Consider the following 72,089-nt stretch of genomic DNA (forward strand, 5'->3'; position numbering starts at 1 on the left):
CCTAATAACCAAAACCCACTTTGGAACCTATGGCAAGACTGATATAGTACAGCTATGATTGGCTACATTATAAAGACCTGAGGAACTGGACAAATCTCCCTCACTTGTGACAGAAATGCCTCACCCTGCAGAGTAGCTCACCGAGAGCTCCAGTCAGCAACACATTACAGCAGAGCCTGTGTTTACTGATTTCTGGTGTCAACAGGATTGTGCACATCCAGATGAAGAATGGATTAAGACATGACTTCTTGAAACATCTCACTGGAATTTCAAATGAAGTATTTTAGCACAGTAATGGATTTTTATAAACAAATGGATGCACAGACATATTATTGTAGGATTAGATAAAGATGGATAGGGTAGGCAATAACTACTTGTTTGAGAAGAGGTCAGAATCTTAGGCACATATTTCGTATCACTTGTTATTGTTACTGACCTAGACTGCATGATACTATTAAGAAACATTTCTCCTTAAATAACTGTATTTACTATTTTAAACAATCTGTCTGTTTTTTTTTTTTTAATATATATATTCTTTTCTGTCTGTGATATTGCATTACCACTATGACCATTAATAAGGGGCTAGGTTTTTTGAAAGCAGAATCACACTCCTCTAATCATTTCATGTAACCCTGATCTGAGGATCTTAAAATTGCTCTGGATCTCAATCATTGTCAACTGTGTCCTGAACTGAACCTCACAGCCGTTAATGCGGGTTTTGTGGAGGAGTGTGAGGGAAGGAAAATGCCTTGCCAACATTCTTAAAGGGAGTAAAAACCAACCCGGCGGGAACTATAATCTCCACTACTGTCAGCTGTGCAGCACTCCCATAAAATGCCCATTCAGAATTAAAACACAATCTGCTTGATGGAGTCATAAAAAGGCAAATTGTTTTGTGGATGAAGACATTTTGTGTTAATTGTATACATAAATGCTTGTTTGTTTATTTATTAGGCTTCGGTAATTATTTCATAGATTTTATTAGACACTTAGACCCGTATTTCCAGTTAAAACAAGGCAAATACATGATCCATTTTTCTTATATTATTATTATTTTATTTTATACCCATAAAACACTCTTTTACAAGAATAAACCTTTTTTTTCTGTACTGGAAATTAGGCATCTAGGAAAATCCCCTTTGCTCCAAAACCATGCTGCCTTCATAGAAGAAAAATCAATGGGGATTTCACTTTGAACTTTAAATAAGATTGGTCTGATTTAAATAATGGTGGATATGTGGATTCTGACTTAGTACTCCTTCAGTCTTGACTTGACCTACTCAGATCACAAATCTCAGATTAGAATTTCCCACACTTCATAAACCAAAAGGTTGGAAGAGAGGTCATTCTCAGCCATAAAATTCTATACCAGCAGTGTATTTATTTTAGAAATATTATAGTCAGCAATATCTTGGATTATTTAATATCATTGATGTCAACAAGATCTTGACCTAGGCCCTTTTCCTCTAGATCATGTTCGTTTTCAGTATTCCTCTTTTCTGGTGTATTGCTCTTCAGTACAGTAAACATTTGTAAAAATAACTATGAGCGTACCCTAAATGAATGAATGTGTCACTCTTCATAATCGTGCAGCTTGACAAAAAGTTTACAGATAAACTATGACTAAAGGTGTTCTGATTTTCATCACCGACGAGTGCGCATGCGTATATTTACTGACATCTTTCCTAGATTTAGGGAGCTTCTGGTTTAACCAAATCCCCCCAGAATCTTGAATACCAAAGAGTAATAGCCATGCATCTTGATATCAAGCTTTTGAAACTTGATATAAAACCCATGGCTTGAGTTGCAGTTTTGATTTCAATATGTTTAACCTTAGAAATTACAGTTTACAATTTTGATGTCAAGGTTTTACATTTTTATATCAAGATTAAGATATTTCATATGAACAAACTTCTCTCCATTACATCATGTTTTAGAAAGGATCATAATTCCAATGAAAAAAGGAAAAAGGAAACCGATTATGGTGCTAACAAAATGTTACATGGATTCAGGATGAAACACTCTCAGTGCTAATGGAAAACTATGTACTGAAACTGACATGTAATTAAAAATAGCCACTTGAAGAATATTCTGTATATTTCACATAATGCATCCCAACCTCTCTCACCTAGAATAAATAAACAGATAAACAAACATGTATGCATTTATGTTTCGAATTGGTTTTAGCCACAGAAGCACATATCATATTCAATCTGAAAAACAATGGTTACAAGTATGATTATACCTCACTTTCAAAGAGGCATGATAGTATCTCTTCAGCCTGTTTGTGAAAGATTTGGTTATTTGATCCTCAGGGCAAAATGATTTCCATCATATAATATCAAGATAATATTGGAAAACTGGAAAACATCAACAGGAAGGAAAAACCGTGAAAGCAATTGGATATAGTGCGATAGAAACGATGATGAGATGTACCAAGTTGCAGCATGTTGCAGTGTTTGAATCTGTGATGCATATACATTGTTGTAATGATTACAGAGACATGATCCTCATTATGCAACCAAACAGAATGTACTGTGTTTTAATAGCATGGTTTACTGCAGATTTGTGATACACTCTTTTTTTCTTGTTTTTTATTGGCCTACTCATACTAGGTACTATTTTCAACCTCACAACAGTTTTTAGCATCTTTATGTTTTTTCTGCATTTTTATTTATTATTACTCAGCCACAACATAAAGCACCATTCTAGAGTAAGATTTAATTCCACCTGAGTGCTTATTGATCTTCAACAAGCATTAATTGATTTGACCATTTGGAGCAAACCCTATTCAAATATTTAACAATACAGAAATCATTATAAATAATTCAATTTTAAATTAGTAAAATGTGATTCTGTATAATTAATGAAGCAGAAAATGAGACAAAAAACACTACACGTGTGTATTGTTTCTAAAATGAAAAACTGAAACCATGAACAAAACCAATCAAAATTGCTTAGAATTGGGGTTTAATCCAATATGGCATACTTTGATTAAATGATACTTAATCCAAATACATATTTATCCAGCTTGTTGCTTCTAACCTGTGCACTGCAGTCATTTGGAAAGGCTCATATTTGACTATGCCTATCCTAGTTTCCTTAATTCACTGCTGAGGTCACACAGTGTAATTGGAGTGTAAAACAATGTTTTTCAGATCTTGTCCTCATCGGTCAAAGGGTGCTCTGGTTTACATTCAACTTGGGTTGTTCACTTGTTAGGTTTTCACAATAATTGACCACTTGAACCCTTTAGCCAGGTCTAAAACAGATTACAGAGACAACTTTGATTTAAGTCAACATTCAAACACTATGGAAATATTTGTTCTCATCATTAGAAACTATATACTGCTTGTTTCTGGAACTGAACGATAGTAGGGCTCAGTCTTGCCATCTATGTGTGTACAAAGAGAATGAAACCTAATCTGTGAAATACAATATAAACGAGTGTGTAACAAAATTATCTTAACTGAAAAAGGTACAAAAACTAATTTCCACTAAGCAAAGTGGAAAGTGTAGGTTTGATGGTGTTTTTTCTGAATAATGGTTTAGAACTAAGGGTAATTTGAAGGCACTACTTATTTTTCAATTCTAGTAGCTGTTTTACCAGTCTGTAGAATTTAATGAGGTAGCACTATCATTACTGGAATTAAAATTGACCTAATAAAGTTTTATGGAAGTTTCCAGACATAATTAAACATGCTTATCTAGTCATATGCTTGTGTGGTCTTGCAGCTCAGTTAACTAAAGTTTTAGCTGATCTTCTTCATTTAACTTTTCTATTCAGTCTTACCATAAATAAAATCTGTATTCTGTTTTATTTTGTATCTAGTTCTTGGTATTTAATGTATATTTTCTATAAACTATGATATACATTATAATGTTAACTGTGTTCCTCACTGCCCCAAACAAGTGACTACCCACTACACCAAACACCAGCCAGATCTGACCATAAGAAAATATAAATTTTAGTTTTAGGACAGGAAGTCAATTTGAGATATTGAGATATTGAGAAGTCAATTTTGGATATTAAACAACATTTCTTGAATTGAATTAGAGATATCTCAAATTACATTCAAGATATCTCAAATTAGACTTCCTGTTCTATTTCAGATATCCAAAATTAGACAGGACGTTCATACAAAACATACAGAATTTTCACAGGAAGTCAATTTGAGATATCTTGAATGTAATTTGAGATATCTCTAATTCAATTCAAGAAATGTTGTTTAATATCCAACTTTAACCAACTTAAAATATAGAAAAGGAACTCAAAAATTACATGGACTTTTTTAAACCTCTTTTTCACCCAGGCACTTTAATTTACTATGTTGTCAGTCCTAACATATAAATATTTCAAATTGTATTCAATGTGCACAAGAAATACATTAAACTGACTTTTTATTTAGGGTTTTGTTTAATCAGCTTTATCTATATTCAAATGCTACAGAACATTCATAATAAAACAAAATATAGTAAAATCAGTATGCCAACTAATAATTCAGAGGAGCTGTGATAGCTCCTGAGGTAATGAGAAAAGCAGCAGGGCATGTATTAATGCTCATTGGAAGTTCATTTACTGCTTCTGCTGGCAGTGTAATAAATCTCTATTGAAGACTATTCAAATCTTAACCTTTTGGTTCAGTATATCATCATCTTATTGCAGCACATTGTGTAAAACTGCGTATCAGTTTATCCCTCACAAGCATGCAGATTTAATTTATAAACCACCCAGCATCTAAATGTAAAGCATCATGCATCACAGCACATTCTATTTATTTTAAAGGATCAGTAATTTTACCTCCCTACAAGAAACAAACTGGTCTGTCAAAGTTTAGATGGACACTAAGAGATGCAAACGTTGTCTGCAATATGTGAACGTAATGCACATATAGTACAGAATCGTAAAAATAGGCCTATAAGAGTCAAAGTCTTGAACTGGATGCAAGCTGAGATCGGCGGGCAGTTAGGGCGGAGTAGTGGAGTAGCATGTACGAATCTGGGCCGAGAGTTCTGGGTAAGCTGGCTGATAGCTGATACAAGCAGACCAATCAGGAGGGAGTTGCAGTTGGCTAATCCAGGCGGAAGAGAACCAGGGTGTATATATAGAGATTTTAATCATAATCAAGTTCAGTTATTTTATTCCATAACCTTATATTTGACTATGCACAGCAAAAAGCCATTCCAGTTCAACAAGCACAGAATACCTATCAGGATAACAAACACAAGACAATCATCTTCTGACTGGTAAGAAACAAACACTGACAACAACAGACCCTAGAGACACTGGATGCTGATTCTGGACTGTCAACTGACTCTTGTGAGCTGACTGAATGAATTTCCAGTACACAGTTCTCATTGGATGCTCTCATTTGTTCTAATTTTCAATGCTTCTTTTGTTATGTAGCATTTTTGTGAGCATCTGGTTGTGTTAGGACATGCACATGTGGAATCTATAACACACATCCTTTGGACAACTGAATTAGTGACGTCTTTAGCTGATATAGAGGGGGAAGTATTCCAACTCTTGTGGATTGTTATTATGTTGTTTACAATTTGCTAATGTTACTAACTGACTCCCACAATCCAAGATTCTATCATGTGCAGAATATTTCACTTGATTTTAAATACTGGAAGAACAGATGCCCTCAAGTCTTAACCGGAATGATGAAACAAGAACTATCTATACCTCATACAAGAAAACAGGTATATTATAAAGTCACGTTCCAAAATAAGCAGAAATGCTAATATGTTTTCTTTTAGAACAACAACAAGGAGACCCCACTCGAAACAGAACCTGAACAATTGAGAGAAGTAATTGTAATGCATGAGAAGAAAGCAGCTGAACCAGATGTTTACATTGGCACAAATGGTGTGCTAGTGATATCTATGAATGCTCCTCTTTCAGGAGCACATGACATCATCACCAGTTGGTTTGCTCATTATCTCAAACACATGTGCAACCCTTCAAGGATATGGAATTGTTGCAGATGTTATCAATTAAGATACAAAACCAATTTAAACGAATAGTTTCTGAGTTCATTTACACTCTTCAAAATAAATGAATACGTTTGTTAATTTGTTTTAGTTTTTATGTTACATTTCATCTGCCAATGTGTTGTTTTCTTGTTTTTCTCTCTCCAATAAATCTGTCAATCATTTCTTCAGCTTTCAGATTCCTTGCTTTCTTAATCATATAAAATACAAAAGTATTAAATACCACCACACTTACTAAATATTAAATATTTGTATTATATTTAGTTTTATACAAATTCAGAATGTCTTCAGAAAGTGCTGCACAAACACAATTTTGGCTTTTTTGTGCTGCTACTGTATTTGTGAACCCAATTTACTTGAGAGACAATGAGGTTAAGATAGCCTTGGGAATTCCTTTGTTCTACTTCAATCCAATCACGGTGCTCTGAAGCAGACAACAACTCTACATTGTTTTTAATGCAGGTTACAGAAAAATATGTTTTTCTGTGCTAGATATTGAAAAAAGTACATTCACACAGCATGGGTTTATGAAGAAACCGGATCAAATGACCAGCAACCTGAAATGTAGCTATAAATAGATTAATACATTCAGGGTATATGGTATCAATATCCATTCTAAAGGAATGTTTTAAAGACTCCAAAACCTGATGACAATTCCTTATGAAGAGTGAACACATATATGAAGACACTGTTTGTTAAAGTCTTCAATTCATTATAACCACTTATTACTTAGTTCTTAGATTGTGCTGCTCTAGGGGACAGGTTGCTCATTAAACTAGGTGTTTACATCTTTTCAGAGGAAAGGGCTATACACAGACAGCACAAATAGTCAGCAAACAAGTTCCTTATTTGGTTTGTCAGATAACATACACTCCACCCCCACTCTGGCAGTCTGTGTAAAAACACAACAAAAAACACAGACAAATGACACTTACTGTCAGGTCTAATGATTCCAGCTAAATTTGAATTATTTGAAACACTTGAGCATCATGTCCTTGGCACAACAGTAGCAAGGGAATAGAGGAAAAATGGGTCAATGGTTGCTAGGTGCCGATTGAGACCCTGCGTTGCAACATTGAGTAGAGAAAGGGTACAAATTTTAAAAGATACAATTTCAAAATAAAGATGGAAAGAACGTTGTAGGGCAAAGTGTAATTGATTGTATGCTTCGAAGGCACTAGTGATCTCTATGCCAGTAATATCTTGCAAACCCATGTTATGGCGCGAACACATTTATTCTGGACACATTTGCCCGACTACATCCCACAGAAGAACTAGGTTCTGTCCGTTTCCCGAGTGTCTCAATTTCAGTCTGACCGAATTCATCAGGAGGCTTTTTGGTTTTCCTGATGACTGTGTTCTGTGTGACCTTTTACCCCTGTGACCTCTGCAGTGAGGCGTCACCCAGGTTGGGGCTGGACTGAGGTACCTTTTGAGGCCAGTGGTTAACCACTTGGTTCAAGGTTGGATCAGCTTAAAATGACATGAGAGACATAATCAGCCAAAACATCAAAGAAAAGTGACTTTAGCTCTTAAGGGTCTCGTGTAATATTGGGACACATACTAAAAACTCTCATCATATACATAAATAGAGCACGATATTTTAGAGTCCAGTTGTAACACATATGTTATGTATACCATCCTGGGACGCAGCATTGTGTATGAGCAGACAAACGAAATGATGTTGTGCTTAAATTGGTTTCCTTGGTAACAGGAGCCCTCAACAGAGCCGCTTGCATGGTCTCCTATTACCAAGGAAACCCCGATTTCCAAGCATACTGTTGGCTGTGTGTGTTTGCTCTGAATTGGCAGGGAGAAAAATATTGAGAAAGCAAAATAAATACACACAAAAACATGTTACTTAATGATTTGAAAAAATCATGATAAGATTCGTTTTCCATACAGCAGTAAAACAAATAAATGCTGGTATTGTCAAAAATATTCACAGTATGTATGTTCATTGGGAAAGAGAAAAAAAGATAAATAACATTTTACACCCACTTTAGATATCTGCTGGGCAGCTGTAATTGTTATTAGCATATTTGTTGTCGACTCCTTGAGAAGAAGAAGAATGAAAATACAGATAGATTCAGCTATCTACTGAAACTCCAGGTTCCTGAAAATAAATGTTTTCATTCACCTTACATAAAAGGAACACAATGACGATATCATGCGTGTACACTAGTAAGCATTTGACTCCTTGTCCAGCCAATCAGGATTCATTCACAGTGTCTTAAAAACCAAAAAAAAAACTAAAACAAAGTGTGTATATAACTTATCATCCAAATAACCAGTTTAACAGACTGGTATATACAGAAGCAAGCAGTGGTTACAACAGATGGGATATCTAAAGATTAATAAGGCCAGCACTATTGGTTTTGGAGAATTAATATAATCACAACGAAGAGACCGACAAATTACTTGCAGAAAAGCAAATATATTTATTAAGCACTTTAATATACATAAGGAATTTCAGCTCCATATAATACAAGAAATAAAGTTTTTTTTTGTGTTTTTTTTTCAGAATGTGAAGTTCAATGTACATTACAAGCTATTTACAACCAAATGGTTTAAATGCAATCCTAACTGCCTACCATGATAACACTTGCATAGCAACAAAAATAATACAATTAAAAAAGAGAAAGAAAAAAATAAGTGATAAAAAAATAAAACGCTAATGGTTATGAATACTGTCCGGAATATAAGGTCTTCAAAAACCCTTCTGTTTCCTATTTGCTTTTTCCACTCGCTGGCTTGCACATTTAAGTAAAAACCAAAACCCTTCAGTTTGAAGCTTCAGTCCAAAATTGGTTTGAAAGAGTGCCACTAGTTCTTATATTAAAATGTAGTTTTGCATACATTACAATGTTTTTCCACTTTGTTTTTAATTTAGGAAAGAAGTGATATGTTGGTAGTCTATTTTCATGATTCTGAAAAGCCAACAAAAGTATGATATTACAGAAAAACGCACACACCCTTCACAGGGCCACTAGCAACAGATGTGCAGAGTCCCAGAGCTCCCCATGCTCCAGTTCCAAGCTTTTCCCCCCCTGAAAGTCAAAGCTGGGGAATATGAAATACAGCCTCTGAAACCAATACCTTTTCTCTCAGTTTCTTTTTTTTTTATTTTACTTTCAGACACTAAGAGTTTAAAATGTCCAACATTTGCTTCAAATCATAACATATTTGAAATGTAATTCTTCAAGAGGTAAACCTTCCTTTTGCAAAATCTGAAAAAAGATGTATTATATGCCACAAACTATGCTGTATTACCAAAAATGTTTCCATGTTCTCACAATACTAGAGAAAGTCCTTTAAAATATGAAGCTTACATATCGCAATTGGCATCGCAAAGCACATATCCTAAGCTGTGAAAAATGATCCCAGTCAGTAGAGTGTTTCTGATGAACTGCATGTCTGCTTCAAACTTAATGGCTGGTACACCTTTTCAAGTTTGCATATCTGGAAATTTAAATATCAGATTCAGCAATTATAGAAAGGTCCCACAGGAAGAAAAAACAAAAGCATTTACGGTTTCTGTTTGCGGTGAACTTTGCCCGTGGGCTCCAGTAATAGTATGGTTTACATGAGAGAAAATTTAAATAAAAAAACAAAAAAAAAAGAAGCCTCAGCCTACTGGGATGGAACACAGCCCCCTACAAATCTGTAGGCAAATTATCAGTACAGCACCATGGTATTATATACAATACAAAATGCAAGTGGCTTTTTCCATAATAAGTAGGTTTGATTATACCCATATATTGTTTTTAATATATAGCACACAAGATCTTAAGTACATTTATACTGTATGTTCTGTGTTATCAGAGGAACAAAGGTCAAGTCCACAGAGAGAGAGAGTCCTAGCCTTGAGAACGGCAGCGTTCAGTTGTACGTCCCATTGAACAACACCATGGTCTGTCTCGAAGTTCAACAGTAAAGTGTTTGCGGTATTGAAATAGGCAGCACTTATTTCCAGAAATGTACATTTGCAGGCAGGGAGAAACAAAAACAAAACATTGTATTTTGTCAACAATTCGTTTGTTAGGAAACAAACAAAAGTTGTCTAAAAAAAAGTGCATACTCTGCATATTAAATATATGATACATTAAATAAAAGTATAAAGCGTGCAGGATTACACTGAAAAGGCCATCACAAATGTAGGCACATTGCAGTATCAGTCTATGTAATCGGTGTGCAGCAATCTCATTCTTCCCCAGGCTTTTGAGGTGTTAAAAGCTTCCACTCTGCAAAGAGTGGAAAATGAAATCAGTCCTCTGCAGATGAAAGACGTTCCTTTGGCACATTCTCTCCAATGTCTGGATGACAGATACTGTTTAAGACATCTGAAATGAAAAGAAGATAATTTGCTTTAGAATGCCATTGCTTTGTATTTATGAAACATTTATCTAATCAAAATATGTAGGCAAGAGAAAGATTAAAACAACTGTGATAAACAAAGATAACGAACAAGTCAATTTTTACTCTAGATTTGTATTGCATCTGACTGACTATTTTTAAAATTAGAAATTATGGTTAGAGTCAGAGGAATACATGCATATTACTTAACATATATGGAATATCTTATTTAAAAAAAAGTAAGAAAAAAAAAAATGTAGGTCTTGTTGTAGCCTGCTACTGAAAGGGTGTTGACATTGCATCATTTATTTCACAATGACAAAGCAAATCCTCAGAATTCTTGAGAAACAATATTATTACATTAAGCTTTAAATAACTAATAGCTCTATATACGCCCATGACACTCCCGTAATGGGATCACATTAATTAAGACTGAATTAAGCTGACAAAAATGTCACATGAAATTCACTTTAAATATAATTAGACAACTCCCTAATAAAGTGTTAATTTAAACAATCTCAATGCCTTCTGCTTCACCACTGCTCAACAGACACGTAGAAACAAGACTGCTCATTTTCTTTACAATTAAACTTCATATTAATGCTTAATAAACTACCACACATTTCTGATCTAAAAATCCAATACAAACGTCCACGTTTTCCGCATGAGAAGTAGACAAATGCAAACACGGTTTTAAATCAGTTTCTTTCACACTCAAACCCCCCACTGATTTTATAACAGCTCTATCACTATTATTAAGTGACATATCCTGGTCTAGATTTACATGACTTACCAGCTATAATGGGGTTTCCTTTTTGTAGTTAAAGCTGGGGTCTGTTCCTTCAATCTGCAGTTTTAGGGCTTGTTTAAGGCTTAGTTCTGTCTCACCTATGGGATAACCATCCAGTACTTCCTGATGTCCTCTATCTTGCACAGTTCTTGGGACAGAAACCCTCCCAAGGAAAACCTGATTCCCCTGAAGGTGATAATTTGGATTGGTCATGATGCCATTCCTTTTCTTCTCTGCGCTATTCTGCTGTTGGATTAGGAATTGCTGTTGTGACCGCCCCACCTCTTGCTGTGTGGGGGGAACCACAATTTTACACTGAGGTTCTGGGGGAAGCTGTTTCACTGTCACTCCAACATTTGACACAGGCTTGGTTAGAGCGATCCTTTTGTCAAATTGGGTCATTTCGTATTCCAACACCTGGCTCTGCGATGAGCCGCTGTTCTTTGACTTTTTCTTCTCCCCTGGCCCACACTTGCTGGAGCCATTGGATGCATTATTTCCCACTTTACTTCCTTTAGTTGACTTGAGACTGGGCTTTACTTGACTCCATTCAAATTCACTGGATGGTGAACTAGGATGTTGTTCTATGGACTTGGTAGTAGAAGAAGGTGAAACTATGGACTGTCTGCTTCTGCTGCGAGGCAAAGAGTGCTGCTGAATTTGCTCTGTAAAGGAAAGCCCATGGAAACTGTCTATGGGCACAGTTTGGGCGGTTGCAGTCGATGAAGTGGTTCGCAAAGAAGAGTTCTTTGAGCTTTTAAGAGAGTTATTGGAGAGAGAGGACTTCTGTCGGTCAACAGTTGAATCCGGAGATTCTGATGGAGAGCTAAAGGCATGTACAGGACCATTGGATAAACCTCGACCTGAAGGCTGTATATCCGCAACACCCGTGCTGCCAGAGCTGTTGGATTTTGTAGTTAAACACTGCATCTTCCCTGTAACAGAAAGGGGGGCCTTCTGTTCCATTGTGTGCACAGGGGAAGGACTACAACCATTTAAGCTAGACGCGCCATACTTTTCTAGAATTTTTATAATCTGAGAATGCCCCCCCTTTGCAGCTACCCGCATGGCTGTGCGTCCGAACTGATCGGCGTGGTTTGGGTCCGCCCCGTGTTCTAGTAACAGCTGAACCACATCGATGTGTCCTTCCTGTGCTGCGATGCACAGTGCCGTTGCTCCTTGATTACACGTGTGATCGACGTGGGTTCCGTTATCTATCAGTAATTTAACCATCTTGATGTGACCCTGCCATGCAGCAGACTGCAAAGCAGAGCGTTTCTCATTATCACATGAATTGACATCCGCATGATAGTTGATAAGTAAGCGCACCATTTCTGCATGTCCCTGCCAGCAGGAAACATGAAGGGCAGTTCTTCCCTCAGAATCACTGGCTTCTACATTTGCTGCGTTTTCTAGGAAGTATTCGGCCATGGCTAGCTGATTCTCAAGTGCCAAAATATAAAGAGTTGGACGTCCATCGGCATCTTTACAGTCTATGTCGGCTCCGTGGCTAAGAAGCAGCTCAACAATGTCTCGGTGACCTTCCAGAGCTGTGACTCGAAGTGAATTCCTTCCATCGTAACCTCTCTGATCAACGCTAGATTTATTTTCAAGTAGTATCTGTACACAGTCATAATGTCCTTCTTGAGCAGACAATATCAGAGGGATTCGTCCATCATTATCGACTTCACTGCATCGGGCACCTTGCTCAATAAGTGCATCGCACACTAGCCTATGCCCTTCAAATGATGCCATATGCAGTGGGGTCCATCCAGCGTCATCTCTGTGATTTTCATCTAATCCTCTGTCCAGCAGAGTCCGTACGACTTCCACATTGCCTTGAGCAGACGCTATACTCAACACAGTTCTTCCTTCACTGTCAATACTATCTACAGCTGCTCCCCAAAACAGAAGGGTGTTGACGACTGAGGCATGGCCCATGGATGCTGCTGCCAGAAGAGGTGTCCTCCCGTTGTTGTCTGTGTGATCGACATCTGCTCCTCCTTCTAGCAGCAAATCAACTACATCCACATGTCCTTCATAGGCTGCAACCAACAATGGGGTCATGCCATCTTTGTCACAGTGATCCACTTCTGCCCCGCGCTCTATGAGTAGACTGACCACGGAGGCATGTCCCTTGCTTGCTGGCACACAGAGCGCTGCTACTGAAAGAGCAGTCCTTCCATCCACATCCTCGTGATTGACCTCTGCCCCGTGATCAAGCAGATGCTCCACAATCTCCCTGTGACCCATGTAGGCTGCAGCAATGAGTGCAGTCCTTCCTTCATTATCTGCTTTATTGACTTCTGCTCCGTGCTGAAGCAGGTTTAGCACAATGTCCTCGTGCCCGCCCCAAGCCGCAGCTCTCAAGGCAGTTCTGCTGTCAGCATCTGCACAATCCACTTTGGCGCCGGCATACAGAAGAGCAGAGACCACCTCCGAATGTCCTCCCCATGCGGCAGACCTCAGTGCTGTCCAGCCATCATGGTCAGTGTGATTGATGTTCGCCCCACAGCCAATGAGACAGTTCACCACCTTGGTATGTCCTTGTCTTGCCGCAAGTGTAAGTGCTGTCTGTCCATGGCTGTCTTCAATTTCCAAATTTGCGCCTCTAGAAATCAGCAAGTTAACCACGTCTAAATTGCCACTGTAGGCAGCATTTGCCAACAAAGTCCTTCCACTGGAGTCACGTTGGTTCACAGACGCTCCATTATCAAGTAAAGTCCGAATTGAATCCTCTCTTTCCAAGGCTTGTTGCACAATACAAGAAGCTCGGTCATCTTCACTGTTGACATGGGCACCAGCTTTGACCAACAACTGTAAAACTTCCTGCTCTTTAGGGATGGAGGTTGTCAAAGAGTCTTTAGCTGGTGTGCCATTCCATACCATCCAGAGTGCAAGGTTATAGGTCTCTATTTGGAGGTTGGAGTTAATCAGGTGTAATGCAAATTCCTGCACTTCCAGTGGTTTAAGCTCCTTGGCTTTGCATGTGTAACTCATAGCCATCATCCTATGTCCTTCTGCTGCATTACACAAATATTTCTGAGTGCAATGCTTTACATCCAACAACCACTCTGCAAAACTATAATGGAAAAGGATTTTAGTGCTCCCCAGGCCATTGACAAGAAGCTTTGATAGGATATCCATTTTCTTTTGAAATTCCTCCATTGTCAATGACATATTTTTTGTCCACACTGCATGATACAGCTCCTTAACTGTTAGCGGTCTGCATGCTGCAAGGATCACATTAAGGATTGGCTGCACTTTTGTAAACTGTTTTCTCACAAAAAGCCTCTGGCACAGCCACAGGTAGAGCCCGTTCAACGTCCCAGGGATATCCCGGATCTCTCGAAGCATGATGAAGTTTTCCACAACTCCATCTAGCACTCGTTCCAGGTACAGGAAACATCCGCTGCTTTTTATATGGAGCTGATTCAACATTTCTGCCGTTTCTTTCGTCAAGTGTTGCCTCAGTGCTTCTTCTTGGTCCAGCCGGTGGAGAATATACTGTTGCACATCTTTGACTATGTAAGCCTTGCGGAGGTCATCAAGGCTGATCTTACGAAATCCTATAAAACAGAAAAAAAATAAAAAAATTAAAACACGATATGAATTTTCCTTCTGTAAATACTCCACAGTTTTGGGACAATAATACAGTATTTCTACACATTCACAGTTGTATGTCTGTATAACCACAAAAACAGCAATGGCAATAACAAAAAGTAAAGCAAATGCATTTGAATCAAATTTTAATTCCTCTTATTCAAAAAAATGCTTGCATTGTTGATATACCAAGGCCTGCATTATTTTTATTTATTTTTTATCAACCAGTTCAGCTTTATTAAATCCCTTGACTGTAAATAACTGATCCAGCAAAGGCTACATTCTACTAGCTATGTTTTTGAAGATGTATACCGCAGACCTGTAATGACATAATATTAGAGAAAAAAATCACTTGTTCACAGACAGGCGCTATGAGGTTTCATTGGTGGGAGGATAGATCCAATTTTACTTTCTGATGCCGTCATACATTAGTTGTCAGATTTCAATGGCTTAAGAGGAATATACACCATAACCCAGCAGGCTGGCAGGGATCAGATACTTCAAAGAAATCTGAAAGTTTATGACCCCAAGCTGTACATAACACTATTTGTAAAAAAAAAACAAAAAAAAAAACATATGGCTTTTAATAAACATCTATACATTTTCAACTCAATTTAAATAATTGTAATTTCTAGGAAACACAAGGATTAATGATGATAATAACACTAATTAGAATAACTGAACTGAACTGAAAATATCAACATCCTTGCATCCTGAGAACAAAGCAATACCAGTTTTAGAAGGGTAGCCTAATTTCAACCACAGTCTCCGTTTTACACTTTACATGAATTGCTAAACGGTCTCTCTTATCCAGAACAGAAAAAGAAGCTCAAAGATTAGGCTAGCTCTCTATTTTCTTAACTCTTACTAATATAAAAACAGCAATATTTCCAATATGAAACAGCTTCTTGGCTTTTGTGTATATTCCATATACACATTTCAATCACTATGGTCTCGCAAACAGAAATAAAAGAGAAATCGATGATCCTCAGTAATGTAAACACCACTTCTGTAATATACACCGGGGTTTGCCATCTTTAAACTATCAGTTATATTGAAAAGACACACAACAAATTAATTTCCAGATTGTTAAGCAACATCAATAAAGACGTATTAAGTTTGTTAACCTGTTTTGTACCAACAAAGCAACAGCAACCACAAAAACATACAAATATCCACTGTAAGATGAAGGCAGGAAGCAATGCTGAAAAACAATATGAAAACCGAATGAAACAAAGCAAAGATATAGGAAAATACATTAGAATCTCAGTTCTCTCTCCATTTGTTAATATGCATAATATCCTCAAGCATTGCCAGTCTTTAAAGCCCACGAGGTGGAAGTGATTTGTTTCGTCTATTACTTCACAGATCACACTAGACACAGGATACAATTTTGGATGTAATACTCCCCATATCAGAAAGCCCAAGGGCAGGACAGCATTTAGACACAGCTTTCACATTCCCAGGGCCCCTCTAACAGTAAGGAGTCAAAAGAAAAAAAGTCCATACGCACAGCTTTAGCATTGTCCGCATACCTTTTAAATGTAATCAGTGCACAAGTCAGTGGGAAAAGAAAAGCAGTGTTCCCTGATTTATTGAATTCCCTAGTTGATCAAAAACAATTCTGCTCTAAATACATTTCCTGACATCCTACAGAGACCATAGTTCATTAAATAAGTGCATCCAGATTTGCATTTTCAGCGAGAAAGTTTAGGATTCCACATCCTGTTAGTAAAACAAGTTCACATATAGAAGCAACAGGAGAAGAGTAATCAACTGACTATTTATTTTCACTTTTAATGTTACACTTTAATTAAGCAGAATATTTGACAACCTTACACCTAAAGTCTTGCTAAAAAGTAAACTTAACGTACGTTCTACAGTACGTTATGTGCGTAATGGTGTTTCAGACTGTGCATCAGTTTCTTGCAATTGCAACTACCCTGCCTGCTTCTGAATTTAAAGCCATTTTCCCTTAAAATAATTACATTACCCATTCTAGGATTTCAGCAAGGTTCAGATAGCTGAAAATAAATGCACTGAGGTCATGACATGCTCGCACAATTTATCATCTCAGAATTCAAGCATGCACTTTACACCAGGGTTTGCTTCAAACAGGTCTGGGTTTTTCATATAATATTACGGTCTTATCTAAAGCAAGATCACTGAAGGCACTACTTTTGATTGAGCATAAAACAGTGCATATTTACACCACTGTTTTCCAGATCACACTTTTGATATACATGTGATATTGAATTTATGAGTGATGTAATTCACCCAACCTAACCTCTATGCATATTTTCATTTAGAAAGAAATCCTTGTTGAAAGAGTATCTCAAATTATCTCCCTGAAATGCATCTACAGTAAAATCCTTGGCCGTTAACGAAAGCTACCTTGTGAAAATGATCCGAACAGACCTTTACCTTACCATTTTATCATCAGAAACTATTTTCCATTACTGCTCCCTGCAGACTGCAAGTATTTCCAGTTATAATGACCTAATGCTCCTGAGCTGCTTAATACTTCAGAGAACAGTTGGGATATATCCAAGCTGAGCAGGAAACAGTCTAGTTTGGAGAAAAAGGATGGAGGCCAGACACAGGGATAACCAATAGATTATAGGTTTTATACATTTCAGATTGAATGCAAATGCTGATTGATTCCCCTTATAAATGTCCCAGTCCTTGCATATGTTGGCAAAGAGCTTTTTATACATGCAATCAAAGGGCAGGACCACAGGTCGTTTTGATATGTAGAAGCAATGTGCAGGTTTAGAGAAAAATGTGTTTAATAGCAACTAAAAGACACAAAATAATTCAAGCTAAACTTTATTTAAAGCAACCTGTTTCTGAAACATCAACAGTTTTTCTAAATCAATAAAATGTAAAGTTAAGACAGGTGAGTATTTCTGTGGGTCGGGACGTTGGGTAGAGTACCTTGCTGGACGCCTGCAGGTAAAACGGCAGGGAAGGCAAGTGAAACGAGCACTGATACTGATAGCGCATCTTGGAGACCTCACCAAGGCAATAAGTTATTAAATATGTTAGGAGTGGATTTCTGTGGTAGAAAGACAAATATAAGCTCTAAATTGAGGTGTTTTACTTGGGAATGAGTATTGTTTCAGGAGTTTGAACAACGACAAACAGATATAAACAGTAGAAGGGGTAAATACAGTTGATTTTGGCCTCGACTCGCTTGATTGAAGGAACGTTGACCTATATTAGGTGGAATGAGTCAAGGAGCTGCTGCAAAGGCAGTGTTTGTGGTGGATGAGCTTTGCAATAGTACAAATACTGGGAATGGTGTTCGTTACCGGATACTTATGCTTGGGTAGATGTAAGTCTCTCCCAGACAGTTTAAAACTCATAAATACAATATATTGTAAGAAAACCATAACACATCTACTGCTGCATTAGTAACATTTCTACATTCCATATTGTCTTGCCAAACTCTAATGGTAGTTGTATGTTTTGTCATGTAGCTTGAGAAAATATTTTTAGTTTTTTGGAGAAAACTATCCATCCGTGAATGATAGCTTACAACATTTCAAATTAGATTGTAATATCTACCACCAAATTTATGAGGAAAATAAGTCTTATATAAGTCTGAAGAATATATCACAATGATAATAGATTAAGAAAAATAAATAAGAGTTTAATGCACTTTTAGACATTCTGTTTTTTATGTAGCCTTGCACTTGTAAATCGTCTGCCTATGAAATCATACACAAGTTACAATATTTCATACAGCTACTGTAAGGGACAATTTCCACCAGCAGCAGTGTAGAGTATTTATGGTCTCAGTATCCGTCTGTACAGAGAGCTTGGAGTACATTTGGACTAACAGGTAGACTGTGGTCCTTCTACTGCTGGTGAGTCATCTGAGAGAATCTATAGGAAACTAGATTTCCCATTAAGACAGGATAGTTATCCCAAGGCAGTAAGATTAAGGACTCCTTAAAGTGCTAATTTTCCACAAGGTCAAATGATTGGAATACTGTCTAAATATATTATGCCTGAAGCATCACTTGTCAATACAAGTTTATTTTTTGGTTTATATATATATGATTCAGTCTGTGTGAATAAATGATAGTGAAATCACACACACGCATACACGCACACGCACACGTACACACACACAAAGTAAGAGGCATATTCGTCTGCAGGATGTTCCTCTCAAGTCATCTCATAATTCTCATCTCTGCACAGTCTCTATATCAAATCCAGCTGCTGCTCTCTATAAAACTGGAAATGTGCCATCAGAGATGAGGCCTAATCTCCAACACGCACAAAAGAAAGTTCCACATTTCTCAGTTTAATTAATCTTCTGCATGATAAAGGGGCCTGTGGTTTTGCTGACTGCTGGCATATAATATTCATCTGCTTTCTGTGCAGCCCACAGCAAGGTGATAGCCACATCCGTGACCAGTGTTTAATTTCAGCCATAATCCTAAGCGCAAGATAAATGATGTAAAAATCAACAGTAACCCAAGCAGTTTTCCAGTACCCTCCCATAACCCCACAGCTCAACCACCTGAAACAGCTGGAGTCTTCATGTTCCAAGAGCTGTTAAACATTTATGAATTTCTACAGATAAGCAAAAAATATAAAGTGCTTTGTAGTCTCTGCACATATGTCTTTATTTAGCACCTTTATCCCCATTTTGATATAACTAATACATTTTGCTGGAACTGTGATTTAGTTAGACTGTTTTAATATCTTACTCTTGGGTACATTTTATATGTTCTAGAATGTCAAAAAGAAAAATTCATACACAGAGATCATTGTTTTGAAAGGACGACTTGGAAAGAAAACAGTCAGTATGAATACTTGTTTCTTAAAGAGGTTTTTCTCCACAACACTTGTAGGTACTGCCACATGTGAAAACACAAATTGGTAAAATTGGTATTCCACTGGATATACAATTTAACATTCTCTCTCATGGGGAAAAAATTGTAAAGATGCAACAGATTTGCTTAATAGCAACTTGTACTGTTTTTAGAAGCACACAGTCAAGTTCAGACATGCCCAATACTGATTTATAAATACCGGCTTCAAGAAGGCCAGGAAAGTACCTTGTGTAAGTACCGGAGTGACAGCTACCGACAATTTAAATTTAGCAGAACGACAACATAAGCAAAAGCAAACTACTGGCAGAAAAGCAATCTTCAAATTACCTTGCTGTAAACATATCAACAATATCTGCACTTTCTGGTGTAATATTTTGGTACAGCACCTACTTGTGTTTACACTACTATGTAACCTGATGAACAGCCATCTGACTAACACTATTCAAGATGTTTAATCATTTCTTTTCACTTGTTTTCTCAGTACTTCTGAATACCTTGGAGTATTATGTTGGGCTTTAATGTGTTAGCTGGTGGTTGTCCGCTCCTATCTATGGCAATAAATGTATTTTTCTGTGAACATGTGAAACTCAAGATCTGCATTTTATGGGGCACAGAAAGGGACCCATTCCATTATTCAAACCACCTATCCACCGACTCCAATAGTACATAAAAGGACAGCTTTATGTTCCATGATTAATTTGATGGAAGGCACACCTGCATGCACAAAATAGAGCTAATAACAGCTTGCCATTTAATACGGCGTGTCATCGTGACATGTACCTTTTTCATGCTGCACAGCTGCTTTCGAGAAATACATCTTTGTTTGGATTATTTGCAGCTGCATGAAATATAGAACATTTTCACAAAGATTTATGATAACAATACGGTCTTTAACCCCAAATACATTTTTTTATCATCATCTTCAGTTCAAAGATGATTAATTTGCTGTTGGTATGCCAATTATAACTTTGATAACAAGCATCTCTGTTTTGCTTGATAATTGCAGAAATATATTATAATCTTCTATAGATATATTTAGAACGTAGCTTAACAGCTTTTGAAAAAAACGCACGCCCTGGTTCGGAGTTTTTGGCAAGCCTCGCTACTTCTGACCTCTAGTTAACCCTTCCTGGCACATTCTTCATATTTTCACTGCTGCTGCTGCTGTGCTGTCACACACAGAACAAACCGGCGCTACTTCGCTTGGATTCTAGAGTGGCACAGCAATTTTATCTGCTTTTCATGACAAATGTGCTTTATTAGCAGCTAAGAAACTTTAAATAAACGTCTCTGCTACTGGCCTTCACTACAGTCTGGAATTACTTTGGTGCCATAGTCCACATATAGGATTTTAGTGTCCAGCGATAAGTCCTGGCGCAGCTTTCCTTTAAATCGGGTACTTGCAAAGTTATTTTTGGCGTGCACATGACACTTTAGGAAATCAGGGATACCACCCAGTCATTAATTATTATTTTCAACATTAGAAAAAGAGCTTTGGAATAAGTCGGGACTACATGACTAGTGTGTATATTTTAATTTGATTTCATAATTAAATGAACATTTTAATTAAAAGCAGAATGATTAATCTTAATTTGTTGTATATATTTTCCCCCTAAGAAATATGTTGGGCACTAAACGTTGTGCCAGGAACATTCAGTGCACAAACTAAAATATCAACAAAATATACTGAAAATAAGCAAATGTGATTTTTGTCCTTTCATGGGCTGATGGGAAATGTCTCCAGTATTCCGCTTATTTTATATTTTTCTGTTCAATTGGTAAGGTGTCGTAGTCAAAGACAGACCTGACCTATAATTTGTAGGCTCTTCAGGGAGGACTGTGCATGGCAAATTACAGTATTTAAAGGATGACAATCTTGGCCTGTGCCATTGCTGCACAGCACGTAAACATCAGTGTACAACATTTCCATCTTATTGAGTCACTGAGAGACACAAAATGCTTGCAGAAATCTTCAGGTGTATAAAAGGTAAGGCAAAGCAAAGTGGGCTGTTTTACACCAGCTTTAGCTTTGACTCTGCTAATAAACATGTACATTCATACATTTATCTAACATTATGAATATTGCCAACTGATGAAGGACACAAATTAATCTGTACAAGCTAAACCAACACAAAAATGTATCATTATCCATAATGATCCACATTTACATAACCAATTATATAAACTGATACAAATTACTTCTCTGCAGAGACAATAAAGCATGTTGTCATCTATTAAAACATGACATTTCTCAAATGCAACACAATTACCATATGAAAAGGTAAAATATTAAAACAAAATAAGAACAGGTATATGAATTTAAATATCATGCCTCAGGTTAAGAGAATTGCTAAGATTGAATAATTAACATGATTCTGTATTATTATTACTGCAAAATAATGAATAAGTATATGATTCTTCAAAAGGACGGTTTCAAAAGTTTGTTTCCAATCAGAATTTAACAGAAACCCAGACATAGTCAGTGTTTTTTTATTTTTTTATTTTTTTTATCTGTTTTGTTTAGTTTTCCTTTATTTCATGTTATTCATTTGTTGTCAAGAAGTATAAAAATAAAAGTTTCCAACCACACGCTATTCAAAAAGCCAGAAACACACATGAAAAAACATTGAAGTAGACTATAAAAACAATAAAAATAAAAGCCACAATTACCGAATGCTAATGAGAAACAGAAGTTTTTTTCTTCACTTATTATCACTTCTGAAAGTATTTAACAGTGAGTTAATACTATTATTTAGAATAAAATATTGATAGGACAATTGTTAGTAATCCAGGCCTACTTTAATATTTATTTCATGTCAAAATATTGGGAAAAATGCCATCTAATCTTCTGTAGTTCTCTGTGCTTGAATAACCCCCCACAGCTAACATAGACTACACAGTCCAAACCAGTTTATTGAAGTATTTGTTTTTGTCAGTGAGCCAGAATCTCTAAGTCCTTTAAAGTCTCTCCATTTGCCAAAAAAACATGGGCTGGAAATGTCAGGAATGTTATGACCTTTGCCAACAACCTACACTTTAGGGGCTTTAACCATCTCCAGAAAAGGGTCAGTTTAAAGTTTCAACGTGTGCACACGCTGCAGTTCAACCAGGACTGTTATTTTACATTTCTGAACCACAGAGGTATAGGCAATGTAGGCTATCAAGAACTGAAAAGCCATATTCATGCTGGTATGTAGGAGGTGCAGTACACTTCAAAACAGAGAGGGGGAAATGTCTAAACAAACACTTATCATTGCACTTTAAATCATACTTCATAGTTTAAAAGTCATTCCTATTATAAATCTAGTAATATAAATAATGCAAGATAAGTTACAAGTTCAATGACAAGGCAAAGGAAAAAAAAAAAAAAAAAAAAAAAAAAGATTATATTGAATTAAGTTTCAGCATATAAATATTTACCACAGACGAGACATTAGTAGGGTCCTATGAATACTGAGCAAAATGAAAACATTAAAATACAGTATTAAATTAAATTAAAAAGCTACGTGTTGCTATTTTTATCCCACCCCCTTACAGAGAAAACTTAAATAGTCAACCACTGTTTCCATACATATCTGTGAGGTTTACAGCCCCCCTTTATAGCTGTGTAGGTACCATGACCCGCACATTATGGTTATTCCTCTTTTTGGGCAAACATTCAAATATAGAAGAACTATGACTTGATGAGGAATCCAACTGCTGGATTGCCCCACTTCTCTCCCTGTTTGAATGGTTAATAAATACAGCACAGTTCAAATCATGGAAAATGCATATGCCATATTCATAAGCAACTATTTTACACATCAGCATTTCTAAAGCATAACAGCCAATATAATTAATAATGGCTTAAGCCTACAATTGTAAATAAAGATTCTGTCATCAAGGGTGTCAAAACGAATTCCAAAATCAACATATTATGACATACGTTTAAGGGAATAGCTGTAATTGTTTATGAATATGGTTGCACAAATGTATCTTAACCTCAGGATACTACATGGGCAGTAACAGCGACCCAAAGAAAACAAGCAGTATGCTCAGGCCCATATAGGAAATTCATGACTTAGCACAAATTCTGATTCAGTTGCTGCTATTTCGTAAACCTTTGCTCCTCATAAATCATTGCTTGTCTTGCCAGAGGCCTAGATTCTACATACATTGGCACAGTTTTTGGAATCGGTAGCACTTGCAAAACAAGTCTGCTGACTATTCCACTCTCTCACTCCTAGTATAGTAACACAGACTATACTTAACTGATCACCAATGCATCTTCTTTCGATCGACCAAAGCATTCACTTATAAGAAGAAGCTGATTAAAACCTAGGGCAATTAAACTCGTTCATGTTTTGAGTTTGGGAATCTGCTGTTGCAGAGTTTTCCATTTAAGCACACTGACTTCTGTTCCTTGGCAAAGGTAAAAGTAATTTTGTTTTATGTACACAGCAGGTAATGCAGAGGGAAAGGTTGTGCAATAAGGCCAAGATAAACTTCCTTAACCTTATTAACGCACAGTTTTCCACTGTATCTAATGTACTTTCACATCCCTTTACACAGCAAATGCTTTATTTATGCAGCTTTAACTCTCTGAGAATGTAGTTTATGAAAAGCAAGTGATGGAGCACATCTTAGAACCGCCTCACAGTTTTCATTTATAGAGTTATGCGACAGGAATTGAAATCAAAATAAAGGTATAACTTATTTTCCTTTCAGCAAATTGTTTCAACCCATTTCTATTCCATCGCACTGCTCAGAACCCAGCACTCATTAAAAAATAAATGTTGGTAAAGGTATAGTCTTGTGCACATCTTCAAGGGAGACAATTGCCTTCTTTTTGGACCTGAACTGTCAAAACAGTATGAAAATATCTACACTGTAGTTGATTGCTCTATGGTTCTGTTCCTATGGGACCATATTTCCTGAATTAACACAATCTTACCTCTCAAAACCCATTGAATGAACTTGCTGTCAACCTGCTAAGTGTTCTAAGTGAATAAAGTACTCAGAATGCAAACTATGAACAAAAATGTCTGCAGCCGCTCAATACTTCACATCGCCTGGATCCCAAAGAATGCATGTTTTTTTCCCCCCTGACAATAGTGGTTCATCGCCGTTGACTAATACAGAATAAGGCTTTTGTTTTTCTTGACATGGATAATGGGCAGAGAAGTTGTGACCCTGACAAAACGTAATCACTTGTTATATTTCCATTAGTGACAGACAGACAAAATTCATTTATCCAGGTTTCAAACTGCCTGACATTTCTGTGACAGCTTGAGAAAGGCTATGTGGTAAGCTGAAAGAGAACAACAGAAAATACAGAGATTGGGAATGTCCATCAAAACACAAAAGAAATTTGTTTGGAAGACACACTGTACTAAATCGTTGCTTCCAGAAGAACCCATGCAGCAAACTCAAATATTAATTTCGTGATTCAGAGATGTGTCACTTTGAAGCATAACCTTCGAGAAATAAATGAGAGAGTATACCTGATTATTCCAAGTATAATCATTTGCTAACCATTTTCATAATTGAAAAATAAATACTCAGACAACTGGAGAGGAAATTAAACGGGATAGAACATCCCGTTTATGTTGGAACTAAAGAGTGGCACCGTTTTTCTACACGAAATACAGTACTAGGAAACAAAATGAACAAAGCGAGCCTAACGGCCTTTACTCGCTTGTAAGATAACATCTCTTACATATTTTTCCCCAAGAAATGCTCCTACACTTAAGATCCCACACTGTAATACCTTGGATTCGGAGGGCTGATCTCCAGACTACATGAAAATAATCTTTCCAGATGAGCTGTGAAAAGAATAGAGACTGCACAGACTGACTAGAGAAATGACAAAACATTATGAAGGGAAAGCTAAACTGTAAAACCTAAGCTATGTTTGTATGTATGTGCATAAATCTATAGAATGTAAAAGTATATGTTGTTAGAGAAGAGAGAAAATCTTATAAAATACAGCAGCCAACCTATATGGTGAATTATACTTTTTAACTGTTTTTATAATTGAAATGACCCTGACTTAACAAGCCCATGCAGATCTACCAGCACTGACAATATTTGGACTAAAATAAAAGTGGTTATTTGGGTTGGCGGTTAATGCATTTTAAAATGTAACGTTATGATAAATGTGCACCCTTATGAGTGAAAATGTATATTACTGTCACAACTGTAAGAAGAAGGTTCATTGCGCTTTGTAGATTTCAAAGGTTTTTACGAGACTGAAACCCTGCAGCACACGCCATGCATAATGTATTAAGGGAGTCCGCCAGAGGAAATAATCAAGGTAACCAATTGCAATCCTTATGACTGGAATACACATCTATTTCACACAGACATCAAATCCCAGGGCACAGAGCAGTAATTCAACTCACAGTTAAAGCCCTGCCCCTCCATCTGGAAGCCTCTCTTTCACAGGGCATAAGAATTTTACAGATAGAACTTGGGGACTTATGAGCGGCAATGTTTTTATAAAAAGGAGTAAAAAACAGAACCAGGCAATTTGCCGCTTTGTTTTTCTGGCAGAGCGTTAATATCCTGCCTGCCAAGATATGACCAAAATATTCCAATACATGGATGCAGAGTATCCATAGGGACCATCCAATCTCTCCTTTCTGTAACTTCCCACTGGCTCAATATATCATAGTGTGTGGTTAATAGGGTGGTTCTGAGTGTACACTGACTCCAGACTAAAACAAAAACTCATTAACTGCTTTTTTATATATATCACAGTGCATGTCTTCAATATATACATGCAAACCTCTGGGAAAGAAAATTCAGTCGGTAATGGGATGAAAAAACTGAAATAGTGGTTTAATTAATAAATTGCAGGTTCCTTGCCACAATAGTAGATACTTACGACATTGTTGGTGTTTAGTAGTTGGGACAGAACATACTTACCATATGAAAAGCAAATTATAGACAGAAACTGTTTAAATATTCGGAAACAGTGTCAGTGTGTTTTCCTGATTAGAATGCATACTGGCTTTCCAGTGGTCGAATGATTGCCTGGGTTTTATAATTTGCACACTTGTACTAAAAATGGCTCCTCTCAAATACCCCAAAACACATTGAATGAAATAAGGCGTGACAACACTCGACAATGTAGACTCACTGATATATATAGATTTATCACATAATACTGATACTTTGACAGGACTACTTTGTGCTTCCGTCGTGGGCACCCTGATCGTTTCACACCGTCAAATACGTGATTACATAATACGGTTTCAAAGCTGAAAACCAGGAAGCTGCAGCCTCCACATGGTGGGTTAGAACAGGTACAGAGACGCACAAAGAATTGCTCAGCAGAAGGTCTGACTCCTACACTCCTGAACTGGAAAAGCGCTCTCCAACTTTCTATATGATGACTAATATCATTACAGTCACCTCTGTCATCACTCAGGAGTGGGCTGGTCCTCTAACAACCAGAAAATGCCTTCGAGTTTGATATGTCATATTATATAGTCATGAATGTCTGACGTGTTGTAATATATTCATTACTCTCCATGATAGCAGATAATCTGGTTTTACAAGGCGCCCCCTCAAAAACGTAGAAAGTCAAGTTAAGGATAATTTACCTGTAAACAATTTAGTTACAGCTTTATTTTGCTTCCGGGCCGAGCATATTAGGAGCAGCCAAGGAGGGAAGAACTCATGGTGGCTTGCTAAGAGCTCAGCAATAGTCCGAGACGAGCTTGAAGATCTCTGCTCCCCTTCTCCAAAGTGGCACCCCTCGTCGATGGAATCCACCAGGATGAACACAGACTGCTGTGGAGGCTTCACTCCCAGAAGGGGGAGAAGAATGCACCTGTGGACAGACAAAAACTGCCATCAGACAATCCAGGGAAACATCTTTCAGAAAAACGACAAACATCTCGACAAAAATCGTCATATAAGCTTCCAAAAATTATAAAGAAGTTGTGAAAGTTCAGAAACAAAATAGGTGGTGCTTGATCTGTTCACTAAACATGCAGGTCCATACCTCTAGGTGCCCCCAAATCGAAGGGGAATTTCAGGACATCCCACTATGCAATATTTGTCACATTCTCATTATTATTCTGTGAAACCGAGACTTTCTTTGTCCAATTTAATAATGTTTAAAACCAGAAATAAACGGGACACATTTTTCCCTCCGTTATTGGGCTGGTTCCTGTGCCAGGTGCATTTTACACAGAAAAAAAAAAAGAAAGAATATAAGCAATACTATTAAATGTGTATTTTCTTGGTTCAGTTAGCATACAAGGAAGAACACACCACAGAGGAAAGCACAGAGTAACGGGCCATTAATAGCATACGGTGCAGGGCGCAAAACAAACTGGCACCCATTGTTCTGCCCCTGAGAACAATGCCCCAGAGGCCCCTGATCCTAGATCCAGAGGGCCAAAGTGTCTCCAGGTGTTGATTCACGTAATTCCACTAATTATTGTGGAAATACCCAAACTACCCAATTTAACTTCCATTTCCTATTCTGAAGTTGGTGTTGCAAGGAGAGCTGGAAAACCTGCTAGACTACAACGGTCCAGCACCAAGACTGCTCACTCCTGCTCTAACTGAAGGTGAGGCAGAAGAGGTGCAGGGGGGGTATTGAGAGTATGTTCTCCCTAATTAAACACAAGAGTTCAATTATTTAACCCTTTGTATAATTGGGTTGATGTTTCTAATTATTAGTTTTAGCCCCCAAAACAAGTCTTCTGATGTTCCCAGTGTTTGTTTCCTCTGTAATAACATGCAAGCCCTTCACTCTGTCTGTACTTCAATGTACTGCAAAAATACTGCACTGCAGGGGTTCTGCACTGAAACATATAGGAGCTGTTTATTTGCACATGTTGAATAAATAGCCTTGACTTTCCTAAGCAAATATAGATAAGCAGCTATTTGTACTAAAGTGCCATTCAATCTTGTACATTCACTCTTGCTCAAGTTCATTTTTGATTTCAATTATTAATCTTTGTACATATTTGAAGTTTTAATGTCCTACAGGATGTATTGATCTTATCTGCCTATGTGACTTGTGGAGGATTTTTGTCCTATTAGTTTCTATTAGTAAATGCTGCAGCTAGTTTCTCATACTGTACATGGGGGCCAGACTGAATTCCATTAGACAGATGACACGGGGGCTGTGCTGCCAGCACAACTGCAGCCGTACAAATGGAGGAACAGTCGAACTGCAGCTGCTCATTTGCAGGAAGGCTGCTGTACAGTACTTTCTCATTTCCAGATGACCTTAAATCCTTTTCGTCTCACTTACCGAAAGCAGATTCCATTAAAGCCAGATCGCTGTAAGCAACACTAAAGACAGATTTTGTACACAAAAAGAGCGAGCGTAAAGCCAACAGTGCTGCAGACACACCCCTCCCCCACTGACTCTGACAGGGATGGACGCAGCATTCTGCTCTCCGGCTCTTTACAACCCGACTGTTACTAATCAATTATACAAATAACGGACGACACTGAAACCCACAGACAAGCTCTACAGGCATTAACATGAAACAAGAAGGGACATCTGATGAATCAATACAAACTTAAACTATCTGTATATAAATACACGTATTCATACTCCTCTGGGCTCTTACACCAATCAAGGATAAACCGATTACTTTTACCTACGTGACTGGCAACTCTGCACCAAATGAATGCTAATGAACAATCTACAGACAAGGTTACATTGTGGTTTGAGGTGTTTTGTCAGAACAGGCATGTAAGGAAATACATAAATAGCACACATGATTACCACATACATATGCCCACGAAGTAAAAAACAAAACAAAAACTGAATTAAATCTTTTCCAAATGTTTAATGACTCACAATGACAGAGTTAAGCCAGTCAGAATCCCTTGTTTCTGTCGGCAGAACATCAATGGCATACCTGTATTTAAGGCCGGTTTCTCCCTTTGAAGCCAGCCCTCACTTGACAGATATGATACTGTAGTGGTTGTAAATTCCCAAGAACATTAAAGCCCCTTGAACTATCCAAGACCTTGGTTATACCTTGGTTGGTTATACATTTGGCGACCAGTGTTGTTCTTTTTTTTATTTGTATATGAAATAAAGAGGATATATAGTATTTATTCATAAATCCCTGTGCACAATTTCTCAAATAAACTACTTGTATAGAGTTTACAGTGCTCTACTAACTACAAAATGCTGAACGTGAATATTCAATACAAAGACATTTTCACTAAAAACAGATCTTATAAGATGGCTTTAGGCCGTGGTAGATAAAGAATATTTAATGGTACGCCTCATTTTGGGATATACACCATTTTAAAGGAAAATAATTTTGGCTAAAGGGTCTAATTTGAGATTTGTAAAATATTTTTTGTTGTTGCTGTTCTTAATTACTATATATTACATAGAGGAACTCATTAAATGTGTAATTTTCTCTTCTGATCTCTGAATCCCTGAGAACAATTTATGACACATGATTAAATACTAGTACTGGGCAACACCCTGCCTCTCCCAAGCCATGAGAAAATATGGGCACACGGTTCAGAAGGGGACTAGAAAACATCTACATTTTGATTATGTATGTAATAAACGGTTAACTGAAAATCTGAGCATATTCTTCATATATTAAAACACAACTAGTAACTAATAGTTACATCAAAAAGGCATTACTGTCTTTTGAATGGCCACTCTTAAAGTGGAACTATTCTATTGATAGGAATTCCACCTGAGATGTCCTTGTCAATGTGGCACATGAAAAGTGTTATTAATAACGAGTGTAGATGTGATTGGTGACTCATTATGTTAAGCTGTTGAGAAACCATAAAGTGATGGTGTGCTATTAATTAAAACCCATCACTTAAAGCTCCTTACGCCAGTGTGCCATATAGCCCACCAACGCAGTGCAAAATAAAAGCACTGTGACAAAGCCAAAAAAACTGACGTAATTTAATTTGGGAATAATTTTACAGTACCTTCCTTTGGATCATGGTTAAAATGCCATGGGTCTAAGCAGGACTAATACAAGAGAAACAGAGAGCAACAGAGATTACAAGGCCATGAAATCAACACAATTTGCCGATAATATGACCTAGTCCTTTGTATCTATTTCTGCACTTTTAAGTTTGATTATTTATTCATGTATTTATTTATTTGCAGTCTTGCTAAACAAAAAACTTCAGTGCTTTCAATATGAACCAGGTGGGATTGTTCTCCCAATGCCACAGCCCATGCACTCAATCACTACATGATTCGATTGCTGAGCTACCCAAGCCATCGTGCCAGCAAGGGCCAAGATTGACCTAGTACCCAAAGCATAAATTATTTTTTACCGATGTTCCTCCTTACTGCTACAACAGCGTGAGCAATAATGCAGCACATTTTAACAACTAAATGTAGTTTGACAGCCAAGTGTGCTTGTTTTATAAACACAGAGGCATTCTTCCTTTGAAAGCCAACTGCACTCAAAGCCCATTTAGTCAAAAGCAATAGAGCAGGTTAGATTTTCGGAATGAATTGAGAAGGTTTGCAATAAGGAGCCCGGCTGCACTCAGGTGGACTAAAGTTGAAGCGGTGTCTTCTTCGTGTGGAGCTGATGACACAAGCGTAACATGTAGCTTAGAAAGTGTTTCTTGGCAAGACTGCAGGCCTACAGTTCTCTGCAGCGTCTCGAGTTCACCCTTGAGTATAACCTTCTGGGACAGACTGAGACTTCAGTTCAATCTAGTCAAATCTATTTTCCCCCAGAGTTGTTTTCCAGGGAATCCTATGCACAAGTCGTTTAGGTACTCAGGGATGCATCTATTTGGTTCTTTGGGAGTAATATTTGAACAAACAGTGGAATGACAGAGGTGAGAGAGGACAGGGTCTGACAACTGTATAAACAACCCCAGTGGACTTATCAAATGTATACACAGTTTACTGCTGCAGTGTTCATTCCTCCCTTTAAAAGATTATTCTAACTGCCAGGTCTCTGAAGCTCTCTGTCTTCATATCCTTGCTCAAAGCAACTCTTAAGATTAACACATCTATCTACTGTATGTGTCCAATAGTGCTAACAATTGCAGTATCTCCTCTGCTAGTCTATTATATCTGTCATCTAACTGCCTAGCAAATGTGTGAAAAGCAGACATTAATATTTTGTATTATCAGTTATTGAGAATATAGAATTACTGGAAGGAGGAAAAAAGCTAATAAAATCTTTACAAGGGCACTGTATTGTTTGTAACCATACAGCACAATTTCTCCCTACAACGGAGAATGATTAACTTTCAACCTGTGTACCAATACCAATTCAATATTTTAGAGACTGGTCTAAAATGAAATCGACCTTTTAAAAAGTATGCATGTTTTTCTGCAGCATCATGAATTATTTAAAAACCTCAATTAGCCACACACTGCAAAAAATATATATATAAAAGTGGCAAATGTGTCAAGCCCACAAACCATCTGTTGGATAGCATTTGACATCTCTCACTGCTGGGCGCAGTGCAAATTGTGTTCTGCTGTGATGTTCAATAAAAGATGGCTTGATTCTTATCCCTAGGCAAAATGCCCATGTGCTACATTGTAGAGAATGAAGTTTATGGGATGGGCACCTTGCCTAAAATGTAAATAGTAGAAAATATAGACTAAGGGCCAGTATAACACCATTCTCCCAATACATACAACAGCAGGTAACAAATGCAGAGGTTCATTACTTTTGTGCTTTTTAATTGGGCATATTTTATGTATAGAAGACTACTGTCAAAATGTATACCATTGTGTTTTTGAATGGTCTTTAACATTGTTGACTGCAATTTCCTGAAGGACAAAAATAGCACACTTTAGAAGCAATGATGTACAATAGGACAGACTGAGCATTGTGTGTGTTGAAGCTTGCCATAATTTTGTGATGGACGAGATATGTTTTTAGGTTTGGAAAAATGGCAAGTGCTTTAAATGCATTGTGTCATACAATTTAGATGAAAAAGTAACAGGGAAGACATAGGGGGCTAATTTTCTAGATACAATGTAATCTTCTACACTTTCTTAGGTAGGGTTCACAGTGTGGAGGAGAAGATTTTCAGAAAGTGTATTCACTTTGAATTCCCTCCTAGTGGAAAGGTTTCAACCCATTAGAGGTTAATATAAAATGAATTGCTGTATCCTTACTTGGTAGGCCGTGGTGAATTATGAGCAACTGCTTCGGAATATACAATGCAATAATCCCATTTTGAGATTGAAAACATGTTATTAAAAATGTTAAAAATAGTATTCACTTTGCCAGATCAGCGTCGCCACCTTTCATTACAGAGTCTTGAAATGAAGCAACTTTTTTCATCTACCACTTAAGGTGAATATATAATCTACTACTGAAGATGGATTGATACTGGGGTAATAGAAGGATTGGATATATAAATGATTCAGTCCATTCTGTGTAATTGTATTTGATATCGTTTTAAGTTTTCTAAAAGTTCAGACATTTAAAATATAACAATTTCATCTTATGAAGAGCCTTTGGCATTTCAGTAAGTAGGGTCTATTAATTCTTGGACTGTACTGCTTAGATAGTTGAAAAATTTATAACAATTCTCTGTATACATTAGACTTGTCAAGAGATTTCATAATTCGAATGTTTATTTGAAAAATAATAGAACTCAGAAAACTAAACTTCCGGTCATATGGCTTTGCCTATAAAGTACTGGAAATACATATTTTCTGAAAAAGTGTTAAGCGAGTAGTGAAGGCTGACTTCACTGATAAAACCTGCACACTCTATGGGTTTAATCTATGGGATTAAACGTTGAAAGGTTTTGCAATGGATTGTAATTTCTAAAGCCAACAAGCAAGCAAACAAAAAACTGCAGAACAAAAATTATGAAGCGATAAGTTAAAAGGCATAGCTTTATCTTTGCCCAAAATTGCATACAACATACCTTTGTATATCACACTGAAAATGTTGGCGACATGGCGATGAAAAGGAGTTTTATATCAACCACATTGTTAGCGTTGAACAAAAGAGTGCTCAAATCCATGTTATGGAACATTTAGTGAAAATGTGGGGTTCTTTTACTCAAAATATTATGTTATCTCAAGATTCACATGCTGCTACTGGCAGAAAAGCATTTCATGTTAACTGTACTGTTTTATCAAGATCTTCCCAAGCATGAAGCTATTTGACCCACATTTCACATCTCTACCAATACACAACCACAGCAGAAGTAATATAGAGCAATATTATTTTGCCGAATAGTGTACAACAAGGACATTGACGCGTTGTAAAATGTATTTTAGAAACATAGAATATTAGGTTACTGCAGACAGTGGTAGAGGCCAAAAACAACTCCCTGTCGCATACACCAATTATGTACTATAATTTATTAAGGGTTTGACTAACTTAAGGCATCATCATAACAAAAAGCATTTTACTTTAAAAACAAAGAACTACTGAAAGGCCATATCAGGGACTTGAGATATAGAACTCAGAGTTGTTCATTCCTGATTTCTAGTTCCCCCTAAGGCTTTTCATTTTGTTGAAATACTGTGAAGTACTTTAATTGCTATGAAACATGGCTGCATTTATACTTGGATGGAGACAAAAGCCATGCATGAATACTTAAATATGAACTGAGAAGAATAGCATACAAGTTATGTATTGGTTTAATGTTTTCTGTATATTTTACATGAGCAGAGTGTTTAAGTTGGGCTAAGACACGGTCAACATTTCAAAACTGTGTAGGTAACTGATTACAGTAAATATTGACCATTGTGTTTCCTTGAAGTCCATTATAAGATCACTGATTTTAGTTATTTTTTAATCATTATAATAAAATATCACAGATATCAGGCAACTATTTTAAAAAATATGCAAAGATGAACTGAAGACATTTTCTTTATAGATGTGCAACCTCATTTTACTGTAAATCAGAGGTGTTTGTGTAAGTATTGTCAGAGCATGACACATTTAGAACAGGCATGCCAGACTAGCATAAGTCTAGCACAACAAAAAACGAATTATTTCAAAACTTATTATCAAAGTATTACATAAAATCTTTGCTTGGATTGTTTGACAGATTTGTGTCATCGTGTTGTGACAGCATTTCTAAAATACAGTTTTCATTTGCAACATTTTCTCTTTTCATCATCAGACATGCTTTTTAGCCCTTATATAAACTGCTATCTTATACATAAACTGCTGTCTGGAAAGCTGGTGTTCCAGTAATCCAGTATACTTATTTGATAAATCAAATTGTGAGATGAGCTGATCATGAGAGATGCATTTTTAAGGAATGTTAATAAGTGAATGCCTAATGTCAATAAATGTGTTCATAAAGGATATGAAATAAAAATATCTTGAAGAACAGTCACGTTGTAGCTGTAGAATAATTTTGAAACTGCATGTTGCCGATAACTGCCAGAAAAAACAATTACACCAGTGTGGTTAAACAACAAAATACATTTCACCTTTTAATTGTATATGCTTAATAGCCAGTTATTGTCATTAAGGGTATCTACTAAATGGAAAAACGTCTAAAACAGGCAGGTGTCTTAAAATGAGCTGTTGTTTCTATGGGTTTAAGAATGTCTACTGCAATAAACACAAGATAAATACCAAATGTAATGCTTTAGAACTACCATTGAATCCCAGGCTTGCGAGCAAACCTTTGAAGCTTAACAGTGCTACAAAAATTATGAAGGTTTAAAGTATTTGAACTGAAACAAATCAATGTTTTGGTAAGAGTTCCCAAGCAGAACACTGCTCTCTCTCATAAGTGGAGCATGCATTATCAAATCCACAGTCCGAAGCCACATCCATAGAAGGCAGAACCTATATCTTCTGGACTAGAAAACTCTGTTTAAACCAAACATTTAATTTAGAAAAGCAATTTTCTCCTGTTTGTAATCACCCAATTCGGAGCTGCCGTAGTTATTCAAACATATATAATGCTGCAGGGACCTAAGGGGCCAAAGACCCAGAGAATATTCAGAGATGTATACGATCAGGATTAAAGCAGGATCCGGATGACAAACCCAAAATCCTGCAGGAGATTGGGGTACGAGTACCATAGGATTCCTTAAAACACTACACCTAAGGATCTCAACTTTATTGTGTCATTTTGCTGGACAAATTCTTCACTACCAGATACCTCCTCAATTTCCTGGTCTTTCATTTTCTTTCCACGTTAAACAAGTTCTAGAGTGTTCAGTACCAGCACCACTGTAATTCTCTTTTTATTTTTAATTAGCCATAATGTAATGAACGAAAAAAAGGGAATAGAAATCCAATGATTGTAATATCTTAGCAAAATAACCTTAGCCTCAGTCAATATAAATCTGCTCTGTAATGCTGAATCATTAAGCTTTCTTGGGATACTGTTGTTCTTCCTCGTCTTGTGCAAGTCGCAGCAGCAGCATCAGTTAAAAAGTGGCCTAATCCTTGCCGAATCTTCCGCAGCTGTGCACCAGATGAAGGCTGCGGGGAACTTTTGATCCTGTATTTATGTCCTTTGAGCCTCTCCTCTCCGATGGCTCCCACAAGCAATAGCAACAAAAAGAAAACAAGCATACCACAAGAGCATTTTTTCTAGCTATACAGAACTAGAAGGACCTGTTTTTATGAACAAAACAATATATTGATTGAGATCTTCCCACTAAGACATTTAATTATGATCTATGACTCTGCAAACATGACCTGCGTAATGCGTGTACTTCGTTGTTATGCGTCGCTAAATTTGATAAAATGTCAAATTGTTTAAACTGCATTAGTCAATCAGCTGTTTCAGAGACCGAATTGCTACAAAATGTCCTGATTTTAAAACAGTCCATTATACACGTCCTTATATACTGAGTACGCATTCGGTTTACACACCCAGTCTCAATATCTGCTCTAAGTGCAGAAGATAAAGACAACAGACCTCCTTAAACCTATCATCGGATGCAAGACGGGATTGAAAAAGTAGCACTCAGCAAATCTCAGTACCAGCAGCTATTTATGCACCCATATAACCAGGGTAATACACACATTTTTATGCGATTGCTGTTGATACAAAAAAGATGGCATGCTGGATCAGAAGGGGGGTTGCGGTGTAATAATTTCACCTCACAAGACCAAGACATTCAAGGTGAATTAATTCCACCCTGTTGGTAGTCATAATATTTTAAAGCGGAGCTATATGATAGTTGGCTGTTATTCATAGTCACTGAAACATACAAAAACTATAGTGTGGTAACCTAAATAACTTAAAAATAGCACAGAAATCCTGGTATTATTCAAGAAAGGCAATTGAGACCAGTATGAAATGTGATCAAACAATACAAACAGAAGCCATCTGGTCATTACAAAGCTCGACTGAATTCACTTCTAGGGAGCAGTTATGGGGGGGAAATAAGATTATAGAAGATAAGGAAATACAATTAGATTCTACTTGGCTTCCCATCTTAAAAGTCAGTGTAGCTGTCCTACATGAACTGCAAATAATTTATAAGCCAACAGGGTTCAGCTCAGGTTATAGAGCTATATACTTGAAACAAGAAATACTGGGGTTGGACAAGCATGCAAGAATGTGCTTGGTATGAAAGTCAAAATACAACCGTTTACCAAAAACAAAGCATTTCAATACCAGTGTAAATAAAGGATTGCATCTCTAAATAGGCATCCATTATCATGCATGCCCAAAAATACAGAATAAATTATTGGTTGTAAAGGCACTTATGAATAAACAGTGTCTTGTGTATGAATAGTTTTTAGAGAGGTAAAATGTAACTGCTTTCTACTTTGTGTTTCAATGCGAGTTTAAATCCTCTTTAAAACGAAGATTGTACAATAGGGAAAATGTTCTGCCGGCTTATGCCACATCCCATCCCTCCCTGACGCTGCATTAAATGGATCATATTCTCTTACTGTCTGGCCAAAGGCTGGGATTCCTCCAGATAATTAATTCCCATCAGATCTGACTGCCATCCTGTCACCAACAGTTCAAATTATGCTCCCGTTTAGATTTTTTTTTTTTGGCCTAAAATCTCAGTTAAGCCATAGTGGTCAACATCTGCTATTGCTTGAGTTTCCTGTGGGAAGATAGCAAGGATATGCATGACCTTTTCACTTCCCTTCCCCGTAGCTTGATGAGACCAATCTGCAGAAAGTCGAATAAATGAACCAGTGTCATCTACTCCTGTACAACCAGTGGTTTGAGCAGAATTATGCAATCTATCTTGTAGCCAATCTTAGTTGCTCGTGTTTGACTGTAGCTTTTAATTTTGCCTTCTCCGGTTGATCATTTTCTAGGTTCAGTGTCTATATTATTTTCAGAGGAATGCCTCTCCTCATTGACCCCCAAAAATTTCCCACAAAGAGTAATTTATAGTCTGCAGAGAACAGTACACAGTCTCTAGATCTACATTCCCTTCTGTGGTACTGGGCACATGTTGTCAAGACACATAATTGCACATTTCTACGGATGTATAATATGTTATATATACTGCAAATAGCATAAAGCAGATGTCATGACAATGTTACAAATGCAAGAGACCATTTATAGAACCTAGTGGATTATTTCCAGAACAGTTTTCACAAATGAATACACTCAAACACACCAAGAGACAAAAGATTGTTCATTAAAGCACTCATTTCGATTAGATTACCGATTAGTATTTTTTTTTTCTTAAAGGGACTTATCATCTGATAAGCATTTAACAACGTAACAGAGTCACCCCACACTATTCAAATAAAAGTGTGAAACCAAAATTAATGCACAGAACAATGTTTCTGTTCTACACTACACACCGCCCCTGCCTTTAACAAACACTTTACTAGGTCACAAATGAAGCCACATAGCCAGAGCAATATACACATATATAATGTACATGTTACTACTTTCTTATTTTGTATACAAAAATACAGACTAGCATTTCTTCAATGGGCAAGACACAAACTGTTCCTAAAACCTGTATGTAAACTATTTCCAGAACACTAAACAGTCTTTTTAAACATGCTTTCAACATCAGAATGACTTTGAAGCAATCATTTCAAAAGGTTTACCTTAGTGATGATGCATTTGGCAACACCAGATGGTCTGACACTGAAGCACTCATGTACAATGCTAGGTCTAGGCTATTCCATATAGGGCAGACTACATGATCCTGCTTCAAAAACTTGCTGTATTAAGGAATTCAAATGATGGAGCTGCTAACATTTACATAACGTGCAAACAACCTTTAAAATAGGGAGACTTACAAGAGCATGGGCTAACAATTTAATATTTACTTTGCTATATAATAATGAATCCTGAAAGCTCTTATAAATATTTTTTAAATATTGTATTGGGAATATTTCTCCTCATTTAAAGATCAAAAACGATCAGCTGTTGGCTTGAATGTTAAGTTTGACACACACACACAAACTGAAAACACAGAACCGTTAATTGGAGCATGGAGGAGTTGGCAGGCCATAAAGTGAAGTGTAAAAATACCTTTTGAAAGCCTCAGCAGGGTTCCTTTCACACTCGCCAGGTTGCAAAGCACTCTGAACGGCAGGATCTCTAACTTTGTCCTCATATCCCTGGACCAGTCCGCTGTGGCAGATCTGAGCCACCAGGGCCCTGACGAAGCCGCTCACACAGAGGGTGTCCGAGTCGTCGGCCCGGCAGAAGTGGAAGGCCAGCCCTTGCCTGTGCAGCCCCCTGTGCACTCCCTGAGGCGAGCTGGGCCACAGCAGCTCGGTGCACAGGGCTGTCTTCCCACTGCCCGGACCCCCCACCAGCAACACTCCCCAGGCAGCTCCTTTGCTGGCATTGCTCACCGGATTTGCTACACTGGCCTGTTTGTTGGGAGTGCTGTTAACACTGAGGATGCTGTTCGTTTTCTCCTGGAGGCAGTGCTGGAGCTTGTGGAAGACCCACTCCCTGCAGTAAAACCTCTTCCCCTGCAGCAAACTGGTTTGTGCCATTGTGAAACCTGCTGTCCCAGCGATTCCTCATATGGCTCTCTTCATCTTCAGCACTGTAAACCGAAGCAGTCGGTCTCTATTTCAGGCATGCATTTTGATCTCCCTCCCACAATGGCTCCACAGATGTGTTCAAGGTTGATTATTGCTGGCCTCTCGCTTGCCTGGGTGCTTATTTATACCAAAATGAGTTTAGCTTCCCTTTGGGCGAATGGGATAACAGCATTAAAGTGCATTGCAGTTTCCTTATAGTGGATGTGTCAGAGGGTCAGATTCTCTTAAAGTGCTGTTTGTGCCATCTGTTGGGCACTGTTTTTTTTTTTTTTATTCTTCGTTTTTCTCTTATGGTTTCATCAATCCCATATATATTTCTGGAAATCACCTACAAATGCACGTCTTTCCAGAAAAAAACAAGCAACATCTGGAAAAATCGTGGAAGGATACACAACTTTAAAGTTCGGTTTTACTCCAAACTGTTTGACCCAAAATACTGCACATCTGGAAAATCTGTATTGGCTTAACCGCTGGATGCAGAAATAATGCACCAGTTGTTGCTTGCACTATTTGGGTGCTGTGGGTGTCACCACTGCAACGAAGCCATGCATTCGATGCGCCGTTGGCATGATGTTACAGAGAAGGTGGTGTGGCTGCGTTAAATGGTGCAGTTGGTGAAATGCTGGCACTGCTTTCCAATGACATCTGCGCCCTCACCGCTGTGCCATCTTCCGCACGCTGCAGGTTTCTGTCAGACTCATGTTACAAGGAGAGGTTTTCCATTAGCACGGAGGCAGAAATCCACCTAGAGGACAGAAACAACAGCAGACTAAATGCATTGTGTCAAAAACCGAAACAACCCATCAAAAGACACGTTTTGCCGGGGACACCCGGTGACTTCTCTCCGCCGTGTGCCAAAGTGTGGCAGGATTATTCAGCCCTCACACACTGGCAGATGAGAAAAGGTCTGCTTGGCTTTGCTTTCGCCCCCTCTCTGCCCCCACAGGATCCCTCTTCCTCCCTATGTGCCTTGAAATCTCAAATCACTGACATCCGTCCTGCTTCGGGACAGAGAGAGAGAGAGAGAGAGAGAGAGAGAGAGAGAGAGAGAGAGACCCCCTTCCTCCGCCTACACATCTCGCCTTCCCCTGATGTGCTCCCACTTCTTCATCATAATGAATAGATGCACACACAAAAAAACAGCAAATTGCAACAACATGTCTTTCAGGTCGCCTGGTCATCCAGTCGGTAATGTATAGCGCCTATATTATAACACGTTTGGATATTGACATGAGTGGATTGGCTACATGATCGTTTTGGTTACATTGTTTTTAATGGCAAAATGCATAATAATAACACATATTAGAGGATAGCACTACTTTAGCATGTGTTCACTATTTTATATATATGCATAGTTTGGATTTGGTAATAAAAAAATGAGGGGAAAAAAGGCTTTTTTCGTTGTCTGGCAAACCTCACCCCTTTGTATTTTGCATCAGGACACCTTTCATCTGCATGCGCTTTACGTCCCTTTCAAAACTAGAATTACATTGTAGCTCTATGTCCGATGCGTCCATGTAGGTGGCGTTCATCAGAAACGGAGCCCCTTTGTATGTGATTTGTATGCTCTCGTAGTGTTTGGATGGAATATTTCAAGGTTCTCACCTCTGTCCTTGGTTGTTGGCTTTTTCTTCTTCTTCTTCTTCTCCTTTTTAAATTGCGATTTCAATGCGTGTCCCTGTCCTTCGCTGCTTGCGTTGCCTCTTTCTGTTGCGTTTGACGGAACCCCTTTTTCTTCTGCAGCGTAAGCGCTAGTTTTCTGTGTCCCGGAGTTACAGCTCCAGCCCGATCCTGCTCTTAGTTCGCCTTTCTGCTTCTCTTTCTCTTCCACGGAGCTCCTCCTGCCATCACACACAGCCCTAGACTAAACCGAAATCCCCACCTCCAAACATTCAAAGCAGCTCCCTCAACCCAGACAGACTACAGTCGTCCAGCTGCGTGACAACAGGCAGACGGGATGCTGGGAAATGTAGTGCCGCCGGCGTGGGCAGTGCGAGTCTGGCTCAGAGGCACAAAGTGGATGTGCACACAATGGGAGTTTAGCTTTGTGGTGAGCTGGGGACATTGATTAACCACACCGACATATTCCTATCATTATTGATCAGTTCTGCTTCATGTAAAATGCACGCTTTTCAAACAACTGGACGTGAAACTAACCTGTTTTCTGTCACATCCTAGGACTTGCAATGAGATGGTATCTATCTGTATACATCCATCAGCCTTCATCAATCCACCGTAGGATGAGGCCTCCCCAGAGGCAATCGTTAGCCAGATCTCACCACGCTGGTCAGACAGGTTGGCAAATACCACACACACACACACACACACACACGCACACACACACACACACAACTACAGGGCATTTGTTAGAGTAGCCAATCAACCTAGGCAGCCTGTCTTTAGGAAGTGGGAGGAATCCAGAGCACCCAGAAAAAACCCACACAGACAGGCACATGCAAACAATATGCAAACTCCACACAGACAGACACCCCAGGCCCTAACTGAACCTGGATCTCAGTAGCTGTGAGGCACCAGTGCTAAGCTATATATATATATATATATATATATATATATATATATATATATATATATATATATACACGTATGTGTATGCCTCGACATTGTTAAATTGGAATGCCTTCATTTTTATTTATTGGACCTTAAATAGCTTAATATTCATAATAATGTGTGCATTCGTCTATAAATGTAGACATTCAGTTTTAGGTCCACCTAAATATTTGGTATTAAAGAACCATTGACAAACGTGTTTTATTTTGTTTGATTGTTTTTTCTTCTGTCTTATGATATACTAGGACTGTTGGGTAAATACCAAAATGAATAAATAAAGAGAAGGTCTTCATTTTCTTGCAATTATAATTTAAAAAAGTTCCTAAACAGTTATTTGCTTTGAGGCCTTTAAGCTGTGATATGTTAACTAAGGTAAATTGGGAAACTAAAATAAAAGCCCTTACTTTAGGCTAGTGAATACCAAGCATGTAATGCTGAAACACAGGTACCTTATTATAGACATCTCAAAACATCAATTAGAATACAAACATAAACACAAGCATGGTTAATTTTACAGGCATTGATTGTGATACTAACATAAACTCCACACAAGTTAAAACTAGCCTTGTGGTACTCTCCAGGAGTTTCTGTGTTAGATCTGTACTTCATTATGGATTTGTTTGTTCTTGCACAGAATACAAATGGTTAACAACACCTCCCTCGTGTTGATCTGCCAAAAAAATAAAATATATATTTTTTACATGGTACCATACTTGAATATTAAATGAGTTTCTGGGGATTTTGCATACTTGAAAAATCCATTAATTGTAAAAATATTATCTAAACAGTATCCACTCATAATTTATATTGCTTTATAGCCTGAACAAATGTACCATTCATCTCCTAATTTCAAGTCATCTCTCAACACCCCTAACTCCCGAGGCCTGTTGTAAAATACATTCATCATGCACATATAGCACTTCACAGATGTGGAAACTTTCAGAAAAAAGTAGAAACTTAAGTTTTTTATACACTTTGAAGACATAGTTATGGATATATCTTATTTCACTGACAATATAAAATCATACAAAATATAAATATAATATATATATATATATATATATATATACACACACACACACACACACATATGTATGTGCATGTGTGTGTGTGTGTGTGTGTATGTGTGACTTTCTCCGACCTAACTCCATAATTACATTGAGGCAAATGTCCTGGAGGCTTTTCCAAATATTGTATTTAGATCTGTTTTAGGTTACTTGTTTCTCATCCTAATGTTTTCAGATTGCCCAATGTTTACGTCTTCCTGTGTATATAATTCTATAGATCAGATTCTGAGGAAAAAGGGGAGGGGTCTGTGTTTTACTCCAATAACTACAGACCACAACCAACAGATAGAGAAAAAAGCCGTTGCCATGCAAACAAAAGCATCCAGGGCAGAAATGGGAAAACAGCTAAAAGATAAGACAGACTGATTGTCTGAACGTCCAAGGCTAATCCTTTCCCAACCAACACTACACTTAGTGTTGATTTGAATTCTACAGCTCCCACAAGAGAAACTGTCAAAATGTTATAGTCTGCCTACTGTAAAATATGTACTTCATAATTGAAGGTTTTGAAATTATTTTGGGGTTGCTTGCACAGACAGGAGATAAAATAAAGGCACAATCTATTTCCATTCTTTGTCCAAAACATAAAGTTATTTTGATTCATTTTCCTTAGCTGAATTACAATAGGATCTCCAGGTGACCCCATGGATTTGTTTTGCCAGTGAGTGCACAAAGAAATGTAATAAAGAATACATTGTAGACATCTAGAAAACTTGTACATATATGATGGTATGCATTGTTTTCAAATGAACACAATTTATGTCATACTCAACAGCTCAGTTACTTCATTCTTAATCGTCATTTTGAATGATTTACAGATATGCAAATGTGTATATTTCCAGATGTTCCTTGGAACACATTTTGTGAAGCAGAGAGATGATTGCGTGTCACTTATTTTGTTTTAAAAAATACTTAAACTATTTCTTCACTCTTTCAATGTTTACCTTTGTATACTAAGTTGGAAACAATGCTGCCAACCTGAGACTGAAGTAAAAAAGAAAGACTGCCAGAAATCTGCACTTCAGTCATGTTTCTCTGTTGGACCCACTAGTTAAAACAGCTTGGATTATAGTAATTATGAAACACATGAGGGTACTGTACTATTAAGATCTGGTTTAATTGTTAGTGTTACAATAGTGCATAAACACATGAACCCTCTAAAAATATGACATTATTTTTTAATAGTCATACACTATTATGTTGATAAACCACCGAATGGAAAGCTGTACTGGATTATTCTTTTCAAAAGCACATTTCAGAGCCGTAAGCAGTTCATTCCTCATACTTTCATACCCACAGAATTATAACTTGATAACAAAAGACCTCTAAACATTAACATAAACATTACTGATAATCGAGACTGTCTGGACGCTGTGTCCTCAATTTATTTTCAAATCAGAAGGACAATAATTGAAAATCCTACAATACGAAGACACCACCTGTTTTTGTATTCTGTATGTTCAACAAGGGAGCAAATGCACACTTTATTAAAATGTATTGATTAAAAAGAAAAGATCAAAGGGAAAATGTTTTGCTGGCATGTTCCCTGAGTTACAATGGCAGTAAATTGGTAGTATAATCATTTGCTAATTTGTAGGTGAGCCTGAAAGACAGAAGAATAGTGTGTAAGTTACCATGGCTCCAAGACACAGCATGTTTACTGATCCATAGTTACACAAGGCATGTCATATGATGAGGTGAATTGAGAGAAAGATGTTTCATACACATTCATTGTAGCCCTTACACAAGCAACAGATGCACAAAATGTTGGGTGAACTGATGTATGAATACCACATAAATAACTTATACACCTCATCCGAGTTCTGCTGTTATGCATAACAAAGGTAGGGTCAGGGTAAGGGATAGGGTTACAGAATAGGTCTGGGGGTGAAGTCTTGTGGCTTATATATGTCATCAACATCAGAACTCAGTGGAAGTGCATAAGCCATTCATTGTTATTCCTGTGGGATTAATTAATTAATTCTTTAAGAATTGGTACCCATTATTGTGAAGTGTTACAGATAATTATTTCCTTACCAACACTTCAATAGGTAGAGATTAAAAATGCTACAGCACACCCCATACAGACCATCTCATTCTTTAATTAAATTAAATTTTTAATCCTAATTCACCAATTGACCATACAATAAGAAGAAGACATAATACTGCATTCTTGTGCAGGTCAGTCAGGCAATTAGCAAGCCTGAGGGAGACACCATTTCAACAATGGAGCCATCTGGGCTAGGCAGCAAGTGCCTAAATAACACATGTATACACACGTATAGTCAAGGACAGATACCGTATTCTTTGAAAATCATTAAAAGGCATTTAATGTCTGGACAATCATATTTGGCTTAATTACTCAATATAATACATTCTCCAATACATATCTGTATAAAATATAAACTGACCACGCACAGTATGCACAGTAATATTACATACATTTGCATGTTAGTAAATGAGAAAAATCTGCAAAATTAATGGTCAGATAACATGCATTTCAACTACTTTTTGTATGTATTTTTTGTCCCTGCATGTCATTCTAATGTATAAGGAAAAAATGTGGTTATCTTTCGTATCTTCCTTGACTTATCATGTTATCATCTGTGTTTTTGCACACAATGGTAAACCAACATTGCTGGGATATCTTTAACTTCTTCAGTTTAAACTTTATAAAAGCACATTGTATTTGTCAGTACTTATTCTGGCACATAATGAAATGTCTTTTCCATCAACTAGATTTTTTTTTTTTCCATACAAAACATGCCCTACTTTACCTAATTCATATCGGCAGTGTAGCCAAAAGAGTTGGCTTATTTGAACTCCAGGTTGCACCTGTCCTTAAGCTCTTTCAACAGCATGACAAATAAAACGTCTGACATGGAGGGTATAAAGAGGCAGTTTGAGGTGATTAAGTAAAATCGCTCAAGGATCTGAAGTTAGATCCGTTCTGTTTTCTCAAGGGCTATGTATACTATTTGTGAGCTTAGGCGCAAAGTCCTACTTTTAAACCACAGGCAAACAACATTTAGAGACACATAAATGGTGGAAGGTATTCATGCCCTTCTCAGGATATGCAGATCTATAAAAATAAAAAGATATTGGCAATTTTAGGGTCTCAGACATCCCAGCAAATATAAAAGACATGAAGTCTAGGTTGTCATAGGCCTGTCCTTGTGTGTTTTTCGGCCTGCACACCTGTATTTTGGACAGTCAATGAACTGTAGAAGCTTCTTCACAGCTGCCCAAATACTGTGTATTCAGAAACACCTTTTTTTTTTCTAAAGCTAACGGTGGCAACAGCAACACATTTTGTAATATGTTTATGCCAGTTCTAAATTGCCAGTTATAAAGATCTCTGCATAGTTGGGTTAGAAAAGAATAAGCACCAGTGGTTAGTAATCAAAATATCAGTAATCAAATACAGTTTTCAATTGTATTCTCATCAAACATAAATTATTACATACATTAATCTTTACCCAATGCTTTACCCAATTATTATTACTATTATTATTATTACCCAATAAAATCCAACTGTTCACTTACACACACAAAACAACAATTTATTGGTACAGAATAAGGCTTTATAAGGACCTTATTAAACATATCCTTTATTGATTTGCTAATTATGTGTTAATAAAGTATTTGCAACCCCTATTCTGAAATGAAGACAATTTAAGGCCAAAGTACCAGTTTATAACCTGCTTGTTAATCATCAATACCATCGTAATTAAACAACCAATCACAGTGATGTGAGAAAATGTTCTGGAGGCATATATGCATAGGTTGTTGTTCACCAGTCAAAGGTTTTCCAGACAATATTAACATTTATTAAAAAAAAAAAAAAATTGATTGTGTATTAAACTTAAATATGGCAGACAACATACTATAGCAGCAAGGAAAGACATGTGTTGAATGTACATACATAAATGCATAAGTCTTCTAAAGCTTAATATACTAAATCTCAGTACTAGTGTCTTTAGCACTCCCATTTTACCCAAGGCAAGCTTATCAGGTTGACGTTGCTTGATTCTACCTTTGGTATTGATTCGTTTCTCCATTAGGGAATGGCACTGTGATGCCTTTCTTGGCAGCCCTTCAGCCTTATAAATCTTTTATATAAACTGGCTGTTCATTATTGCTATGTGACTGGACTTGCATCCTGTATTCAATAATTGATGTAAGCTTTTTTCCCCCAGTAAAGTACTAAATTTGCTAAAGTTAGTCTACTTCAGCCAATTAGAAGCGGAATTCAAACCTTCCCTATAGGTTAGTTGTGCTATCATGTGGTATTGATAATATGGGTTCCACAAAGTAAAACATTTTGTTAGCATTATGTTTAAGAGTAATAGGATCATGGGAGGCCATCTTTAATATGTTTGTCGGACATTTTACAAGTGTCTGGATTACATTAAAATCTAGTGCTTCAGAAATGTACATGCATATACGGTGTATTTATTGTTGAAGGGTAGTTTCACTTACAAAAACAACTTTCTTTATTAGATGTTAGGTGCAAAGGGGAGGCCATTTTGAGTTATAGCTATGTTCACATTATCATTTGACACAGCCAGGTCAATATGGCTTGTGCAGTATTTATGAAGAACATTCATGGCTAGACTACAGATTGGTACAAACAGACACATCAGATTGCAGAACTAAAAGGGGGAACAGTTCCCTCTCTACACATGTAACTAAGACTAAACACAAACACTGTGCACACAAGGCCAAATCATACTCCGTTCCCGTAGTCCAAAGTTCAAAAGCAAATTTATTATCGTAGTCAAGTCACATCCCTCAGTACTCCTTCTCTCCTCTAGACGCTCCAAACACCCTCCCTGCTTTTCCCAAGAGGAACTCTGCAACATACAAGTGGGGGAGCGGGCTCTTTATAGTGCGATGGAGCTGTGAACTGAATCTTGTCAGCTGTGTCTTCAGCCCCGCAGGCTGTCAACCAGATACGACTGGGTGCTGAGGCACCAGGAGCAGTTTGCCCCGCAGGCTGTCTAGCTATCGCTAGTCTGCCTGCTGGATGGGCCGGGGTGTGCCAGCGTGTCCTCGACCATTCCTTGTACTGTGTCACAATACATACACACACACTTATATATATACTCAGGGTTTTGTTACACATTTGATTGCTTTTGTCATCAATGAATTCCAATTTGACTGTCTGCAGCTGTCTTAGAGGACAGAGGACTTTTTAAATTGGGAACAGTTAGTTAAATGTATAAGTACATAAAACAGTAAAACAAGTGATTTGAACTCAGAACTAGCCAGTTTAAATGATTGCATTTATCTGTTATCTTTATGTTGGGTTTGTTTCAATACATACAAATATAACCTATATCTTGTGTTTTATTTGGATGGAGTTGTGTAGGTTTCAAGGAAAGGAAATGTAGACAGACATACATTAAGGGGGAGGTGTTCGACTCTCTCTGTCATTGAACTCAGTTTCAATGTTTATCAACAAGTATGACAGTTAAAAGCCAATGAATTTCAGCATTTTACAGTTCACTGAAACATAAAAAAAACTATGCCAGTTCTTTTTGAATTTGAAGCACATATCTAAATTCTATCTAGTGATTGTGTTCATTATGAGACTTCAAGTGTATATATCACTTATTACTCACGTCTGATATTTAAACTATATTCATAGACATCATTCTTAAAGCCAGCCTCTTACAGCAGTCACACAAATGAGCTGGAATTCCAAATTTGTGCCTTCAAGTTTTAAACCGGTACTAAAGCAGAATACCGGCTGGTCCGTTAAATGCAGTAGCTAAATGGGGACTGAATCAGCCGTGCAAATCAAGCAAATTTAGATAATTGCTGCAATTTTCTTTATGCCTGCTAAATACCGACTGGCAAAATCTCAGGCTATAAAATAAAATGGATTTAGGGTCACTGAAAAGCACAGTAATTATGGTCCTTCATAAACATGCAAAATGGGACCAAGCCATATGTGGCATCAGTGTCAGTTAACATATAAATGGAAAGCAACCAGCCTGGATAGTCTTAGATATCATAGTTACAGAATAAGTAGCAGAGGAATGCCATGAATTACTGAAGAAATGTGCAATGTGCACCCAATCACAACAAGCCATGGCAAAAAACATCCTCTAAATGAATAAGTGCTTATGAAGCCAGTGTGGTTTGGAGCTCCCCGGAACAAATGACCACTTTATATATAACCTGATTTTGAAGCGTAATGCACTGTGTGCTATCAAATATTTCCAACTGCAAATATATATACAGGTGGGTGACATATTAAATGAAAACCCTGAATAAATGAGTGGAGGAACATAACGAATGCAGATGTTCCAAAGAGGTGTACTGCATGATACAATTAAGCAATTAATATCCTATCATGCTCTGTGGAATGTGTACAAATGCTGAGCAGGCCCAGTTGACCTCGATTTTGGATCAAGATGGCAAGAGGAAAGGATCTAAGTGACTCTGAAAGAGGGGTCATTATTGGGGCACCATACGCACTGATCTACAGAGATGTGGGAAAAAGTGATATGGTCAGATGAGTCATCCTTCACCATAATCTCGACAAGTGGGCAAGTGCATGTGTGGCGACACCAAGAGAAGGGTACAGGCCTGACTGATTGACCCCTACAATGAGGGGGTCCAGAGGCTCTGTTATCATGCGGGGGGAATTTACCTGGCATGGTTTGGATCCACTTGTCCCCTTACAGGGAAGGATCACTGCAAATCATTACAAAGTTATTCTGAATGATCACCTTTATCCTATGGTGACACATTTCTCTCCTGATGGGAGTGGTCTCTTCCAGGATGACAATGCCCCATCCACAGGGCACGAGGGCTCACTGAATGGTGTGATGAGTATGAAAATTATGTGAATCATATGCTATGGCCTTCACAGTCACCAGATCTCAACCCAATTGAACACCTATGGGAGATTGTGGACTGATGTGTTAGACAGCGCTCTCCACCACCAACATCAAAACCCCAAATGAGGGAATATCTTTTGGAAGAATGGTGTTCATCCCTCCAGTAGAGTCCAGAGACTCGTAGAATCTGAGCCAAGAGCATTGAAGCTGTTCTGGGGCTCGTGGTGCCCAACACCTTACTGAGACACTTTATGTTGAGTTTCCTTTTATTTGTCACCCATCTGTATATATACTGTGATGCCGTGCAGGGCAAGAGAGATGCCATGAGATACCCAGCCCCTCCCTGGTTAGGTAAACTAACAGCAGAGAAGCAGCTGACTGTTGCTTCATTATGACTGGCTCCCCTCCTTGATAAAGGAGGAAGTCATCGGCTTCCTGATGTGCAGAACCTGGGAGCGTGCGAGAAGAGCGAGCAACAGGATCATGGTAATGGATCTTGTTTCTGGACTTTACTTGGCCTTGATATTGGGTTACGGCTGTTCGTTGTGTTTGTGTTTATTAGTTCTGTGTTTAGTTAGGGATCTGTTAACATCTGTAGTTATGCTCTAGAGGAGCTAGGGTTTTATTTACATTTTTGTATGTCTATTTGTTTTGATCATGGACCACCGTAAATAAGAAATTCACTTCTTCACACTATCCCCGCCCTCATCCCTGTGTTTCCTGAACCCCAGCACTGTGGGTAAACCCCCAATATATAATGTGTGTGTGTGTGTGTGTGTGTGTGTGTGTGTGTGTTTTGAATCCTCAACCTTCTTTATACAAAAAATTGCTTTTAGTTTCCTGGTGAATTAATTTACAATTTAGAATATTTATGATATGCAAAATAAATAACATGATTGAAGTTCTAACAAGCTCTAAAGTGGGTTACATTTTAGCAGCAATTGAATCTCTTCCACCTGAAAGCAATTCATGTTTGAGTAAACATTCTGAGTAAAATCAGATTGCCAATCAGGAACTGCAGCAGCAGGGAGACCTGCAAAATCGCAATGAATAAATTGCAATTATAGCCTTGAGCTCCTTGACAGTGAAGATTTGATTCTTTGATTCGAATGCTGATCATATGAGAGGCAGAGCTAGAATCTCATTACAGGGCAATAAATGGCACAGTGCCCTTTTGCAACTTTTTCATATAATGAAGCATCAGTCTCATCAGGAGGCATCCAATAGCATATGTTTTAAACTGCCTTATTTGTTTACGAAAATCAGTGTGAGACAAAGAAATTCTGCATACCAATATTGAATCAAAGTAGCAGCAGCCGCTGAATTTCATTTGCATGGAACTGAAGAGACTCTTGGTAAAGACTAGTCATCAAAACAATTCATTCCTACTGCTCTAGAGACTTCAAGAAGAGATTGTTGCAATATAAATAGTATTATAATTAATATATAGAAGTGATACTGCACATATAGGTTTACATTTCATCATCATGAACTACATCTAAAAAATAAATGATGGAAAAAAGTTACTTTACTTAAACCAAATGAGTTAAGCTTGGGTGTATTAAGAGATCATTCTAACCACTGGGAAAGACATTCTTGATTGTTCAGAAGTAACTTAAGTCACCCATCACATGGAGTATATAACAATTATTGCAAGGACCAAGTTAAACGTAAAAGCACTGTCTTATCTCCAGTTATAGTATGCTTTGCATGTTTGTTATTTTAGGAATACAGGAAAATGTGTTTGTTAAGTTTATATTGCTCTATTGCCTCTTGTTTGCTATTTGGAAAATTTAATTATTGACAGTACCTGGATTACTTTGATTGTAACCAACACGTGAATTGTGTCGGATGTGTGCACTCATTTGTCTGTGTTAGGATGGCCATTGGGCAATGAAGACAGGAAAGAGAAGGGGAAGTCAAGGGACATCCTAAAGTGGGAGCTGCAGTATGTCAGAGGGGTATCCTGAAGAAGGAAACTGATAGATCTAAACCCTTGTGAAGATACAGTAAATGAACTTGTGGTTGATTAATAAAGCACTTTGCCCTTCTCACATGTGCTTACCCCTGTGTGTGTGTGGTGTGCATTGTATCCTTTTCCTACAGTACTAATGTGTTAATGTTATTGTATAATATCTGTACTAATTTAATTCCTCCTAAATTTACATCTATCACTTTTCCCGGGAAGGAGGCATATATCTTTAAAGACTGAAGTGTCAGTTTAAACCTTATGTCAGAACAAAACCGTGTCCCTGAAGGATGTATTGTGCACAAGATAGTTTGAAGTAAGCAGGGTGACTGGGAGAGACAATGTGTTGTCTAAAAGATATGTATGGTGGCTATCAGATGTCAGGAATGTGCTGCTGTCCTTCAGCAGGTGCATCCTTGTCACAAAGCATCTTCTATTCCTCTCAAAGCTGTACTGGCAAAAGCTCAATTGCATGATTCCCTAAGGGTGGGGCCACACGAACCAGTTATGAATAAAATATCTACACCATGATTCATTAGCACAGATAGCTTCCCTCCAAAGTAAACTTGGTGCTTGAGCAACTCATACATCTGGTAAAGATCTATGAACACACACAATTGTTTTCATATTGGTCAAACAACATCAGTAATTGCCTTGCAAGAGTGAAAAATAAAGTATAAATATTACATTGCCACATGGGATTAAAGGAAGACTGAAGAAATGCCAAACTACATGCAGCCCTAGGGAGAGTCCAGAAAGATCTGCTTCTTTGACCGTCTGAATAACAAGATGACAGAGATTGGCAGCACTCAAACTGTAGTGCACCAGTGTGACCTTAGGATACTTTGTCAAGTTCAGATCAATACACCACTATAGGAGGACACTGCTGCTCTGGAAAGAGTTCAAATACAATCAATCAGAATAACTACAAGTTTGAAAAGTGTGTCCTAAAAGATCAGCTCACGTGAAGAACAAGTCTTCAGGGAGATGTGACTGAGAAATGCACCATCTTCCTGAAAAGGACAGCCAACTCAAACCACTACCAGCACTTGAAGCCTGTTTGCTTGGCATGTTCAATGATTTGTGGGGATAAAAGGTGTCTAGCTACCAAACAAGCAATTGTTTTTTAACTTTCCAAATGCTGCAATCATGGAGAAACAACTGCTCATCAACGTTTTCAATAGAGAGAGACAAAGCAACTCTTTAAATTCCACTTTTACTCTAAGGCATTGTCAGCATTAATACATTTAAACACTTATCTTCATTCTCTGTTGAGTGAAGGCCATTATTGTGACTATGAACAAGGCCTTTTCTGCTTGTTTGCTTTTGTTTTTTCACTTGGAAGAGGACTTAGGAGGTAGCTGTGAACGCTGACAACACTGTCCTTCATCCCCAGCACGATTTTTGCTGTCATCCTCCTACAGCTATTGTAAAATATTCATATTTCCAGTGAGCTCCAGCATGGTGCATGGTGTCAGCGGAAACATGAACACGGTATGTCTAAAAAAAAAAAAAAACAGTTCTGTGATCCCTTATTAGACAAGAAGAGATAAACCTGTTCATAGAATTAGACACTCTTGTCTTGCATGTGTGAACTACATTAATCCCATTTTGGTCCACAATATAGCATTTTATATTAATCAGTTCGCCCATGTGTAAGAACATCTGGGTTAATATCCCAAATCATTCTGGTCAACAGCTTTAATAGTTCTTATCTTTCTCATTTCTTAAATTTGTTTAACTGCAATTATATAATTGGTTTCACAGTGGATACCTCTTGAAAGCAAATATAGTCTACTACTTGCAGAAGAAGAGTCAGCTTTGGTGAGTTTTAATAAAGGTTTTTGTAGCTCAGAATTCAGAATTATAATAGGTGAAGTGATGAGAAATTACAGGTTATCTGCAATTTAGTAAGTTCCCTATTTATGAAGTAAGTGTGTTTATTATTGATATGAAGGGTATCTTAGCAATCTTGGTATTTTTTGAAGTCTCTAGTTTCCAGGGATATAATGATGTATCTGGCTATAATAATGCCAGAGTTATTAATAGATATATCTCAACCCGCCGGCGGGTTGAAAACAATGCAGTGTAAAGTGAAGAAGCATAAGTTAGTTCAAGTGAATTTCCTTTCATTGTTATATCCTTAGCACTATGACAGTTGTGTCTATGGGTATTTCATAATAAATAATAAATAAGGGATCCACAGTTGCAGGAATAATAACAAGCCAGTAAAAGATTTCCCTATCAAATATATATATAGTATATTTAGTTTTTAGATATCCAAATGCAGTTTGTTAGTTTATCCTTCTATCTTTACTGTATGGAAGCTCTGCATTTATTTTTGAAACAATCAGGGAATTTGAATCAAATTTCTAGTCAGACTTATTATTTCCAGCTTCAATGTTATTACAATGCATGAGTAGCAAAGTAACCGAATACTTAAATATCATTAAAGCCATTATATATATATATATATATATATATATATATATACATATACACACTCACCTAAAGGATTATTAGGAACACCATACTAATACTGTGTTTGACCCCCTTTCGCCTTCAGAACTGCCTTAATTCTACGTGGCATTGATTCAACAAGGTGCTGAAAGCATTCTTTACAAATGTTGGCCCATATTGATAGGATAGCATCTTGCAGTTGATGGAGATTTGTGGGATGCACATCCAGGGCACGAAGCTCCCGTTCCACCACATCCCAAAGATGCTCTATTGGGTTGAGATCTGGTGACTGTGGGGGCTAGTTTAGTACAGTGAACTCATTGTCATGTTCAAGAAACCAATTTGAAATGATTCGACCTTTGTGACATGGTGCATTATCCTGCTGGAAGTAGCCATCAGAGGATGGGTACATGGAGGTCATAAAGGGATGGACATGGTCAGAAACAATGCTCAGGTAGGCCGTGGCATTTAAATGATGCCCAATTGGCACTAAGGGGCCTAAAGTGTGCCAAGAAAACATCCCCCACACCATTACACCACCACCACCAGCCTGCACAGTGGTAACAAGGCATGATGGATCCATGTTCTCATTCTGTTTACGCCAAATTCTGACTCTACCATCTGAATGTCTCAACAGAAATCGAGACTCATCAGACCAGGCAACATTTTTCCAGTCTTGAACTGTCCAATTTTGGTGAGCTTGTGCAAATTGTAGCCTCTTTTTCCTATTTGTAGTGGAGATGAGTGGTACCCGGTGGGGTCTTCTGCTGTTGTAGCCCATCCGCCTCAAGGTTCTACGTGTTGTGGCTTCACAAATGCTTTGCTGCATACCTCGGTTGTAACGAGTGGTTATTTCAGTCAAAGTTGCTCTTCTATCAGCTTGAATCAGTCGGCCCATTCTCCTCTGACCTCTAGCATCAACAAGGCATTTTCGCCCACAGGACTGCCGCATACTGGATGTTTTTCCCCTTTCACACCATTCTTTGTAAACCCTAGAAATGGTTGTGCGTGAAAATCCCAGTAACTGAGCAGATTGTGAAATACTCAGACCCGCCCGTCTGGCACCAACAACCATGCCACGCTCAAAATTGCTTCAATCACCTTTCTTTCCCATTCAGACATTCAGTTTGGAGTTCAGGAGATTGTCTTGACCAGGACCACACCCCTAAATGCATTGAAGCAACTGCCATGTGATTGGTTGGTTAGATAATTGCATTAATGAGAAATTGAACAGGTGTTCCTAATAATCCTTTAGGTGAGTGTATGTGGTTTGTAGGAAGAATAACCTTCCTTCATTGTAACAGGAAAACATACTTCCTTTTCAAATTACAGTTTTTCTTGAACAATAGGCTCACAGAATTATTGCTTATACTATAACATTCCTTAAGAAACCACTCACACATGGTAAGAGCGCTTGCTGCCGCTGTTGTTGTTGTTATTTTATTATGTTTGTTTTATTAGTGTAAACTCATAGATTTGCTCTCTCTCTAGTAACCTACAGAGATATTCTGTTTATTGTTTCCAGTGTCATTCTTTTTAAAATTTTAAAACAGGTTTCAATGACTACACTGACTGTAGTTCTCTGAAGGGTATTAGCAACATAAAGATGTTTTGAAAAAGAGGCAAAGTCTTTTCTAAAGGACTAATATGTTTTAATGATGAAATATAGACCATTGCCTGCATCAAAGTAGTCAAACTCAACATTGTAAATAAATATCAGAACACTTATTTTAAAAATGCAGTTTTCTCATATTATTAGTATATAGTATACAGTTTTAATCTACATGACTTACTTGACTAATGCTGTTTATGGTTTATTAAACCTTACATATGGGAAATCAGTTTTTAAAATATTAAATAATGCAGTGTCAGGATTCCATCTGCTTTCAAATATTGAGCAAAATCTGTTTTACTAAAACATGATCTTCTACATTTGAAGATGAAATGATTGAAGTGTGTGTTTGTTAAACAGAATGTTCAAATGTAGACTTTAGCATATCATATGTGAGTCTTTTTGTTAACTACTTAACACTAAAACCTTTAAAATGGTGCAAATGACACGGTGTTCTGCCTTTCTGAACATTACATAATTCTTCCAGTTCTAAGGAACTGACTAATAGCAGTAGTCTTTTACATGGAAAATGCTGTATGAATAGTGACCTGGAAGTAAGGAAACTGTCTGGGTAGATATGCCTCAGCTGCCAGGTTTCCACCTATTTTTTCACCACAGTTTAATCTAGCATTAGCTGTCTAACCTGTTCAAGGTCACACATTGAAATGGCTCATTGCCGTTACCATTTTGTTAACACAAAGAAGGACAGTTTAATGACAAGTGCAACCTGTCTGGACACTTTCTGTTTGTAAAGGTTGTAAAACCTCTATGGCCAAGGTCACATGCTGTCTTTTAATAGATTTCTAAGGTCAACAGTAAATATAGTTTTCTTTATAGGTAAGTAAATACAACTTCAATTACAAGTTATATATTAATTTGGGATTTTTATGGTCAAGCACACAAGGAATAATCTAAGTATCGAAGGCATGGACACAGTCAAGCTCAATACATCTCATAAAAAATGTATGCTAAAACGTAGAATGTGTTCAGGTCCTTTTTTCACAAAACTGTTTGAAGTTGTTCAGATCCTAATAATTTTGCAAGAAGTCGTCATATCTAGAATTACGTACATCTAAAGATATGTATACTATTCTTTGGATAAATTACATTAAAGAAGGCTTCATGTTCCAATTAAATTGTATTTGGCCTACTATGTATTCTAAAATGTAAGTGCTATCTGCTTATTTCTTTGTTCGCTTTCCCTTTTTAAAGCAAATCTTCTGAAATGACAAAGATGACTAACAGAAAATGATGTGAAACAGTCTGTCTGACCTGGTAACACATTGCAAACAGGCTACAAGATATGGTGCACCTCCTGACATGTCTTTGACACACAGACCTGGGGATCTGGGAGTTGAAACCAGCTCTCTGCGGATTTTTAAGAAATGGATAGATGAGATCATTGGATAGATTAGCTACTAGCATCCAAACAAACAAGGCGAGGCCATATTACCTTCACTCATTTGTAACCTGAATTATATTCCTCTATTATAAATGTACTAACCTAGATTTCCCTTGTAAAGTAATCCTCATGTGTCATCTTTGAAAACTAAGGTTCGAGTTAAAATAAGAGATAATATATTGAGGCCTTCATCCAGTAGTTGATTATATATATATATATATATATATATATATATATATATATATATATATATATATATATATATATACACACACACAGCTCTGGAGAAAATGAAGAGACCACTTAACATTGATTTCTTGGAGTGGTCTCTTAATTTATTCCAGAGCTGTATGTATGAATTGGTACCTGCCTACCTATGTTGATTAAGTTAATGTTGATTTAAATCACTGATAATTGCATCGCCATTTTGTTTAACTAAATCTAAATCTTACGATTCAAATGGTTCTGTTATTGAAAAAGTCGCAGTTGTTTCAGGCGTCATGCATTCTTTGATTAACCTTTCTCTCTGTGTTTTTCACCCAGACTTGCAGAGGCCAAAGGTGTCTTAATACTTTAAGGTCAAAGTGCTCTTAGTAGGCAGAGATTTAAATGAGTTTTCCAGAACCTGCACACTCTCGTAACTTTAACATATTTGGAATTGATTTCTAGAACCAATTCTGTAGAGTAATATAGATAATGAGCATGTTGTATTTGTTTAAGAAGCAGACAATGATTTTGTTCTGACATGGCCTCATGGGTAACATCACATTATATTTTGTAAGTAGCCTTGGATAAGGGTGTCTGCTAAGAAATAAATGATAATAATCATTTTTTTTACTGAATATCATCATTAATAGCTTCACCTATAAGCCAATTGCCCCTTTTGCAATAGTGCTTAGTTTCTGTGTAGATGCAACTGTAACCAGATATTTATAGCTGAAAACTGGTCTGTTTTCTGATAGTATGGGGTGGAGGGGGTTCTGGGTAATTGGCATCTGTGTTTTACATCTTAACTCCACATGACACTACAGGGACGCACATGTATGCTCATTTAACATGAGTTAATAAAGATGGTCCAATGATAGAATAAACAAAAGACAGGAGTCACATGGAGTGTTTTATTACTTCTTACGCACCATGAATCCAATAGCTTATTTTTCACAACTAGTGAACGAATTAGAAATCCACTTAAAACACCCCACCAGTAATCATTTTCACTTCAGAGATAATAATGTATATATTAGTCAGGTGAACTACAGCATATAAAAAAATAAAATGGTATTGTTTTGGGTCAGATGCTTGATTCCAAGAGAGTCAACAAATTTATGTTAGTATTTTAATGTATTTCTTTCTGTCTAACAATTTGTTTTAGAGAGGGTAGCTTAAGTATGTATAATAGTAGTTATTTTTACATCAAGGTGGAAAAAAGACAATAGATTCTGTAACCTTCATCTTATTTTCATATATTACAAATGTTATTGGATTTATTCCACTTATGTACTGTTTGGAAATGCCAATAATATGCAGAAGTTAGTGGTAGTTACAATTTTAGTTACTGGTTTATATGAATGTGTCTATTGTCACAAACATGTTTCATGTCTATAAACAATACATTATTGACATTCAAATACAGTGCACATAAAGTTGTTTGATTATTACAAATTGCAACCTTATGAGTGCCTGCAGAACAACATCATTCCTACCATCTGGCAACCAGCAAATCTAAACGTATTATGCATTGGATGCTTCATTCCCTTTGTTCAATTACAGTGAAGACTGGGGTGGCTCAATTGTGCAGCTTACCAGGTGCTTCAAATTGTATGTTGTTAGAGAATAGCATTCATTCTAGAAATTCCTACAGTAATCTGACATCCTTCATTTTGTGAATCAGAGTATTTAGTGTTCTGAAATTAAACATTATTACTCAGGCATACTGGTTTTAATTGTCTAAGTGAAACAAATGACAAGTGTTGAAGACAGAACAAGGGAGGGTAAATAAGAAATAGATAAGTAATCTTGGAATGTATTAAGAATGTTCTTTATCCACGCTGTAATGGGTTTCTCATGTAACACATAGTCACAGATTCCACGTGTGACAGTAGTTTAAACAAAACTAATCTCAGTGGTCAGCTTAAATCAGTCTTTGTCAAATACATGTATTTTACATCGTATCATAATTGAAACACCCCATTTTGAATTCTGAAGGGAAAATTCATTTTTTTTTAGGATCTGTAAAATGAACATTATGTAGTGTCTGTGTGTGTATGTGTGAAGACACTGGAACCAGTAGATTATAAACTGAGCTTTCATGTCTGTTTTACAGTTGAGGAATCTATGCAGGTCAGGATATGGTCTGGTGACTCCAATTCTAAACACAGGTGATGTATCACCAAAGAGAGTGCTGCATCAGGAAGCTTATGTTTTGAAATTACACGCAACACAATTACGACACATGAGGTACTCTTTTAAATACCCAAATATTAAGCATTCATTTTTGGATGCTTTAACCATATACAATTGGTTGACTAACTCAGCATATGAACAAAAGACATCTGCAGGTCATGTATTGTTTGAAAGTCAAGCCTTCATTTGATGTATTTAGCCTAAACTTGATGTTTTCCAATTCAGAAAGACTCAGGGAGTCAAGAGCTTGCTGGTTATTTTGACAATGTATCTAATATATACACTCACCTAAAGGATTATTAGGAACACCATACTAATACTGTGTTTGACCCCCTTTCGCCTTCAGAACTGCCTTAATTCTACGTGGCATTGATTCAACAAGGTGCTGAAAGCATTCTTTAGAAATGTTGGCCCATATTGATAGGATAGCATCTTGCAGTTGATGGAGATTTGTGGGATGCACATCCAGGGCACGAAGCTCCCGTTCCACCACATCCCAAAGATGCTCTATTGGGTTGAGATCTGGTGACTGTGGGGGCCAGTTTAGTACAGTGAACTCATTGTCATGTTCAAGAAACTAATTTGAAATGATTCAACCTTTGTGACATGGTGCATTATCCTGCTGGAAGTAGCCATCAGAGGATGGGTACATGGTGGTCATAAAGGGATGGACATGGTCAGAAACAATGCTCAGGTAGGCCGTGGCATTTAAACGATGCCCAATTGGCACTAAGCGGCCTAAAGTGTGCCAAGAAAACATCCCCCACACCATTAAACCACCACCACCAGCCTGCACAGTGGTAACAAGGCATGATGGATCCATGTTCTCATTCTGTTTACGCCAAATTCTGACTCTACCATCTGAATGTCTCAACAGAAATCGAGACTCATCAGACCAGGCAACATTTTTCCAGTCTTCAACTGTCCAATTTTGGTGAGCTTGTGCAAATTGTAGCCTCTTTTTCCTATTTGTAGTGGAGATGAGTGGTACCTGGTGGGGTCTTCTGCTGTTGTAGCCCATCCGCCTCAAGGTTGTACGTGTTGTGGCTTCACAAATGCTTTGCTGCATACCTCGGTTGTAACGAGGGGTTACTTCAGTCAAAGTTGCTCTTCTATCAGCTTGAATCAGTCGGCCCATTCTCCTCTGACCTCTAGCATCAACAAGGCATTTTTCGCCCACAGGACTGCCGCATACTGGATGTTTTTCCCTTTTCACACCATTCTTTGTAAACCCTAGAAATGGTTGTGCGTGAAAATCCCAGTAACTGAGCAGATTGTGAAATACTCAGACCGGCCCATCTGGCACCAACAACCATGCCACGCTCAAAATTGCTTAAATCACCTTTCTTTCCCATTCAGACATTCAGTTTGGAGTTCAGGAGATTGTCTTGACCAGGACCACACCCCTAAATGCATTGAAGCAACTGCTATGTGATTGGTTGGTTAGATAATTGCATTAATGAGAAATTGAACAGGTGTTCCTAATAATCCTTTAGGTGAGTGTATATATATATATATATATATATATATATATATATATATATATATATATATATATAAGCTTGGAAAACAAAAGCTGGCACTTCAGGGATGGTTGTTTATATCCAATAAGGTAATTTGTAGCTTGCAGTACAGAATGCTTTATCTACACTTACTGCACACAATTTATTATCACATGGAATTAGACACTAAACATCCTTTTTATTTTTATTTTAAAGAAGTAAGTTAAGAAAACTCATTAAGCACGTCAAAATACAGATGCAAAGTACACAACAAACAAAACTATTACACAAAACAGCATATATTGTTTGGAAAAGAAAAATGTATTTAAAAAAAAAAGAATTGTCAGGCACCAATAACAACACTGGAATATGGCCACTGAATAATACAAAGCATCCCGCAGCATAAAGCTCATATAACACTAATAACTGTATTTTATCCAACATTATTATTATGATGATGAGCTTAGCATTACTGTACTTAAAAAGGCTGAACACCTGAGTGAGCTAAATATACAGCTCTGGAAAAAATTAAGAGACCACTGCAAAATTATCAGTTTTTCTGGTTTTACTATTTATAGGTAAGTGTTTGGTTAAAATGAATATATTTGTTTTATTCTGTAAACTACTGACAGCATTTCTCCCAAATTCCAAATAAAAATATGAATGGAATGGAATGGCTGCCATACATGTAGAGATGCTGATTGAAGACAAATTTGCACTGGTCTCTTAATTTCTTCCAGAGCTGTATGTTTATTTTATAATATTTAGGTAAACTTAACAATTTACTTTTTCTATTACCAGAATTAACAACATCAACAAAAAACAAGTATCCGGGTATTATTCACAACAGGTACCCAGTATGTGTATTGTTATATTCACCACACTTTACAACATCTGTAATATTCTATTCCACAATAGACTTGTGTGGACAATATTTTATGTGCCTCACAATGGCTTCTGTTTACTTGTACACAACGTGAGACAGACACTATGTTCAAAGAGATTAGGATGAGAAATAAATATTGAATTCATGGAGACTATGGGGGTATTTACATGCAAGTTTAAATGGCACTATGAGCATGCATTCATGACATGCTGTGCACAAATGACACATAATTGTGCTCCTTTCAAATGTGCATGAAAAACAAAGTGTGCGACTGAAGTGTCATTATACTTTGGTGAAGCTTGATTAAGTGCACGCTAACTGGGCTAATTGGTCCCAAACCAAGAAATATGAGAGCCATGCAAAAGATTTCATGAAATAACACAAGACTTCTTCCACTTCCCCAAATAAAGAATCCTCTCTCTATTATTTGTTGTTTTATTTGAGCTGGTGAATCCAAGTGGCAAGAAGCCTAAAATGCTACAATACATTACCACATATTTAAATGCACAATCCTGTTGTTTAGCACATTAACATAAGTCATAATTGACTAATATATGGCTTTGTGAAAGTAAATCGGGTTCGATAATTAGTTAAAAATAAAAATAAATAAATGTGAAGGACACATTTTGAACTATTGTGTTGTTTATAACACATTATTTGAGGACACATTTTGTATCCTTTTTGTACAGTAGATGTTATTATGTGGAGTATATATACCATATTTCAACACAGTGCCAGATTTGGATTAACTCGCATAATCTGCTGAAATAATTGCAATTACACATTTAATCTAAGAGTGTAATCTAACAATACTTAAATTGCACTTTTTAGTATGTTTCCTGAAACAATGTATTGTGTCTTTGTTTTTGCTTGCTTTATCATATAATGATTCAGACATGTCGTATGAATGCATCACCTTATTCTGACAAGTTTTATCAAGTTGTTTTAACTGCAAGCTCTCTGCGTCCTAGACAGATGGGGATAGCCTATTCTATCTTCATCGCTGTCCAGCTTAACACCCCATGTAAACCCCTGTTCATTATTTGAACAATATCCTTTACACTGCAACATTTCTTTTCAGCACATCTCATAATACTTAAATAAACCCTGCCATTGTATTATTAATGAGGTCGTTTGTATTTGAAAGACAAAATTATTTCTCTAAAAAAATGTTGTTACCACAGATGTACGAGAAATGTGTCTTCATGCTTTTTCTCAGTTTTTGCAGGTAATTTGCCCCTATAACTCTATATTTAGGCTCAGTACATTCACATTTACTGTAACACATCTAAATGTTTTATATTCTACTCCTTTCCACTCTATGATTTGTGTGTATCAAAATATAACTCACTCAGGCATATGCCCAGTATTATGAACAACACCTACATGATTCATTTTAGTGAATCTAATCAAACTGGATAAGTATATTTATTTTCCTGGGCTAGTATTCATATATTTTTGTGATAAGCTTAGCAAAAGTCAATTACTTTCTCAGAACAATAGGTCTTGTATGACTGCATTTTGAGCCTGCATCTTATACAGTGTGCTTCTGGCATTGAACAATAACCTTATTATCTACGTACGTTAGGCCCAGTGCTACCATGACGGTGGTGACGCTCGTATGTTTCTTGTTTGTATTCCGGTTTGTATGGCTGCATTCTTTTTCTTAAGCAACATGAGTAAAGAAAGTAAAGAGGGGGTATCTTTACTAAATCATAAACAATCTGTTGGAATGCAGAGGTTCTGTTTGGGTCTGGCAAGTTTTTCACCCCTGTAGGGAACCTGTCACCTCCTGAAGCCAATTCAGCGGTGTTAATTTGAGGATGACAGAAAAAGGAAATGTGAGAAATTATAAGTGGAAGTCAAGCTTGCAAGCAGTGTGAAAGTGAGAGACATCTATTACAGGCCATCTGGAGCTGGAATGGGGCACTTTGGAGTGTGGAGTAGGGATGTGAAAACCGAGCATATGCATACCTTCCATGCATGCCTTTATTAATTTTTACATTTATTACAGAAATAAATAATGTAATTATATATATATATATATATATATATATATATATATATATATATATATATATATATATATATATATATAATAGGTAACTAACGACAATTAACACAAATCTGGACAAATGTTTCTGCAAATGCTTAGATGACACATGGAGACCATGTAGACATAAGTGTTAAAATCCTATAAGAACATGTTACTTAACTAGAAAATAATACATTCATAAAAATAAATCCTCATATTGCATTTCATCACTTTAGACTGGTTCAGTATGACGGACACTGACAAGAACCATTATATTATGCAGGTTCAAAAACATCTGGTCATTTCTTTCCTCCTTTTAAAATGCGGTGTTGATTATTGTCAAGATCCTTTGTGCAATATGCTCATGTGGATGGATGACACTGAATTTATACAGGGGCTACAATGGAAGGCTGTAAATCTATAATATTCTGTAATAGTATTAATAGCTGTATATATTTGTATACAGCTCTGGAAACAAATAAGAGACCACTTCAAAATGATCAGTTTCTCTGGTTTTACTATTTATAGGTATGTGTTTGGGTAAAATTAACATTTTTGTTTTAGTCTATAAACTACTGACAACATTTCTCCCAAATTCCAAATTAAAATATGAATGGAATGGAATGGCTGCCATACATGTAGAGATGCTGATTTAAGAATAATTTGCAGTGGTCTCTTAATTTTTTCCAGAGCTGAATATATATTAAATACATAAATAGGTAGAGATAAACACACACACACTCACACCTATATATATCCTCACAGTAGAGGAAATGTTAAAATGAAAACCATTGAGAAGCAAACATGCTAAGGAGGTCAAAGGACAACGGCATACCAAGCAGCTGAGGTTAAACATGCACATTACTCAAAGTTGGCTTGCACTGCAGATTGAAGGGGTTAATGCCAGCATGAAAGCTCTGTATTGGGTTGTGTAAGAAAGGGTGGTATGCCATGTAACTGGGTTGCTTATCTTCCAAGCTCACGACCAAAATAATCACTATTTTCTTTACATATTTCAAAGTGTAAAATTCACAAACATTTTCAGGGTTTAAGGAAAAAAGACAAATCTTAGTTTAAAGAAATGATAAGGCAATACATAAATCAATAATACTGAATACTGATCTTCCATTATATCATTGTATATAATGTATATTCAATATTGTTTTGTATACAATTCCAAAAATGACTGCTTCCACAGCTACAAGACTTTTCAAATGGACTGCATGAACACTATGAGTAAGTAGCACCTGGGTGAAAAGGACAGCACACCATGCCATTGTGAATATGAGGAGCCCTGGTAGTGATGGATATAAACTGAACTGCAGCAGCTTCCTTTCTTGGCACAAGTGTTCAAATGGATCTCAGAGCTTTTAAGCAACATGATTGTTCCATTGACCACAAGTGATAATGTGGAGCCAATGCTACACATCACATCTGAAGATCAAGAGGTCATTTTGACTTGAAAAATATTACACTGCAAATCTAGCATATTAATAAAGATGAGGATCACTGTGCTATCGGCATAATCTCTGTAGCATTCAAACTATGCATGCTTAAGTGCAATTTCCAAAACTGAAACTGTATTCACAAATGGTTATTGTTTAAGTCAAAATGAAGTTATGGCATATATGAAACCCCACTTTGTTCCTTGTTTGAAACTGTTACTTTACTTGACGGTTTACTTTAATATTTACTTTCAGCAGGAGAGGCTGGTGTATCATGCTACTGTGAAATTATACTTTGTTTTCTTTCATTTTTCAATTTTTATTTTACTTTACCCAACTCATAACCCTACAGATACATTCACGAAGGATATATATATATATATATATATATATATATATATATATATATGGTTTCTCATGGATCATTGGATCAGCATGGATATTTGCAGTGTATTAATTTAGCTTTAGTAGAATCAGACACAGTGAATCAAATATAAATATAGTTACAATTAAATAAATATACAGTGCAGAAGTTATACATTTCTCCTTCTAATAAATAAGTAATTTATAACTTCTGCACTGTATATTTATTTAATTGTAACTGTTTATATTTGATTCACTGTGTCTGATTCTGCTAAAGCTAAATTAATACACTGCAAATATCCATGCTGATCCAATCATCCATGAGAACCAGGGTTGGGCGAGCAGACACTGAAGTAGTTGGTGAGTAAGGGACGAATTCTGCATATGTTGCTCACAGAGAATCGGCAGGTGAGTGTCAGAGTGGAGATGTGCTGGGAGTAGGATAGAGCGGGGTCAAGGGTGACTCCAAGATACTTAGTGGAAAAAGAGGGGAAGAATGTGATAGATTCCAGTGGAATTGAAATGGAGTGATCAGAAGAAGGTGAAAAGAAAGAGGGAAAGAAGAGGAGATCAGAATTGGAAAGGTTTAGCTTAAGATGATGCGATCCAAGAGGGAGACCTGAAGAGATAAAAGAGGGCATGTGGGATTTAGAAGAGAGAAAAGACAGGAAGATCTGGGCATAGAAGTAATAGGAGAACTCATGGGATGCGATGAGGGGGCCAAGTGAGAGGGTGTAGAGTGGATGAAGATCCATACCATGTCACTTGGTAGGTGTGGCTGTTGAGGAAGGAGGAGAACCAGGCAAGAGTGCAGGGTGGTATAGAAATGCAGAGAGCTGACGGTGACAAGGCTTTTCGAGTGTAAGGGGAGAAGGTAAATAGGACAGTCATTCTGAAGAGACGTAGGGTCTATGGTGGGTTTTTTGAGGAGTGGAATCACTGAAGCTTGTTTAAAAGCAGAGGGGAAACAGCCAGAGAGGAGTGAGGAGTTATGAAAGGGGATGATGGGGAGTAGATAAGGCCTGGAGGAGGTGAGTGGGGAAGAGGGGAAGGGGTCAAGAGCACATGTGTTAGGTTTGTGACCTTGAAGCAGAGAGGGGAGCTCAGTCGGCAAGAGAGGTGAGAAAGAGAAGAAAGAAGGTAGGTCAGTAGGAGACCCAGAAAAGGTAGGAGGAGAAGGTGGGTGATAAAGAGTTTGTGGGTATCAGCAATTTTAAAGGATAAATCTATCCACAGAGATAGAAGAGGGAGGAGGAAATGGGGGGAGAAAAGAGGGAGGAGATGGTGGAGAAACGTTTGTGGGGATTATTGGCAGAGGATTCAAAGAGTGATTGAAAGTAAGACTTTTTGACCGATGAGATTGAGGAGGAGAATATAGATAGAAGAGAATGATAGAGGTCGAGGGCGAGAGTTTGGACCTCTTCCATTTATTTTCAGCAGAATGCAGATTGGATCCAGCTGAGCAGAGGACGGAGGTGATCCAGGGCTGCGGGTGGGAAGGACGGGCAGGACGGGATGTGAGAGGGCAGAGAGAATCCAGGAAGGAGGTGAGGGTGGAAAAAAGGTGGAAGGTGCGCAGTAATAATGAAAGTGTCTAAGTGCCCATTACTTTACATTCTACTCTGAGAGCAGCATCAATTGCAATTTGCATTCATAGTCATGAGATTCAGGTCCATAACTCTCAGCAAAACTGTGATCTGCCATCACTGCAGTAGTCTGTGGTAAAAACTGCTGAGTGGTGAATACAATCACATTGCATTAAGTTAGAGCTGTAAAGGTTGCAATTTACATTTCTAATGTTCCGGATCACTTTGAATTCCTCAATATTGTGCAGATGGCTGACTATTATTACTGTCTTTTAGGCATGATGTAATGCTAAGAACACGGATTACATTCTTTTCTACTTAAGATCTTTAACTGACAACTTGCCTGTAGGGCTTCTAACAAATACTTTTTTCTTGAAGCTTTGTAATAATCATTACTGAACAGGCATAATTTACTGTATGACTCAAAACAGCCGAAACCTGTTTCATAATGGAGTGGCATGCAGCGTGTTATATGAATATATAACATCAATTTCCCACAAAAGGGTTAAAAAAGAAACACAGATTAAATAAAATATGAACTAATAGACAATAAATTAGTAAGGTATACAAGTAATATGCTGCCTAAAAGTTTTGTTCCCCTAGCAGAGATTTCAACTTTGTGCAAAATTAATTAGATTCCCTTGTACTCTTCCTGAAAACCATCTTCAGGAAGTCTTTAAATAAGGATTTTCTTCTGGAAAAGTGCATTAGCATGACAAATTATATTATAAAAAGAAATTACAACTGAGAACCAGACAGAACTTGAATAACAGGACATGCTAAATAAATTAAACTGAGCAATGATCCATATTACACATTAAAATACCCAAGACATATTTGTAAATCTTAAATTGTCAATCTGGATAATTGCAACAATCACTGACTGAAAGATGATCTGGTTTGAGGTACAGTGATGTCATCCCTTCTGTCTTAAAGTTAAATAATTGAATGTGTTCCAAAGCAGCAACTATTTTATTTTATTTTTTGGGTGGGGGGGGATGTTGGAATAAAGTCATTGTAAGTTAAAACGAACATGTCTTGAAAATGCAATGCTGATTTCAATAGTTTCTGTTTCTTTAACATTCTTTAACCCTGCTTCCAAATGCAATCAACACAAGATCATGGCATGTCATATTGACACCCTGAGATTGATTATTAGTATATCAGACTTATAATGGCTGGAAATATTGAAATACTGGGATGTCATATCTTCAAATCATGACATCATTACGAACACAAGTTAATTTGCATTCCAAGCAGGTGAAAGACTCATTTTATTAAAGATTACAGTCACAACAAACACAATCTGAGTGATCCAATGCGTTAAATAGAACTCAACCCTTCTGTATGTACTCAAGCATGTCTGCTGATATAACAATGGGAAATAACAAGAAAGGCAACAGTTGATGCACTCTGACAGCCAGTTGGACATAGCGCAATATAAGATGGGGTGTCAAATTTCATCTCATACCTCAAATGTATGATATGATCTCTGCTGTCAATATCAGTAGACAAATCAAAGGATTTGGGTGTCAGAGATCCTTATCTCCCATAGCTTTCTGCAGTGATTGAAGATTCTGGGTTAACTTATGTATTGAACTTGTTATTAATAATGAACTGTTCCCACAAATGCATGAAGGAAAGGTTACCAGCCTTTTACATTCATAAAATACAAACCGCCTTAATTGGTAGTAAATGACAAAAAGAAGGCAGACAGCTTTGGATCTGGTTAATATTGTTACATAATGTATGAGCTGAAACCCACTCACCCACTCTCACAGCAGGACTACATTTATAATGGAGGCGATACCTCAAAGGCTAAGAGAGATTAAATGTAAAGCTGGTTCCGCAGGGACTCTAGACAAATGCTGAAGCCCTTTACAGTGTGTTTGTACTGTTGATTTTCAAGGCGGGTATTGTATTGAACAGATGCTGCATGTACATTTCAATTTAAGATCCACAAAATCATACAAAACCCTCTTTAATTTGATTAAACAGCTTGGCTTATGTGTGTATTATACAGCTGGTATTGAAGTTACTTATGCATTTCACACATTACTCCAGGTGGAATTTATCATTCCTCAGACAGAAGAAACACTGGTGATTTTTCTTCCTTTATTGTTCATGAATGCTATTAATACAAATACGCCCCAATCGGTGAATCATTGCACTGAGGCTTTGCCCACCAAATTAACAGTCTCACAAGGTCTGTGGAGCTCTTCACTTTGAGCTGCTTAATTAAACTATTTAAAGAAATGTGTATGCATTTTAATTACCATAAATAATTAGTCTTCCCTATATAACACAATGAACACAACGGGAAGATACAGTGAGGGAAAAAAGTATTTGATCCCCTGCTGATTTTGTACGTTCGCCCACTGACAAAGAAATGATCAGTCTATAATTTTAATGGTAGGTGTATTTTAACAGTGAGAGACAGAATAACAACAAAAAAATCCAGAAAAACGTATTTCAAAGAAGTTATACATTGATTTGCATGTTAATGAGGGAAATAAGTATTTGACCCCTTCGACTTAGTACTTGGTGGCAAAACCCTTGTTGGCAATCACAGAGGTCAGACGTTTCTTGTAGTTGGCCACCAGGTTTGCACACATCTCAGGAGGGATTTTGTCCCACTCCTCTTTGCAGATCCTCTCCAAGTCATTAAGGTTTCCAGGCTGACGTTTGGCAACTCGAACCTTCAGCTCCCTCCACAGATTTTCTATGGGATTAAGGTCTGGAGACTGGCTAGGCCACTCCAGGACCTTAATGTGCTTCTTCTTGAGCCACTCCTTTGTTGCCTTGGCTGTGTGTTTTGGGTCATTGTCATGCTGGAATACCCATCCACGACCCATTTTCAATGCCCTGGCTGAGGGAAGGAGGTTCTCACCCAAGATTTGACGGTACATGGCCCCGTCCATCGTCCCTTTGATGCGATGCAGTTGTCCTGTCCCCTTAGCAGAAAAACACCCTCAAAGCATAATGTTTCCACCTCCATGTTGGACGGTGGGGATGGTGTTCTTGGGGTCATTCCTCCTCCTCCAAACACAGCGAGTTGAGTTGATGCCAAAGAGCTCGATTTTGGTCTCATCTGACCACAACACTTTCACCCAGTTCTCCTCTGAATCATTCAGATGTTGGCAAACTTCAGAAGGGCCTGTACATGTGCTTTCTTGAGCAGGGGGACCTTGCGGGCGCTGCAGGATTTCAGTCCTTCACGGCGTAGTGTGTTACCAATTGTTTTCTTGGTGACTATGGTCCCAGCTGCCTTGAGATCATTAACAAGATCCTCCCGTGTAGTTCTGGGCTGATTCCTCATCGTTCTCATGATCATTGAAACTCCACGAGGTGAGATCTTGCATGGAGCCCCAGACCGAGGGAGACTGACAGTTATTTTGTGTTTCTTCCATTTGGAATATTCGCACCAACTGTTGTCACCTTCTCACCAAGCTGCTTGGCGATGGTCTTGTAGCCCATTCCAGCCTTGTGTAGGTCTACAATCTTGTCCCTGACATCCTTGGACAGCTCTTTGTTCTTGGCCATGGTGGAGAGTTTGGAATCTGATTGATTGATTGATTGCTTCTGTGGACAGGTGTCTTTTATACAGCTAACGAGCTGAGATTAGGAGCACTCCCTTTAAGAGAGTGCTCCTAATCTCAGCTCGTTACCTGTATAAAAGACACCTGGGAGCCAGAAATCTTGCTGATTGATAGGGGATCAAATACTTATTTCCCTCATTAACATGCAAATCAATTTATAACCTTTTTGAAATGCGTTTTTCTGGATTTTTTTGTTGTTATTCTGTCTCTCACTGTTAAAATACACCTACCATTAAAGTTATAGACTGATCATTTCTTTGTCAGTGGGCAAACGTACAAAATCAGCAGGGGATCAAATACTTATTTTCTTCACTGTATATATATATATATATATATATACACATACACACACAGAGAACCTTTCAATGTTTTTGCCTGTAGACTCTGGACATATCAGATGGTGTCAGAGGGGGAATCATGCGTTGGCCAGGATAACAAATACAAAACCTTGTCAATCCCTGGCTGACAGGTGCTGGACACAATGTGCTGGTTATCGCTGAATACAATCCCTCTTGTGAGTCAGCTCTGCTCAGCGTACCAGCACTAAATCTGGAGCACAGGACTGCTGACGAGCCCACTCAATCCATCTCCCATAAACCTAAGTGCTGATAAACCGACTTTCTGCTGAAAGCGATGCTGCTGACAAACACTTTTGTCTCTGTTAAACTAGCCCAGAAACAAACTCGTTGCACTTCAGTGTCCTTCTTGGAATGTGAACACACAACTCATTTAAATAAACGTCCGGCAAGGTGGAGCTGAGATCATTTCCACATCCTCTAGAAAATGAAGACATATAAAAAGTATAAAA

At 37.4% G+C, this 72,089-nt stretch overlaps 1 protein-coding gene across 1 annotated transcript; it reads right to left on the minus strand.

Annotated features, from left to right (window-relative positions):
* Positions 1–8,418: 8,418 nt before the first annotated feature.
* On the minus strand, positions 8,419–41,433 carry ankrd50 (ankyrin repeat domain 50). The gene is made up of 5 exons (XM_066719846.1): positions 41,136–41,433; positions 39,004–40,275; positions 27,186–27,415; positions 11,147–14,712; positions 8,419–10,340 (listed from the first exon to the last, which is right to left on the minus strand). The coding sequence occupies exons 2-4, from the start codon at positions 39,477–39,479 to the stop codon at positions 11,150–11,152; spliced, it is 4,269 nt and encodes a 1,422-aa protein (XP_066575943.1). The 5' UTR covers positions 39,480–40,275; positions 41,136–41,433; the 3' UTR covers positions 8,419–10,340; positions 11,147–11,149.
* Positions 41,434–72,089: the final 30,656 nt, after the last annotated feature.

This window comes from Amia ocellicauda, chromosome 13 (genome assembly GCF_036373705.1).
Source record: "Amia ocellicauda isolate fAmiCal2 chromosome 13, fAmiCal2.hap1, whole genome shotgun sequence".
In the NCBI taxonomy this organism is placed as follows: domain Eukaryota; kingdom Metazoa; phylum Chordata; class Actinopteri; order Amiiformes; family Amiidae; genus Amia; species Amia ocellicauda.

Coding starts and splice junctions, on each gene's coding strand:
- ankrd50 (XM_066719846.1), bottom strand. CDS start 39,479: ATGGCACAAACCAGTTTGCTGCAGGGGAAGAGGTTTTACTGCAGGGAG. Junction 27,416..39,003: donor CCTGCTGAGGCTTTCAAAAG/GTATTTTTACAC, acceptor GTCTGTCCACAG/GTGCATTCTTCTCCCCCTTC. Junction 14,713..27,185: donor TGTAACTAAATTGTTTACAG/GTAAATTATCCT, acceptor TCTGTTTTATAG/GATTTCGTAAGATCAGCCTT.